The sequence below is a fragment of the Mauremys reevesii genome, linkage group 15 (assembly GCF_016161935.1).
Source record: "Mauremys reevesii isolate NIE-2019 linkage group 15, ASM1616193v1, whole genome shotgun sequence".
Taxonomy (NCBI): Eukaryota; Metazoa; Chordata; order Testudines; family Geoemydidae; genus Mauremys; species Mauremys reevesii.
The window spans coordinates 9,516,835-9,588,289 of NC_052637.1; the positions used below are offsets into that span (position 1 = coordinate 9,516,835).

Below are 71,455 nucleotides of genomic sequence, written 5' to 3' on the forward strand. Positions count from 1 at the left end.
CCTTGAATCTTGGGATGGAGTAAGTATTGATGGAATAGAGAGACCTCTGATAATGTGCACAATGCTGCATCTCCAGAAATAATGAAGAGACTCTTTTTGTCTCTCCAACTTAATTTTTAATGTGGTTACATCACTATCCAGCTTTCAAATCTACAGCTGTGGTGTCACACCAGATTTACGCTGCTTTCACTTATTGATTTCAGTGGCCATAGTCTAAATTACACAAATCTATATGACTCCAGAAGATGGACCAGAAAAGAAGTGTGGTGCAATGGTTATGGTGTTAGTCTGGAACTCAGGAGACATGCATTCAACAACCTGTTCTGCCGCAGATTTCTTGTTTGACCATGGGGAAATAACATAGGCCCAGGTTTTGAAAGGTATTTGGATATTTAAATCAATGGGTGTTAGAACTTTTGAAACTCCCACTAAGAACCTAAATACCTTTAAATATCTTGACCCTTGCGTAAAAATTTTAAAAGGACACCAGTCCCTGATTTTTTAAATTATTTAGGTGTTCCTGTGCTCACAATTGCAATGCCTGCAAGATTTAGGAGCCTAAGTCTCATTTTCAAAAGGGATTTAGGCAGTTTGGAGATAAAATCTCATTTACAGTCAGAGGGATTTAGTCTTCTCAGTACTTTATTCCCTTTTGAAAATGAGACTAAGGCCTGGTCTACACTAGGATCTTAAATCGAATTTAGCAGCGTTAATTCGAACTAATCGCTCAACCGTCCACACCAGGAAGCCATTTAATTCGAACTAGGGGGCTCCTTAGTTCGAATTTGGTACTCCACCCCGACAGGTGGAGTAACGCTAAATTCGCACTTGCTAGCTCGAATTAGGCTAGGTGTGGATGCAAATCAAACTTAGTAGCTCCGGGAGCTATGCCACAGTGCACCACTCTGTTGACGCTCTGGACAGCAGTCCGAGCTTGGATGTTCTGAGCAGCCACACAGGAAATGACCCGGGAAAATTTGAATTCCTTTTCCTGTCTGGACAGTTAGAATCTCATTTCTTGCTTTGACATCGGGGCGAGCTCCGCGGTACCTGCAACGATGCAGAGCTCTCCAGCAGAGGAGTCAGCCCAATGCAAGAATAGAAAGAGATCCCCAGCATGGACAGACCGGGAAGTCAAGGATCTGATCGCTGTGTGGGGCGAGGAGTCTGTGCTGTCGGAGCTGCGCTCCAACAAGCGTAATGCAAAGACCTTCGAGAAGGTCTCCCAAGCCATGACACAGAAAGGATACAGCCAGGATGCGATGCAGTGCCGCGTGAAAGTCAAGGACCTGAGGCAAGGCTATCAAAAAGTCAGAGCGGCAAACGGACGCTCCGGAGCACAGCCCCAGACATGCCGCTTCTACGAGGCACTGCATGCCATTCTCGGTGGGTCTGCCACCACTGTCCCACCAGTGACTGTGGACTCAGTGGATGGCATAGTGAACCAGGACAGTTCCTACTCGATGTTCGCCGATGGGGAAGACGACGAAGGGTCCGTGGAGGAAGGCGCAGGCGACAGCGGACACAATGCCGCTTTCCCTGACAGCCAGGATCTGTTCCTCACCCTCACAGAGATCCCCTACCAACCCTCACCGGCCGTGAACCCGGACTCAGAGTCAGGGGAAGGATCAGGCGGTAAGTCGTATAAACAAGAAAATATTTATTTGTTCGAAAACATGTATACCAAAAATAGAAATTCTATCTCTAAATACTATATCTAAAAGTTTTTAAAGGGAAACTATACGAACAGTAGGTCCACACAGATTGGGATGGAACAATAGTCCTCCATGGACAATTCCACAAATGCTTCGAAAAGTTCCTCAAATACCCTCCGCAGGAGGTTTCGAGGAAGAGGTGCCTTATTTGGTCCTCCGGTGAAGCTCACTCTTCCACGCCACGACATCCTTAGATACAGGGGAACCATCGCCTCTACCAGCATGGCCGCGTAGGGTCCCGGTCGGTGAAGTGCTTCCCTTAACATCCTGTCTTTCTGCACTCGAGAGACACGCCTCAGGGTAATCTCGTTACTGAAGTGCTGCATCTAATTAGGGCAATTAGCGAATAGTTACTGTTCTTAATGGTTTACTTATACTTTGCATAACAAAGCCCCTCGCTTAGCTTGGTCTCATGAAGGAACAAACGGACACGCTTCGTCGCCTTGTTGATGTCCTGCAGGACCGCAGGCTGGAGGACAGGGCCCCCCTGCAGTGTCTCTGCAATCGCCCTCCCCAGCCAAGAAGTCCTGGCCCCCCCTCACCCAAAAGTACAAGACGGAGGGGTGGTAGAGGCCGTGAGAACTGTCACTGAACCAGAGCAGAGCGGCTGTGTACCCCACACTTCTCACGTTAGAAATTTGTAGAAGTGCTTCCCTTATAGGCTCAGCCAGTCCCAAATCCAAGGTTCATCCCCCCACTGTTTATTAGATTAATAAAAGATGTTTGCTGTTAATCACTGTTTCCATCATGTCTTTCCTGTCAGAGGATTTTTCGGTGTATGGGGTGGACAGGGGTTTCATACTTGCACGGTATAGCCTACAGTACCAGGGTACAGACTTGGGGAAAGGATCAACTGCGGCACACACACACTGCAGTCAGTAGGCACCAGGGTCATTCTGTGTTGTGTATGCTGCCCCTGGTCATTTCGTAATGTGTATGCTTGTCCAGGGTCCTAGCGCCTGCCACGCCATTAATGTGAAGGCAGGCTGCCCTTACGATGCACTTGCAACGGATCCACGAGCCTATCCGCTGCCCTGAGCCCCAACAAGAGCCCTCATCCACGGACAGATAGTCACCCTTCTCCCACACCCATCACCCCTTCCCACGCAGAAACCCGCAGCCCACTGCCGTCATCCAAACCCCTATGCAAAGAAGGCACCACTCGCCCCTTCCTGCAAACCCTCCCCTTCATGCAGAACCACTTTCAGCCGTCCCCCACCCCAGAGACCTATGTAGGAGCAGGAGGATGTCAGTCCTCTATGGAGGAAGCGGTCTGTACGTCAGTGCACACCGTGCCCAGCACAGTATGCGTCCATGTCTCAATACCAGAACAGAAATGCAAAGTAAAAGAAAGATTTATTAATAATGAGTGTAACAATAAATTTGCTTAAAAACGTGCTTTGGAAGTGGGGGAAACTTGGAGAACGCGGCATGTAGCCGCAGATCAAAATCGACACAAACTGACACAGGCCCAGGGTCAGTTTCTCTTGAAAGCAAGTGGAGAGTCATAGGTTAGCCTGATCTCCGAGGAAACTTGCTTTCAAAGCCTCCCGGATACAGAGTGCTTCCCGCTGGGATATTCTCTCGGCACGGGTGTCTGACTGAGCGTAAACTGCAGCCAGGCGATTTGCCTCAACCTCCCATCCGGACAAAAAGGCCTCGCCCTTGCTCTCACACAGATTGTGCAGCACACAGCATGCAGCAATAACTACGGGGATATTCTTTTCACTGATGTCCGAGCGAGTCAGTAAGCTCCGCCATCTCCCCTTGAGACGTCCGAAAGCACACTCCACCACCATTCTGCACTTGCTCAGCCGGTAGTTGAAGAGTTCCTTCTCTCTGTCCAGGGCGCCTGTATAGGGCTTCATGAGCCAGGGCATTAGCGGGTAGGCTGGGTCCCCGAGGATCACTGTAGGCATCTGCACATCCCCAACTGTTATTTTGTGGTCCGGGAAGAAAGTACCTGCCTGGAGGAGTCTAAAGAGACCAGAGCTCCTGAACACACGCGCGTCATGAACCTTGCCCGCCCACCCAACGTTGATGTTGGTAAAACGTCCCCTATGGTCCACCAGTCCTTGCAGCACCATGGAAAAGTATCCCTTTCGGTTAATGTACTCGCTGGCCTGGTGGGCTGGTGCCAGGATAGGGATGTGAGTCCCATCTATAGCCCCACCGCAGTTTGGGAATCCCATCGCGGCGAAGCCGTCTATGACAACCTGGGCGTTTCCCAGGGTCACCACCTTTGAGAGCAGTTGCTCAACGATTGCGTGGGCTACTTGAATCACAGCAACCCCCACGGTAGATTTGCCCACGCCAAAGTGGTTCGCTACTGACCAGTAGCTGTCTGGCGTGGCAAGTTTCCAGAGGGCTATGGCCACTCGCTTCTGCACACTCAGGGCTGCTCGCATCCGGGTGTCCTGGCGCTTCAGGGCAGGGGCCAGCAAGTCACACAGTTCAAGGAAAGTGCCCTTACGCATCCTGAAGTTTCGCAGCCACTCTGTGTCATCCCAGACCTGCAGCACTATGCGGTCCCACCAGTCCGTGCTTGTTTCCCGGGCCCAGAATCTCCGTTCCACACCATGAACTTGACCCATTGCCACCATGATCTCCACTGCTACCCTGCTTTCTGAGAGGTCTGCGCCACTCTCCTCACCGCGCTGCCGGAGCCTCCTCGCCCGATTTCTCAACAGCTGACCGTGGAAGAGGTGGACGATAAGGTGCGAGGAGTTGACAACGGCCATAAGTGCAGCGATGATCGCAGCGGGCTCCATGCTCGCATTGCTGTGGCGTCTGCGCTGTAACCAACCAGAAAAGTGCGCGAACAGATTTCCCGCCGGCGCTTTCAGGGAGGGAGGGCGTTTGTGAGTGACGGTTGAATGATGACAGTTACCCAAAACCACCCTCGACACATTTTTCCCCCAGCAGGCATTGCGAGCTCTACCCAGCATTCCAATGGGCAGCGGGGACTGCGGGAACTATGGGATAGCTTCCCACAGTGCACCGCTTCCAAAGTCGACGCTGGCCCCGTGAATGTGGACTCAGAAATTCGAATTAGTGTATTTAGTATGGATATACAAATTCGACTTCATAAGGTCGAATCCACAAATTCGAACTAAGTTGATTCGAAATAGTCTTGTAGTGTAGACAAGGCCTTAGGCTCCTAAATCATGCAGACATTGCAATTGTGAGCACAGCAACGCCTAAATACCATCGCCTAATACCTTTAACAATCTTAGGGACAGATTTTCAAAGGTATTTATTTAGGTACCTAAAAATGCAGATAGACGCTTCCTGGGATTTACAAATGTAGCTAGGTCAATGGGGGTTAGGTGTCTAAACTGCTTAAGCATTTCTGAAAGTCTCATTAGGCACCTATCTGGATACTGAAGCACCTAAACACCTTTTCAAATCTGGCCATTGTGATTCATTGCTCTGTCTTTAAAACTGAAATTATAGCATTTTCCTACTGCACAGAGGCAGTGTGAGGTTAAATCCATTAAAAATTGTGAGGTGCTCAGCTACCATGATAATGGGACCAGATAAGGCCTAACATAGATATATAACCCTTAATGTGTTCCACTGTTGACGTAAAAAGAATTGAGATGGAGACATTTAAAGTCAATCATATTCCTTTATTCAACAGAATCTTCTTCTGCTCACCATTCTCCAGAAGGCACCCTTCACCTCTTTGTTCCTCAGGCTGTAGATGATGGGGTTTAGCATAGGTGTGACGACTGTGTAGGACAGAGAGAGAACCTTGTCTGTGTCTGGTGAGTAGGAGGAATTTGGCTTCATATACATAATGCAAGCAGAGCCAAAGAACAATGTAACCACCATGAGGTGTGAGGAGCAGGTGGAGAAGGACTTCCTCTTGCCCACCCCCGATGGCATCTTCAGGATGGTGGAGATGATGCAGACATAGGACATGAGAATCAGCATGAAGGGGATGGAGACAAAGAACAGAGCCACCATGAAGACAGCCATTTCTTTGCGGGAGGTGTCCCCACAAGCCAGCTTAAGCACTGGAGGGATGTCACAGAAGAAATGATTAATCTCGTGGGATCTGCAGAAGGGTAGGATGAATACCATGCTGGTGAGACCAAAATACACGAGGAGACCACTGAGCCAGGATCCAGCAGCCAGTCCAGTGGACACCTTTCTGTTCATAACCACGGGGTAATGCAGAGGCTTGCATATTGCAACATAGCGATCGTAGGCCATGGATGCCAGGAGAAAACACTCTGACCCACCAAGGAAAAAGGTGAAATAGGTTTGCATAGCACAGCCAATGAAAGAGATGGTTTTATCCCCAGAGAGCAGATTCCTAAGCATCTTGGGGATGTTGACTGATGTGTAGCACATCTCCAGGAAGGACAGGTTTCTGAGGAAGAAGTACATGGGGGTATGAAGGGCTGGGTCAGCCATTGTGAGGACAATGATTAGAAGATTTCCAGCCATGGTGACTATGTAGGTGACCAGAAACACTGAAAAAAATAAATGCTGCAGGCTGGGAATGTCAGAAAAGCCCAGGAGAATGAATCCAGCGATTGTTGTGCTGTTTCTTCCCACTGTTTCTTGGCTAGTTTTCATTCTGAAAAAGAAAAGGAAACAATAGGCTGTCACAGAATACTTTCCCCCACTCCGCCATCCTCCACTGTCATACAGTTTCTCAAGATAATCCGAGTCTTCCTGTGAATTTTAGGAAGCTAAGAATTTTGTCTTTTTACAGTTTGCTGCAACCTGTGTTATACCAATGGAATAAAAGCCAGCAGGATCTTATTAAAGGGGAGAAGGCAAAATGCCATATTTATTGTAAATACAAAAAGAATCTGAATAAGCAATCAGTTATAGCTATAACATTGAATTCTCTCACACATTCATTCATTCATTCATTCACACAAAGTTCTGCAAGGTAGTTATAGTTACCAGCCTGGAGCTTGCTCATGCCACATCATTGGCCAGGTAGCCTGAACATGAGGATGGACTCAATTCTTATCAGGTGCGCACCCAATGCTCTTGGAGGATGTTGGCAGAACCTGACTCAAAATTCTTTGTCTCTAGGTTCTGTTTTTATAGGAATTTATCCCTATACCAGACTGTGGAATCTTCTTCATCATGCTGCTTTTACGTTTGAAGTGATAATCAATCACTGTTATGTCTGAACTCATGTTTAATCAGCAGATGGTCCATCTATGGGCAGGTCTACACTACGGGGGAAAATCGATATAAGATACGCAACTTCAGCTACGTGAATAACGTAGCTGAAGTCGAAGTATCTTATATCGATTTACCTACCATCCTCACGGCGCGGGATCGATGTCCGCGGCTCCCCATGTCGACTCCGCTACCGCCGTTCGGGTTGGTGGAGTTACGGAGTCGACAGGAGTGCGTTCGGGGATCGATATATCGAGTCTAGATGAGTCGCGATATATCAATCCCCGAGAAATCGATTGCTACCCGCCGATACGGCGGGTAGTGAAGACGTACCCTATGACAGCTTGGTGTTATCTTGTTCTTCAGTTCTTTGCCCCCACCCCTTCCATCCTTGGTGTGCTGGAGTGTTTGGGGATGGATTGCAGGTTTTGGTTTGCCCTCGGGGTCACCCAGTCATTTCACTCCATGCATTCTTCAGCCAATTGATGTTGGGGTTGTAATTCTCAGGCTGGCACCTTAACCTTTAATTTTTCATTTCTTATTCAATCATATATACAATCACACTCCAGCGTATATCCAGTCAACATCTGCATTTTAATCCTTTAACACAACCATTCTAAAATCAGTGGGACATGGCAGATTTCAATAAGTCTATCTATCCCACTTGTTACATTTAAAAGGAAACAAATAAGATAATCATGCAGGAGTGGGCGTGTGTGCGGGGAGAGGGTTATACTGAAGTTCAGAAAAACAAAGTTGTACCAGCCATAAAGGACAGCTGTTATCTTCTTACTTTTAGAACAAACTCTTAGTCTCTGGATGTGCTTCTTCAATTAACACAGACTCAACAGGTTAGCTGAGAAACATATTTCTTTTTAATGGTCAGGCCAAATTCTGGGGTCCGCTCAAGTTCTGGGGTCTGCTGTGGAGTCACTCTTTCTTCTATTTCCCATACCAGAAATTTACCAATTATTAATCTAGTCCAGCACCTGTATATCTACATCACTAATGCTCAGAGCTGTCCTGTGCAACACTTCTTAGGACCCGAATGAATATCTCATAAAGTTTGAATTTTTGGGTACTCTGTGCTGGATCTTAGAGCAGTTCAGTGATGGATGTTTTATGTGGCTTTTACCCATGGATCCTTTCCCCCTCCCCCCCCACAGTTTTGTGACTAAAATGTGTTATGAGATCCTGCAAATTTTCAAACAAGGTTAATTTGAGAGTGAGCGGGGATGTATCTCATGAATCCCTTAACCAAATTACTCCAGTTTTAGAACACTATTTCTAACCTACTCTGTCCAATTTTCAAGTGGGTCTGCCTATGCATGTGGACTTTGGGCACTTTGAAAATTCACCTTTTAAATAGACAGCTCTGTGTAATGTTAACTTTAGCGCAGTCCCATAAGGCCAAAACTATAAAAGTTACCAGTGATTTTGCGTAATTCTTCACTCTGTCACAAACTCGATGAAAATATAATTGCTTTGGGTCTGATTCACCACTGAGTTTCTATAGCATTATGCCTGTGTAGGTCCAATGGGCAAGAATAATCTGGGGTAAATCAGTTAATGGAGCTATGTGGATTTACACCAGATAAGGATCTGGCCCTTGAATTTCAAAGGAGCTACAATGGTCCTAAAATTGGTAAAGTGGAGTAAAAGTAATCGACATATAGGATGACTGAAAAATCAAGCTAAGTTGTCCCGAGTTGGTCATTCAAAACAGGATGCACATAATATCTGTGGTAATTTGGGTCAGGACTCATAAAACATGGATTGCACAATGCATAGTACCTGATATATAGTAAAGGGAAATTACCACTGACCTGAATAGAAAAGGATGTGAATAAAACCATGCATTGCAAAAAGCGCAAGATAACTCATACTGTTCCAAACTATGCCTGAGATCCTACCGCCCCCATATTTGAGGTGTCTGAAATTCAAATCCAATTTAAGATCAAAATTTTGCAACTGCCCTTTATCTTCAAATGACTGAAAAAACAGCAATTTTGTTATGAGAAAAAGACCTGCTAATATGGACAGTCTTATTATTTATATATGAATTTGTTAACGACCAACTAGAAATTTCACTTCATTCTTTAGGGATCTTCGTTACTGTTTTTAAAACACAAAATGGAAGTACAATTTGAAATTAAAAGTCATTCCAAATTGAAAAATCAAAATGTTTCATTTAGAAAATGTCAAAACAAAATGTTTTCAATTTTTCAGTATTCCTTTTTTCAGCTACAACAATTTGCTGAATTCAACATGAATTCATGCACTGTTTTGCTTGACCTGAATACACAGTTTTTAGTGGGAAGAAGTTCCATCCGAAAAAAATTCATCCAGCTCTTGCAGTGATTATGCAGCCAATGTGACAGATGAGAAATTGTGATGGAGAGACACTTTCATCTCCAATGCATCAAATATGAGAAAGAGTAAGATTTTCTGCAAAATATCAAGAAACATAAAAGAGATTATATCAAAAGCAAGGTTGAAAAAAGGTGTTCCCAAACTCTGGGAGAAAGGCAGAGACAAAAAGCCACCTACCCAACGTGTCGTGGGTCCAGAGCAGATGATTATGAGAAAGGGACACAGCGGATCATACTCCAAATCAAAGCTAATATGAAGATTTTTCCCCCCTGTGGAAAATTTAGACAAAAACAAAGACACTTTTATTCCAGAGTAAGAGCATCCACACCTGGGAGTTAATCAGGAAAAACTATTCCAGAATAACCCTCTCCAGACATAACTGTTTAAAACTTTATGGGAGTGGGTGAATGAATAATCCCACTGCATGCTTCTTGTGGCAGTAAGCACTGCCCTCTGAAGTAAGGGATTGCAGGACTTGACGCTTAAATGCTCCTAGAAGTAAGTGGCATTAAACAGTTGGAAGAAGAGCATGAACTTAAAATTGGAGAGTTTTGCACTTACTGAAATTTGAGAGCATTACTGTACAGTCCTCACGAACTAGCTGCACAAAGGACCACTTCCTCATGCACATCTGGAACAGAGGGTTTTGATCTCTTCACACACTCCAAAGGATGCGTTGTTTCATCAGGCAGGATGGTAGTTTTTATTATTTATCTGCACTGTCCCCTTTGGGAGCTGATCTCCCAACCATTTTGTAGTCTGAATAACTCCATGACGATGATAATGATTTGTAATGCAGTAGCACCTAAGAGCTCCAATCATGGACCAAGCCCCCATTGTGCTAGGCTCTATATAAACAAATAACAAAAAAAGTCACTTTCCCAACGACCTTACAACCTAAGTCATGTGTTAAAATAAGATTGTTCTGCTTTGATACAGTATGCAGGGAACTCTCACTACAGAGCATGCGTATAATACTATATATTATTAATTTAAATTGTTTTTTTAATCATTAACTACTTAACTGATTGCCACAAAACAAATGAGATCAGAACTCAGTTAGTTTTATGGGAAGTGCTAGCAATGAAATAACAACAGAACCCAAACCCCACTGCTGGTCAGTTTGGAGATTTGACTTTTCCTGAGCCTTATTTAACATGCTGTAGAACAGTAAATTGACTCTTTCCTCGTGATTTACATGAGCATGAATATTGAAGGGCCTCAAGATTAGTGTCCCATTCTTCCAGGCACTTTGCAGACACATTGGAAAAGACACTTGCAGTCCTCAAAAGCTTAAAATCTAAATATGCAAGACAAAGGTTGGGCGGGGGGAGGGGAGATGGAGAAACAGAGGCCCAGAGAGGAGAAATGACTTGTCCCAAGGTCAGCAAGCAGGTGAGTGGTTGAGCCAAGAATAGAACCATATGTTTTACCTATGAGAGACACTGCATCTACCTAGCTAGTGATCAGGAAAACATTGATAGGCAACATGGTCTAGGGGTAGGACACTGGAGTCAAGAAATTTGGGGCTTTGGTTCTGTTCAAAGCTCTACCAATGTATCCCTGCTATGCAACTACATAAGATGGTTTATCTTTACCCCTTCCTATATCTACACCCAGATCTGCCTGTGAGAGGTATGTAATGTTGGCAGCAAGGCCAATAGTCTCCCCTTGCTCGCATTCAGAGTATAAATGCAGCTGCATCGTAGCCATAGGAGCATTGGGGTCAGGACAAGGCCACCACAAGAAGCTGGGCTCTTTTTTTTTAATGTCGGTCTTTTATGGAAGGTGATGTCATCTGATGATGTAACTGTAAATTCCACAACAAAAGATACACTACCCAAGTGTGGGAAATTGCAGGGTTAGGCCCTTCACGTTCAGGAAATGATGAAGTTGCACACTCCACCGCTGTCCTGGGCAATGTAGCATAGTGAGCCTGTTGGGAAAAAAATCTCCTAATACATTTATTAAAGTTTACCATGACTCAGTTTCCACACAAATATTCCTTTATTGATCCAAAGGTCACTCCGTGTTGATTACATCCCAAATACAAATACAAGCATGTGCCCACCTATACTCCACCTCCTAGCAAGAATTCAGTTATGAGCATGGCCAAATACCCAAAAGAGGATCAGGCACGGGAGATACTTTGCCATCATCATGTGACTGCACAGGGGTAAGAAAACTCTCTGACAAAGAAAACTCTACATACCTTGTGTTTTATATACTATAATAAACAAGTGATGTCATGGCTGGATCTTAACACTTAGCTAGTTAGGGCTGAACCCTGACTTCTGACCCACTCAAGACAAGATTAATATTGGGGCCTCTTTCTTCAAGGTTTTCTTCTTATTTGCCATATTTCTGCCCAGCAACTGGACTAAGCATTTTTTTTAAACAACCTATATAGCATTAACCGAATTAACTATATTTTCTTTATTTTGATGACCTCAACCCAACCCTTAAATAAGATACTGCTGTATTTCAAGGATCACTACTAGTTTAACACAAACAACCCTTTTCTTTTCTCATGATCTCAGGTCTTTTTGGTCACATGCTTTTTGGGCCTATCGCTCATGCTAACATCCAAACTCAGTTTAAAACCACAGTTGACTCAGGCCTAATGTAGGCCTGTATTCCTGCACAGCCTTAACTCTGCCTGCTTGTGGGATGCAGCATTTGCATGTAATCTTGGGGTAACTGCTTTGTATCCACTTGTGGTCTCTGTGAATGCATCTGTTAATGTAAAGGCATTGTAACCCACCTCACGGCAGGGTGCAGATGGGGGTGCTGTGCTACAGGAGTCCCTAGAGCAGAGGTGGGCAAACTATGGCCCACGGGCCACATCCAGCCTGCAGTACCGTCCTGCCTGGCCCTTGAGCTCCCAGACGAGGAGCTGTCTTCCCTCCTCCGCAGCTATGCTGCCGCACAGGCAGTGCTCTGGGCGGCGGGGCTGCATGCTCCTGCAAAGCAGCGCAGCAGCATGTCTGGCTCCCGCTGGTGGAGCAGCTGCTAGACATGCTGCTCTGAGCAGCATGGTAAGGGGGCCAGGGCCAGGGCGGGGAGGGGGCAGGGAATAGATTGGATAGGTGTGGAAGTCCCGGGGTGGTTGGATGGGGCAGAGGTTCTGGGGGTGGTCAGGAGACGGGGAAGGGGGTTGGAAGGCGTGCGAGTCCCGGATGGCCTGTCAGGGTGTGGGGGTGTGAATAGGGGTTGGGGCAGTCAGGATCCAGGGAGCAGGGGGGGTTGAATGGGGTGGAGGGTCCCAGGAGGGGGCAATCAGGGGACATGGAGCGGGGGGGGGGGTTGGATGGGTCGGGAGGTCTGCGGGGGGCAGTCAAGAGGTGGAAAGGGGAGGGGGTGGATAGGGGGCGGGGGCCAGGCTGTTTGGGGAGGCACAGACTTCCATACCCAGCCCTCCATACAGTTTTGCAGCCCCAATGTGCCCTCGGGCCAAAAAGTTTACCCACTCCTGGAGCGCTGGTTGTACCAGGGGCATGGAGGCAGTTCTTTTGGCTCTCACCCTTTGTGGGTTGGCTGGAACATGTGCACATTTTGGTAACAAGGAGGATTGCACTGCTAGGGTTGCCAGAAATGCAGATGCAATTACCCTCAACACCATGGCTGTAAATTACGACACAGACTGATAAACTGAATAGGCAATCAGGCCCCTAAGGGCCATTGAGTAGAGAGGTATGATGGTGGGATCCTTCAGCCTTGAATCAGGGATTCTCACTTCAGAAGCATTGTGCATTTCCCTGCAGCTTTCCTGGGAAAAACCCATACCTTTTATCCCCAGAGAAAACTGCATGTGGGCAGCTCCTATTGGCTGAAATCCAAAACAGGAACATTAGCACTGGCCTAGGAAGAGTCCGTCTGCTTGCCTCTGTTTCTTTACAGGGTCTACTGACCCAGTCTCATTGTTTACACACACAGTGCAGAACTGCTGTGTTCAGAGACTCAGAAACACCATTAGTTCCTCAACCTTCCGCTGGCCTTGCGAGCAGAGCCTGGGACATTAAACTCACACATACGGCAGGTCAAAATTTTTCTATTTGTTTTGTGACAGAAAATTGGGTTTCTGCTTTCGTATCAAAATTTCAATTGTCAGAAACAAAGAAAAAATCAGCAGAAAACTGATTTTTTGTTCATATTTTTGCTGAAAAAATTTGATTGCCCCAAATGAAAATATTTGTCAGGTTTTCATTTGTTTTTTAATGTGTAATCCTCTCTTCCCTGGGCACCTGGTGTTCGTGTGGATAATGGAGATCCTGGGGTGATCCCCAAAGTGGTATTGGATAGGTGGGAAGCTTCTCTCCACCCATCTGCAGCATCTCTCTACTCATAGGAAGAACGACCGTTGACGGTGCCTCCTCCTGGATTTGCACTGTATACCTGTTAGGGTGCCTTGGTAGATTCCAGGTACAACTCCAGCCTAAACCAGCAATAGGCCTCGCAGTTAAGGGCAAATGATACTTAGTGCTCTACAGAAAGCATTAAAACCCAAGTTGGCATGAGGAACAGCTTCACTTACAAGTAATATAGCGAGATACAATGACAATGCAGTAGAATAGAATTACTCACTGCAATTACAGTGACTAGTCAATAGGGTGGCATCACAACAGTTCAGCTAATGGTGGCAACATGAAAGTAAACTTAACCACTACTTCCAAAAGAGAGGTTTATGTAAAACCTAAGCTTAAACTTACAGAAAAACATTCACCAGCAAAGAATTGCCCATGGCAGAGGGGTGGGGGAGGGATGAAATCGTCACTGGCATCACCCCACACACTTTTCCTCTGGGGGGATGGAGGCCAGAGCCCACCAGCCCTGCAGCTTAGCTAACCAAAGGAGGGTTAGAGAGATGAAGAAAAGAGGAACTACAGCTGAGCTGTGCAATGGGAAGGCACAGAGTGGGAAGCTCAGTAGAGTATTATCCTGCTGCTGACCCCAGTGTGACACTAGAGGGCACTGTGCCATAGGAGGTGGTGTGGGTGACAAAACAGGTAGTGTGCTGCTCTCCCAGTGGGTGCTGACCACGATACCTAGCCATGCTGCAAGGACTAGGATTGGGGCTCCATAGGGGGCTCTCCCCCCTGACGGTCAGTGCTAAGCCCAGTGCCCCAGTGCAGTGCTAGGGCATGCTGTGCTGCAGGACCGGGGATGGCGCTCCAAGGGGGACGCTCTCCCCTCTGGGCTACTGTTGATACCAATTTCCTAGGATTTGGCAAGTGGATGATGAACTGCAGGATGCACCATCTTTTGGCTGAAAAATAACAACATCGATGTCCTTCAGCTTATAATTTCTATGGCTTGGATTTTGAAGGGAGCCTAAGTTAGTTGGACACCTAAATCCTTCTGAAATAGGATGGTTGCTGGACACCTAGAGCCCTCAGGCTCTCTTGAAAATACCACTGTCAATGTCCCCTGTACTCAAGGTTTCAAGTCTGGCCAAATCCCAGATCTGTCAACTTCTTCCTCCTTTCCCCGTCTCTCCATCTTTTCATTTGGATTCAGCCATAGAGCCATAGTATTTAAAGCCACAAGGGACCACCAGATCATCTAGTCTGACCTCCCATGTAGCACAGGCCACCAGCACCACCCAGCACCCTCACACTAACCCCAACAACCAAAATGAGACCAAAGTATCACAGCCCACAGGAGACTAGACTATGATGTGCAACAGACAGGGGACAGGAGGGACCGAGGTGCACCAATGCCCGAGGCCCCCACAATGGCAGGGAAATGATTAAGTGAGCCACAGGATTCTCCTTTCCTTCCAGTCCCATAACAGATGCTGTTCTCCATCCAGAGGCAGCTGAATTTTGGCAGGTGGGTGAAGCCAGCACTGTGCACATGGCGCTTGGAGGCACCACAAGATGAATTAGAGTTGGACATAGCTTACCCTGGGGAGCTCCCTCTGAACTTTGGGAAAGTGAGAAACATTTTGACAAGTTACAGAGTGGAGAAAGGAAAAGAATAAATGTATGTGTCTGTGCTCAAGGTCACAAAGAGGGGCACAAGAGAATTCCAAATTTCCAAATATTCAGAAGTTTCAAAAACCAAAACACAACAACACCAGCGACACCAGGAAAGGTGGAACTCATTTGCACAGAAAGATATTGAGGCCAAAATGGACTGAGACTAACCTCCAGACTATTTTCAGGGGGTCAACGTTCAAGTTCCTGCTCTTCCAGAGTGAGAGGAAGTACTTCAATGGGGTCTCCCACATCCCAGGTGATAGCTCTAACCACCAGGCTACTGGCTATTCTGGATTAGCTCTGCCTCTTTCTTAGAAGAAATTCCATCCTGCCCCTGAAAAACCTTCCCAAACTTCCCAATGAAATTGTCATAGAAACTGATATGCTTCTGCAGAACATTTTGGTTTGGTGAAAAGCAATTTTTTTAAATGGAAAATGTTTTTCCTTGAATATTTTTCGATTGGCTCGATTGAGAATGGGCCTCAAACACAGGAGACCTAGTTCTTCCTCCTCCTTTCACACTCTCTCCAACCAAGTGATTCTTAAGAGAACAATTTTCTCTGTAAGGTTCTCCTCAGAGCCCCTTTTACCTCCTTTCTCCTCAAGCTGTAGATGATTGGGTTTAGCATGGTCATTATCACTGTGTAGAACAGGGAAAGGAACCTGTCTCAGTCCAGGGAGTAGCTGGATATGAGTTGTAAGTACATAACGCTAGCAGAGCACTAGAATAGCGCCATCATGATGAGTTGAGAGGAACAGGTGGAGAAGGCTTAGACCTGCCCTCCACCAATGGCATCTGCAGGATGGTGCCTATGATACATGTGTAAGACCCCACTGTGAAAAGCAAGGGCAGGACAGTGATGAGTGTGGTGCTAGCTAGGGTTGCGACCGTGTCTGGGGACGTGTTGACGCAGGCCAGCTTTAGCACCAGAGGGAAGTCACAGAAGAAATGATCAATCTCATTAGGCCCACAGAATGGCAAGATGAGTATCCAAGCCATGTTTCCCAGTGGGATGAGGATGCCACGCAGTCAGGAGATCAGTGTCAGCCATACATGTGCCCCCTTGGTCATTCTGCACGTGTAGTGCAGTGGGTGGCATATTGGCAGGTAATGATTGTAGGACATGGAAGCAAACACTTGACTGTATCCAAGAAGAGGAGGAAATACATTTGTGTGGCACAGCCAGTGAAGGAGATAGATCTATCCTCTGAGAGTTGGCACTGCACAGCAATGTGCCATAGACTCTTTGGGTGAGATATTCAAAAGCACCTAAGGGTATGTCTACACCGCAATAAAAAATCTGCAGCACTGAGTCTCAATTGACTTGGGCTCATGGGGCTTGGGCTGCAGGGTTACAAATAGCAGCATAGATGTTCCTGCATGGTGTGAAGCCCAGGCTCCGAGACTCTCCCCGCTTACCAGGTTTCAAAGCCCAGGCTCCAGCTTGAGTGGGAGCATCTGCACTGCAGTTTTATAGCCCCATGAGCCCAAGTCAGCTTACCTAGGACAGCCATGGCCATGCGTGAGTTTTTATTGCAGTGTAGATGAACCCTAAGTCATCTAGGAGCAAGCGTCCCATTCATGCTCTGGTACTTGTGACAATCCCACCCTTACATGGTGAACAGCAAAGGGCTGAACTCCGTGAGCTCAAGTGGCCAGAGATGGCACTTTTGCAGCAAGATGGTCTGGGTTTTTACATGTGAGTCTATGGTGCTCTCCAGCCATAGCAGTCTGCCCCAGGACTTAGGTCTTGTGGTCAGAGCAGGAGAAGGGCCTAGTGGCTGAAGCAGGGGTCAGAGCCAGAGTCAGAAACTAGGAGTCAGTCCTAAATTCAGAGTCAGCATCAAGAGTCTAGTCAGGGATCAAGATCCAAGCCAAGGGCCAGAGCCAGATCAGGAGTCAAGCCAGGAATTAAGCTGCAGAACACAGCCAAAGTCTGAAGCAGGAACAAAAGCAGGTGCTGTTGTAGGAACAGGCCAGGTCCTGCCAGGTTACAGCTTCCTGGAATACCTTCCATGCTTAAAGAGCGCCCGTTTAGGGCTGTAAATATTTGGGTTTTGATTGCTAAACTAGTTTCACCAAAAAGTCCCTGTTTTCTAACCAGCTCTACCTGAGATGTTCCATATGTCCAGCTATCACAATCCCATGTGACCCAGTGGGAAAGGGAGTGAGGAATAGAGCAGGGGACATTTTCAGATAGGCTTAAGTGAGTTAGGCCCCCAACTCCCACCGAACACATAACACCAACATAATGATATTTTCAAAGGGACCTAAAAGAATTAGGTGTCTAACTCCTACTTGATTTCAGTGCACATGGGGTTCCTAACTCACTTAAACCCATTCCAGCATATGCTGCTGCATGATATGGTGGTCCCCAGCATATTCCTCTGATGAAAAACACCCCCACTGTTTGCAAGGGAGCGAAGCTGTCACCACCATAGATATATGCATGGTGTTACCCTTCTTGGACCAAGGAATTTGGGTGGACTCTGCAGTCCAGTTCTGGCAGTCGTACGCTCTGGACAGCGACCAGGCCACTCTGAGCACCTGAAGCATGATGGAGACAACAAGCACATATGGGGGCAGCAAGATGCAGGCCATTTTTTCACTGACCCTGTAAAAGTATCTCCTCCAGATTCAGGGATTGTCCCATTACTCAGACTCGGTGCTCTGGGGTCACTGAGAGGCTCGATATGTCAGGGCAGTCTGGAAGGGTCACAGATAGTTAGTACAAATATACTGTGACGGGTTGGATCACAGAAATCCCCTTTGGGACTGCCACCAGAATTATCTAGCTATTTGGACCCTCTCCTCAGACTGTACACTCCCAGCACTCCCAGCTATCTTTGAGACACCACCGACTTCCTGAGGAAACTACAATGCACTGCTGACCTTCCTGAAAACACCATCCTGGCCACCATGAATATAGAAGCGCTTTACATCAATATTCCACATGAGGATGGACTACAAACTGTCAGGAACTGTATCTCTGATGAGACCACAGCACAACTGGTGGCTGAGCTTTGTGACTTTGTCCTCACCCACAACCATTTCAGATTTGGGGACAACTTATACCTTCAAGTCAGCAGCACTGCTATAGGTACACACATGGCCCTACAGTATGACAACATTTTTATGTCTGACTTAGATCAACGCTTCCTCAGCTCTTGCCCCTAGCACCCCTCCTCTACTTGCGCTACATTGAAGACATCTTCATGTTATGGACCCACAGAAAGGAGGCCATTGAAGAATTCCACCTGGATTTCAACAATTTCCACCCCACCATCAACCTCAGCCTGTACCAGTCCACATAAGAGATCCACTTCCTGGACACTACAGTGCAAATAAGTGATGGTCACATAAACACTACCCTATACCAGAAACCTACTGACCGCTATACTTACATACATGCCTCCAGCTTTCATCCAGGACACATCACACGATCCATTGTCTACAGCCAAGCCCTAAGATACAACCGAATTTGCTGCAATCCCTCAGACAGAGACAAACACCTACAAGATCTTTATCAAGCATTCTTAAAACTACAATACCCAGAAATCACCTACTACAGGACAGGCCCAACAAGGAAAATAACAGAACACCACTGGTCATCATGTACAGCCCCCGTTAAAACCTCTCCAGCTCATTATATCTGTGATTGGCGGCACTTCAGCAGCTGCTCTACCACTGCCGCTTCATTCTTCGGTGGCAATTCAGCGGCAGGTCCTTCCCTCTGAGAGGGACCGAGGGACCTGCCACTGAATTGCCACCAAAGAGCCAGACACGCCACCGCTCTCCGTTGGCCGCCCTAAGTACCTGCTTGCTGTGCTGGTGCCTGAAGCTGGACCTGTCTACAATCTAGCCTGGAAAATGATCCCTCACTCTCACAGACCTTGGGAGACAGGCCATTCCTCGCTTACAGACAACCCCCCAACATGAAGCAAATACTCACCAGCAACTACACACCACACCAAAGAAACACCAACCCAGGAACCAATCCCTGTAGCAAACCTCGTTGCCTACTCTTTCCCAATATCTCCTCAAGCAACACCATCAGAGGACCCAAACCAATATGTGCAAGGTGAGAGGCGGAACCTTGCAATGTTGAGGGGTTGCACCTCAATACATCAGGAGTGTTGTGTAACTTGTTTGTACCTGTGTATAAGAATGCATCCCTGGGGTGGTGTCTTTGTGCCTAGGGGGCAGTGGAGTGTCCTGCCACTAACTGAACTGTGTCTATTATCAGGGAGAACATATGTACTAGCAGAACTGTAGACATCTGATCTCGGGATCTAGAGACTGTGTTTCGTTATCCAATAAACCTGGCCGGGTGCTTTTGTATCTTATCGGAGTCTGTGGTCATTGGGGGTTCTCTCGGGGTCTGCTGTGTCAGCTATCTGCGCAGAGCCAGGACAGCACAGAGAGGGAACACACGCACACAGCCAACTGTTATCAACATTGGATAGAGCAGAGCACCACACTGGTGGCATCTGAAAACACAAATAACTGTGCAGTGCAGTCAGTTTTGGGATAAACTAACTCCGGGGAAAAATTCATCCTAATCTCCAAGTATAGATTCAGAGTAACTTCCAAACAAACTGGGTCATTTAACCATTGAGATTGTTAACAACTATGGTATGATCCTGCGCCATTCAAGTGAACAGGATTTTTCCCATTGATTTGACTAGGAACAGAATCAACATCTCTCTGCCAGCCCTATCTAGCTGGATGTCTGAGGCCCTCATTTTCAAAAGTGACTAGTGGTTTCTGGTGCTTTGGTTTAGGGATTATTTATTTATTGTGTCCAACTTCAGACCCATTGAAGGGGCCGGATGTTCAAAAAGGATGGAGCACCCACCCTCTTCAAATTATGTCTCTTTAAGGTGAAAAAGGTGGGTTATGAAAGATAAGCATTAGAACTAATTTTCTGCAAGGTCCAGTTGCAAAGTTGAGACTGAACCTGGATAACAGTGATCTTCACTTGTTCTGATTGCTTCAGAAGCTGGTGACATAAGGGACTTCAGGAAAAGTTGGTGGACTGTCTTTCCCAAAACTTTCAGCAACTAATTAGTTCCAAGACTTCCCCAATTCACGATGTTTTGTTTGTGTAGATGCCTCAAAGGGACACAGCTTGTCTCTTTGTCATTAAAACCTTTGTTTCTTGCTAATTAAAACTTCTGGGAATAAAGTTAAGGCAAGTTCATTTAGTTTGGCACTGGTTTTGAAGCTGGGAATTAACCTCTGGTAACTTGCTTCTGTGACAGAAGATTAGAAGCTGCTGAAATTTCTTTTCTTTTCTTTTCCAGTGTGCCAACATTGAGATGAGTGGGCTTTTAGGCCAAGATTTTCTAAAATGACTAATAACTTTGGATACTAGAGTGCACAACTTGAGACACCTGATTTTTAAGGACAGACGTCTAGCACTTTCTTAAAAGCAGCCTCCTTTTACGGCATCTCAAGGTGGGCTGCCAGAAATTGGGGCATCCAGAATCTCTAGTCAGTTTGGAAAATCTTTGCCCCTTTTTTTGAATAGCAGCTGTGGATTGGATCCACTGACTTTAATGTCAAGTTACACTAGCTGAGGATCTGTCCTATTTACTTCTGTGATGGGACAACTGATTTTCACTAGTTGGGGATCTGGCCCATTGACTTTGATGGAGTTATGCCAAGTTATCTCATCTGAGGATCTAACTCATTAACCATCTGTTGTCCAATGTATCCAGCACACTTTGTGTGTTTGGTGCATTATGAAATCTGTGCCAGAAGCACCTGGGTAACATGTATCTATTGATTTACCTGCCTTAAGTTGGGACCTTTTACATCACTTCCTGATTTAGGATAGGGGCAACATTTAGATGGGGCACCAACAATGAATACCATAACTGTAGGAAACAGCATGTGTGATGGTGACTCAGCCACTACTTATCCAAATGTCCTGGTGCAGCACTAGGGCGGTTTGTGTTTCCGGAGCAGTGTTCATGACTCAGTACGTGCTTTCCCCACACAGTCAGTGCTGACCCCAATGCCCCAGCATGGTGCTAGGGGGAATTGTGCTCCAGGGAGCAGAATGGGATGCTCTCACCACCAAAGCCAGTGCTGAGCACAATTGACGGAAGGGCTGTGTTTTCAGAGTGTTGTTGTCTCAAAGACATTAGCCTATCTGAATTGAATTTAGATGGTGCATGTATATGGTTCCCTAGGTACCCAGCAGTATGAATTTAAATAACCACCCTCACTCACTGTTTGTGATATTCTGCGAATGGAGATGAACACTTTGGCTGTAACAAAGGTAAGGCACTAGGAATCAAGAGGAAAATATAAATAACAGAGGAGCACTTCCCCCCCCGCCATATGAATACAGAATCTTGGGAGGTAGAAAGATGGGAGATAAACTTGGGATGCACAGACACAGAGATAAATTTCCATGGAAGTCAGAAGCCAAGGCCTCAACCACATTACACCTATGGTGTAAGGTAAAACATTCCAAAATTTGTTTCTATGCGTGATTTTTTGAAGAGCATTGAAGAGTGAAAGGGATTGAAATGCATAATTCTATCTGTCTCTACCTCCCTCTCTCAGTCCCTCTATCTATCTATCCCCATGCAGACCCATTTATGTATGTGTGTTTCTGTCTGATTATTCATGTTTGTATAGATACTTTTGGATATCTATGAACCAATCTATCTGTCAAAACTGATACTGCATAAAACATGTCTGACACTAATAGAAATGTATCTTGGCTTTCAGATCTTTCTTTCACTGTGCTAAACTGGGGAGCAGTTATGTGGCCACAATAGGAGCCCTTGAGAGGTTGATTGCATTGTTGGTTTTCCGATCCCACCCAGAGAGAGCCTTGCAAACAGTTTTAGAATGAAGGTTTATGTTCAATTGAACCTTGTAAATACCAATAATTTTTTCTCCAGTTGTGGTTAATAGAATGGAAAAACTTCAATGGGAATTTAAAAATAGAAAATATTTTTTCCAGAAAATCTATATTTTTGAAAATGTCAAGATTTTGTCAACTTTTTAAAGTGTCATAAATTATTATGAGCTCTGTAACTGGCCAGAAAAACCCTAGAAACAAACAGTTATTTCATTTGTTTTTATTCTCATTATTTTATTTTATTGAAATCAATTTGTCAAAAACTTGACATTTGGGCTTTTTCAACTTCCTCTATTCTGCAGGCGAAAGCGGAAATAAGAATAAACAATCAGAGCAATGTGGTGATGGAGTTTGTGCTTCTTGGCTTCTCGCTGGCACAGCCCATGGAGCTCCTGGTTTTCATGCTGCTACTGCCCATCTTTGCCTTGACTCTAATGGGAAACATGGCCATCATCACCATTGTGTATGTGGATCTGCGCCTCCACACCCCCATGTACTTCTTCCTCTGCAACCTCTCCCTCTTGGAGATACTGTTTGTCCTTTCCATCACTCCAAAGATGCTGGAGAACCTGCTCTCCCAGGCCAAAGCCATCTCCTTCTGGGGCTGCATCACCCAGTGTTACTTCTACTTCTTCTTGGGCACTACGGATTTCATCATCCTCGCCGTCATGTCCTTCGACCGCTACGTGGCCATCTGCCACCCGCTCCACTACCCTGTCATCATGAGTGGGCATGTTTGTGTCTTCCTGGTCATGGGTTGTTGGTTGGTTGGGTTTCTCTCCCCCCTTTGCCCACTTATTTTGCTGTGCCAGATTCCTTTCTGTGGCCCCAATGTGATAAACCATTTCTTCTGTGACTATGCCCCACTAGTGAGGCTATCCTGCGTCGACACACACTTCCTCCTCATGATCGAGTATGTCCTCTCCTCGGTGGTTCTGCTCACATCCTTGTCTTTTACTGCAGTGTCCTACCTTTACATCATCGCCACAGTCTTGCATATCCCCTCAGCCACAGGCAGGCGCAAAGCCTTTTCCACCTGCACCTCTCACATCACGGTAGCCTCTATCTACTACGGCAGTGTCATCTTCATGTATGCTAGGCCCATCCAGGGCCGCTCCCTGGACCACCAGAAAGTGGTGGCTGTGTTCAACGTCATATTGAGCCCTTTATTGAATCCTTTCATTTACACCTTAAGGAACGAGAAGGTCAAAGAGGCCCTCAAGGAATACTTGACTAGAAAGAGCTCTATTCTGCAACCAGAGCCTTGATACACATACATCTTCATCTCAATAATGAATTGCTGCTTTTATCCATTGAGTGTCATTGTTATTTAGTGGGGTGGAAGCTTGACTTAGGCTCAGGATTCCTGGGTTCTATTCCTGGACCTGATGTGTGACCTTAGCAGAGTCTGTTTCCCCTCCCACTCTTTTTTCATTTAGGTTAGGATTTTCCAAACATCTAAGAAATTTAAAAGCTCAAGTCCCAATTCCTCAATCAATTCATTGTCTCCTGTCACCATCTGTTCATACAGTGCCTAGCACAATGGGGTCCCAATTTCTGTTTACAGGCACTCATGTAGCATAAATAAAAAGAGTTCCTGGGAATTTCAAAGGGGTCTAAGGGAGTTAGACACCCACCTTCTATTAAATTGAAATGAGGTTTGATGTTGAGGGGCCATTGATTACAATGGGTGCTAGGAATTTAGATGCTTTTTAAAATCCACTGCTGAAATACCGTTGAAAATATGGCCCTTGGTGCCTAACTCTCAATGATTTCAATGGAAGATAGGCAACTAGGCACTTTTCAAAATCCCACTAAGTGTCAATCTGCATGTTTAAGTGCCTAAATACCATTATAAATCTGGTCCAACTCTTAGGCTCCATTGCAAATCCCAAATACTCAGTGTCTCAGTATTAATAGTCAGAATGAGCTCTTCATCATAGATTCATAGATTCTAAAAGGACCATTGTAAAAATCTTGTCTTACCCCTGTATAACACAGGTCATAGCACTTCCCCACAATAATTCCTAAACCAGATCTTTTAGAAAAACATTCAATCTTGATTAAAAATGGTCAGTGATGGAGAATCCACCACAACCCTTGGTAAATTGTTCCAATGGTTAATTACTCTCCCCGTTAAGAATTTATATCTTATTTCCAGTCTGAGTTTGTCTAGCTTCAACTTCCAGCCACTTGACCATGTTATACCTTCCTCCCGTAGATTGAAGAGCCCATTATTAAATATTTGTTTCCCATGTACCTACTTATAGACTGTGATCAAGTCACCCCTTAATCTTCTTTTGTTAAAATAATAGATTGAACTCCTTGAGTCTATCACTATAAGGCTTTTTTCTAGTAGTTTTTAATCATTCTTGTGACTCTTCTCTGAATCCTCTCCAACTTAGTCTTGAATTCTGGGCATCAGAACTGGACACAGTATTCCAACTGCAGTCCCATCAGCACCAAATACAGAGGTAAAATAGCCTCTCTTCTCCTACTCGAGATTCTCCTGTCTATGCATCACAGGATCACATTAACTCTTTTGGCCACAGCGTCACACTGGGAATTCATGTTCAGCTGATTATCCACCATTTTCCATTATTCACGTAAGAGTATCCTGCATCCGGTTGATATGATTCTAACACTTTCCTCTTAAGCATGTGACACTGGCCACTGTCAGAGAGAGGATACTGAGCTGGATGGACCCTGGATCTAAGCCTTTGTAACAATTTCCTATGTTGGTATGAGGCTGCAGTATGCATTGAAGCAATGGCTGAATCTTTTAAAAATCGCAAAAGTTCCCAAGGTTTTGGAACAAACCCCTCAAACATCTGTGTCTTGTTGAGGGCCATCAGTCATTGTAATTTTGACGTCTCTGAATTTAATTTTTTTTATCCTCTATTTCAGCAAAATACTTTGCTATTTTGATCTTTTCATCCTGATTCAGGGCAAAACCCAACAGCTGAAAGATCAGAATTTCCTATGGGATGGAAACTCCATTCTCCGGCCAGCTCTAGTAAAGATGGATTGGCCTGTACAATGCCCTATGTGAAAATGAGGATACATTTTCAAAGGAACCTAAGGGAATGTGTTACATAGATCCCAATGATATTCAAAGGGAGTTGGTGGTGGATTTTCAAAAAAGCTAGCAGGTTTTAGCCATTGCTTTAACACATTGTACAGCCTCATACCCATATTCGAATTGTGCCCACAATTCAAGAAGAATGTTGCTAAATTGGAGAGGGATCAGAGAAGAGCCATGAGAAGGATTAAAGGATTAGAAAAACATGCCTTATAGCAGAGGTGGGGAAACTACGGCCTGCGGACCACATCCGGCCTGTGGGACCATCCTGCCCGGCCCTTGAGCTCCCGGCCAGGAAGGCTAGCCCCTGCCCTCCCTCCCACACTGTTCCCCCTCCCCTGCAGCCATGCTGCCGCTCGAGAAGCATTCTGGGCAGCGGGATTGCACGCTCCTGCCGAGCAGCACAGCAACGTGTCTGGCTCCGGCCGGGTGGCGTGGCTTCCAGACATGCTGCTCTGAGCGGCATGGTAAGGGGGCTGGGTCCAGGGGGTTGGATAAGTGGTGGGGGTTCCAGGAGGCAGTCAGGGGCCAGGGAGAAGGATGCAGTTGGATGGGGTGGAGGTTCTGGGGGGCGGTCAGGGAATGGGGTGGTTGGATAAGTGTGGAAGTCACGGGGGGCCTATCAGGGGATGGGGGCGTCGATAGGGGTCAGAGCAGTCAGGAGACTGGAAGCAGGGGGGTTTGGATAGGCTGTGGGGTTCTGGGGGGGGTTAGAGGCAAGGGGTCCTAGGAGGGGGCAGTTAAGGGACAAGGAGTGGGGTTGGATGGATGGGAGTTCTGAGGGGGGCAGTACGGGGCTGGGAAGTGGGAGGGGTTGTATAGGGGGCAGGGGGAAGGCTGTTTGGGGAGGCACAGCCTTCCCTACCTGGCCCTCCATACAGTTTTGCAACCCTAATGTGGCCCTTAGGCCAAAAAAGTTTTGCACCCCTGCCTTATAGTGATAGACTCAAAGAGCTCTATCTATTTAACTTAACCAAGAGACGGTTAAGGGGTGACTTGATTACAATGTATAAGTACCTACATGGTACATGTAACAGAGAAAGGTCTTTAATGATTCAATGGCTAGAAGTTGAAGCTAGACAAATTCAGACTGAAAATAAGGCTTAAATTTTTAACAGCAAAAGTAATTAACCATTAGAACAATTTAACAAGGGTCATAGTGGATTCTCCATGACAGACAATTTTTAAATCAAAACTGGGTGTATTTCCAAAAGATCAGCTCTAGGACTTATGTTGGGGAAGTTCTCTCATCTGTGTTATACAGGAGGTCAGACTAGATGATCACAATAGTTCCTTCTGGCCTTAGAATCTGTGAAAAAGAACCCAAGACATTCTGGAAACTATGAATGAATCTCATAAGTTACATTTTTGAAATGTTTAGACACCTAGTGCAATTTTTGAGAAGCAACTAAGTACCTAAAGCCCATTGAAATCAATGGGAGTTGGACACTTAGTTGCTTCTGAAAATCCCACTAGGACCCTAAATAGCTTTAAAAATCCGGCCCTTCAACTTAGTTTGAAAATTGTACCCCGATTATTGAAATCATCCCTGGAGAACGACTTCAGCAGAGCTACATCAAGGATTAATTTGGACCTTTTAAACAATCCTTTATTGAAATTAAAATTAAAAGAAAAAAGTTTCAGGTGAGAGAAAGTTCAAAGAAAGGTCAAATATAAAAGGCCGACAAGGATCATCAAAAGCATAATTTGTAGGAAAGTTTAGTTTAGTCAATGCCCCTTAATGGTGACCTGCAGCCCCATACCCCAGCTCTGCCAGTGTCCCTGCATACCAACCCAGAGTCCACTACAGTCCCAGGTCTGGGCCTTCCCCACATGTTTGCCAATGCCCTTCAGTCCCAACCCAGAATAGAATTAATTACATTCACTAATCATTTTTAATCAGTTTGTGATCCTGAAATAGAAGATATAGAAATGTAAAAAGAAGTTTCTGAATAAAGACAATCCAGTAATAATAACAATAACATTCCATTTTATTCTGCTCTTTGATGATTTTTCTACATTTAGTCCTCTGAGAATCTGTGACATATTCATCTTTAGGGACTGTGAGTGTTTTTACCTGCAGACACTGACTTGATCACACAAGCTCAATATCCATTAATTCCTGGCAATAGAAGCAGAGTTTTTCTGTAAGAGAAACACTAATGCTGAGTAGATCTCTCCCTCTGTTTCTATCCTGGCTCTATCTCTCTCTTTCCTAGCCTATCTATCTATCTATTACAAGAAAACCACCAAAAATATCCAACACTACCCTGCTAATATTGCAAAGTATGTGGTGTGCTATTCTCATGTCTGTAGGAAAATAGGACTTGCCAGCCTGGAAGAGGCCATAGTTCCGCATAGCCCAGTTTCCTGTCTCTAGCAGTAGACAGCATCAGCTGCTTCAGAAGAAAGTGCAAGAAACCCTGAACTTGGAGATTATGGACTAACCTTCCATAGTGTATATATCTCCTTTACTTCCTTCAGATAGGGGTTATTTCATACCCTGAAACACAAGTGTTTGTGGCTGAGATTCTGATAGATAGATAGATTAGATAGATACCATTCCTTTTATTTAGAGGGCTGTGTATAGTTACACTTGGTTATCACAAAGACCACAATATATTAATGGTTCTTTCACCTGCTCTCCTCCCCGAACTCTCCATTCCTTCTTGTTCTTAAGGATTCCTGTCTTGTGTTCAGTTGCCGCAGCCCTTTGGTGACAGACCACACTGGCACAGGACGTCTCTGTCCATGCCTTTGACTGACACCTGGAGAGGGGGTTGAATGTGTGAAACTCCCTACACTTCAGCACCTCTTCTAGGAGGTTGATGATTTCTCATCTCATTGGTGCTGCCTGCATGAATATACCTGTATAATAGTCACCTTCTTAAAAGTGAATCTTGGGCAACTGTTAAAACCAATACCTTCTCTGACTAGATCCTGTCCATCCTAACAACCTACCATCTTTTTTTCAAGTCTTTGGTTTCAGGTCAGCCTCCGAGTGTTCTAGTTTATTCATTCTGATCTCAAGGTGAGTCTACATCAACATTTCCACAAAGGGATGTTATCTGGAGGAAATGTAACAGTCTTGGCTGTCTAGGCATTGTGGTAACTGAATTCTGATTTGCATGTTCACTCTTCTTCAGTTTAGGTTTTAAGATTATGCTTTCAGTCTAACTTGATGCAGTGTAAGCAGTAGCCTTCCAGATAGATGTCGGATTTCCCCCTCAGCATTATTCCCTCTTTCTCATCCTCTCGCTCTTATCTACAGTTGATAAGCTTCATTCATTTTCTTTCTTTGTAGTACTCTGAAACACGTGGATGACAGTCTGCATAGGTGAAATATTAGCCTATTTAATTTTTGACAGTACTGAATTTGAATTCATTTTCTTCCCAGCCTAGCTGAAACAGCAGATCTGACATGCTCATGGGCAACCATAGCACCAAGGTCAATGAGTTCATCCTGTTGGGTTTTTCTGTGATCTGGGAGCTGGAGATCATCTTCTTCATGGTGCTGCTGTAGATTACTAAATCTAAATAGTGACAATCACTGGGAATGTGGTCATACTCATACACACCTGGGCTGACCACCACCTCCATAGTCCCATGTACTATTTCCTCTCCAACCTCTCCTTCCTTGACATCATGGTTGCAATATCCATTGCCCCAAAGATGATGAGGGACTTCCTTTCACAGCAAAAGACCATCTCAGTCTCTGGCTGCATTGCCCAGTGCTACTTCTTCTACTTTTTCGGCACCTCTGAATTTATCTTCTTGGCCGTCATGTCAGTGGACTGCTACGTGGCCATCTGCACCCCACTGCACTACTCCACCATCATGAGCCCACGGAAGTCTGTTCAGCTGGTGGTGGTTTCTTGGGTTGGAGGCTTCTTTTCTGTCCTCTCCCCCATCATCATCATCTCCCAGCTGCCCTTCTGTGGCCCTCACATCATTGATCACTTCTTCTGTGACACTTATCAAGCTCTCCTGTGCCGACACCCGCCTGCTAGAGCTTATAGAGTTTTCTCTCTCCTCCATGGTACTGCTGAGCTTGCTGATGCTCACTGTGGTGTCCTACCTATACCTCATTGCCACCATCCTCCGCATCCCCTCCACCACAGATAGGAAAAAGACCTCCACCTGTGCCTCTCATATCACAGTGGCCTCCATCTTCTACGGCAGTGCCATCTTCATGTATGTGGTGCCCAACAAAGTGTTCTCCTTCGGCCTCAAGAAGGTGGTGATTCTACAGACTGCCATTGTCACCCACTTGTTGAACCCTTTCATCTACACCCTGAGGAACCAGATGGTCAAGGAGGTGCTGAGGAACACTGTGTCCTATTTTCTGAGTGGTGAGAAGAGCTTCAGGATGAATTGTATTTAGAATTGTGGCAGGACATTTGCGGGAGCTGGGAGAACGCTACAGAGTTAACCCTGACCCATAGCACTAATGATAGCCAGTCTCCAACACACTGTGAGGAAACTCGGGATTAACTGTGAATACAATTTCAGACATAAAATTTGTGGGAGTTCAGGCTAGACTAAGGAACTGACTCTAACTCTAAAACCAAATCCTAACACATAACTCTAACTCGTACCCTAACCCTTAATTTTTCTATAATACCTAATCAATAACCCTTATCTTGACCCCTACTCTTTACCTTTACGTTTTTCCTACCTCTAACCTTAACTGCTCATTTTAGCCCTAACCTCAGTCCTTTATCCTAATTAATAACTCTTACCTTGATAACTCTTCCTTAACTTTTACCCGTAATTTAACCCTTTCACCCTAACTCTTAACTCCTAATTCTAACTCTAATCTCAACCCTATACTCTCATCTAAATCCTACCCCATCCCAAATGTTTAAATCAAACTATAACCTTAACACTAAGTCTGACATTAACCATAACCCTCATCCTAACTGTAACCCTAAACCCATGTCTTGAATAGCATGAAGAATCTCAGGGTGAATTGTAAATATTATTTCAGACAGAGCATTCATTGGACTCTGACCAAAATTATGGAACTAACCTGTCCTTTAAATCTAACTCTAACCCTTAGTGCTAGCCCTAACTCTGATCCTAACATTAATCAATAACCCATGTGAAGTCAACTGGCAACAGTGAAGAAAATAGCACTTTGTCTACCTCTTGCCAGCAGATAAGGAAGAGAAAGAGAATATTGTCAAACACTTTGCGGCAGCTGAGACTTGTCATTTTCTCCATTTAACTTTCTTTCTTTCTTTCTTTTTCTTGACCCACTGCATTTCTCAGTGTGTATTAATTACAAGCATAGGGCCAGGTCCCAAACTAGTGTAAATTGAACTCACTCCATTAATTTAATGGCGCTCCAGTGAATTATACTTGCTAAGAATCTGGCCTCTATGCTGATTTTAAATTAAAAAAAGACACAACATAATATATAAAACATATGGTATTGCAGAACTATATTAACAGGTCAGTATCACACCAGATGTTAGCCTATTTCACCCCCACTTTATCATCAGATTAACTGTAGTTTTCCTAATGAAACTTGCTGTGTTCACATTTCTGTAAATGATTCTGATTAAACCACAAATACTTTGTGATGAATGGAACAGATCAGGAGGGCAGTCTCTCAGCTCCTGTACATTGGAGCAGCTCTGTTGACTTCACTGGTGGTCTGCCAATGTATCCCAACTGGCCTCACATTTCCAATTACTTAGTACTGCACATTACTCTACCAACACAATATCCATTTCTTTGTGATTGCTGGAAGGTTTTGTTCATCTCTCAGTTACAGCACAGAGATGTTTGAATGGGGGGAGTGTGTATTTGATATTGTAATAATAATACTTAGGAGCAGTACTGGTTCTATATGAGCATATAAACACTTCCATCAACCTAGATCCAGGTTCCCTTGCTCTAGACACTTTACTAACACGTAGTGAGAGATACTTCCTGCCCTATAGAACTTAAATTTACGTAAGCAAGAGACACACCTGTGGGGAGAAGGGAGTATAATCTTCCCTATTTTGCAAATGGGCTGCTAAAACTCAGCAAGATTAAAGCTGGAAGTTTCAAAGGGACTTCAGTGCTCATATCCTATTGAAAATCAATGGGATTTTGGCACAGAATATATCCTATGTGACCATAGCCAACAGAGACAGAATAGCTGCTTGGAAGTTGGGATTTCTGGGATCTGTTCCTGGGTGTCATAGGAGAGTGGGGTGTATTGGGTTAGAGCATGGGAATAGGTAGATAGATATGGAAAGAGAGGGATGTGCTGAATATGTTGTTTTTCACAAGAGTCCTGTAGCCAATTACTGATCACCTGTGCTTGTTAGGATAACAACCTCACTATATAAAGATAGCAAGACTGTGACGGGGCGGGACAGCCCCGCACTGGTACAGCAGGGGTTAACCCTTCTTTGCTAGCAGAGGAAGCCACGCCCAGGAAGCTCTGCTGGGCATGCTCCAACTGGCAGACCGGTATAAAAGCCTGCAGGTCTGCTCAGTCTGGCCCGGCCACCGGGGGAGAAGGACGCAGACCGTCAGCTCCTGCAGAAGGAGAGCCCATGAGCCTGGACCGGGGCGTCAGCCGAGCAGAGGCCGCCCCGGAGACCCCGGGGAGGGACGCCGGCCATGAGGGACCTACGGGGGAACCGCTCCCACGACGCAGACGTCAGGCTAGACAGGGTAGGAAGTGACCCAGGGGGATTGTCGAGACTGACAGCCTTAAAGCTGCAGTACCGCTCAGCGTGTTGCGGGCGGATCCCCGCCGAGCGGGCAGCAAGGAGAGCTTGCCACAATCAGGGCCCTGGGTCGGGGCTCGGTGGAGAGGGCGGGCCCGAGTCCCCCTACCCCACCCCTTAATACCCCGCTCTGAGGGGGGGGGTCTATGGACTCTGGCCGCTAGGCTGTGCTACCCCGCCCCGAAGGGGGTGGTTATGGACTCTGGCCGCTAGGCCGTGCTACCCCGCCCCGAAGGGGGTGTTTATGGACTCCGGCCGCTAGGCCGTGCTACCCCGCCCCGAAGGGGGTGTTTACGGACTCTGGCCGCTAGGCCGTGCTACCCCGCTCCGAGGAGGAGATTGTTGGACTCTGGCCGCTAGGCCGTGCTACCCCGCCCCGAAGGGGGTGGTTATGGACTCTGGCCGCTAGGCCGTGCTACCCCGCTCCGAAGGGGGTGTTTATGGACTCCGGCCGCTAGGCCGTGCTACCCCGCCCCGAAGGGGGTGTTTATGGACTCTGGCCGTTAGGCCGTGCTACCCCACTCCAAGGAGGAGGTTGTTGGACTCTGGCCGCTAGGCCGTGCTACACCGCCCCGAAGGGGGTGTTTATGGACTCTGGCCGTTAGGCCGTGCTACCCCACTCCGAGGAGGAGGTTGTTGGACTCTGGCCGCTAGGCCGTGCTACACCGCCCCGAAGGGGGTGTTTATGGACTCTGGCCGCTAGGCCGTGCTACCCCGCCCCGAAGGGGATGGTTTATGGACTCTGGCCGCTAGGCCGTGCTACCCCGCCCCGAAGGGGGAGTTTATGGACTCTGGCCGGTAGGCTGTAATACGCCGGCTACCAGGGGCAGACCGAAGGACAAGTGAGTGGCGTGGCGCTAGGCCCCCAGCCCGCCCCTGCCACAAGGGAGTGCTGGGGTGCCAGACCCGTCACAAAGACCATCACAAATAAAACTTTTTGATGAAAATATCCATTTTTTTAATTAAAAATTGCCTTTTGATGACATTTTTCATGGAGAATTTCATGCACTTTGCAGATTTTTGTTACTGAAAATCTTTTCAAACTGGTTATTTACATTCTTGTTTACCAAAAAATGACAATCTTTTTTATATTTTTTTAAATCTACAACTATTTGCACATATGGAAAATGGGCTAATTTAAAACACAGAAATAAAAACAACATTAGCATTTCTTATTTTTTTCAAAAACGAGTGTTCATTTTTCATCATCTCTAATAAATATTTCAACAATGTCAACATTTTTTGGGGGAAAAACCCATTTTTGAATAAAGGCAGTGTATTTTATTAAATGTAATAAAGCTTACAGAATGAAATTTTAGAATCTACAAAATGGATTTAATAAACTGTTTCAATAAGAAATTAATTAATTGATCTTTAGAAGGATTTGAAAATATCAGCTTAATTGTTTACCATTATAGCTGGACAAAAAATGTATTTTTCCTTTTTTCCAAAAAAAAAATGATTTTTTATAGAAACTCAAATGTTGCAAAAATCCTGAAAAAAAAGTCCAAAAGATTTTTTTTCCCAAAACACTTTGAAAATGATCAATTAAATGATGTTTTAACCAGCCCTATTTACTGTAGTTTCACTCCACAATTCCAGAGTTTGGACCTTCATGTATTTATTTGTATCTACTATATATGCAGAATTATTTACATACAAATGTGATGCCCAACTCCTACATCACATACTCCATCACATTTTATATCATAACAAGAGGAAAAATCCCTGAATGATCTGAGTTTTTAGGTGGCCTCTTCTTCCACTGTATATTGTGTAAATACATTTTCCTAATACATATAATTGTTTAATAATTTTTTTGACTATCCCAAATGAGATCACAGCCTCCACTGTGCTGAGCAATAACAAGACAAACAAATGTTTTGAGAAAACTTTATTATTATCATCCATGTTTTACAGATGGGAAACTGAGGTGCAGAGAAGTTAACCAACTGAACCCAATGTCATACAGGGCATGTGCGGCAAAGTGTAAAATTGAACCTAGGTCTCCTCAGTTCTAGTGCAGTGCCTTAGCCTCAAGACCAAGTTTGATTCATACGATCTAAGGCCAGAATGTACTCACTTGGATCATCTCATCTGACACGCATAACACAGGCCGTTGCTTTCTATCCTCCTTCTGTTCGGCCATCTCATAATTATCAGTGTAAGAAAATGTTGTTTTCAAATCAGTTCAACTACTTCAAATTTCATTTCCCCACTTGGTTCAAAAGGAAAATCACATATTTCAACATTCAGATGCGACACATGGAAAGCATAAAGCCTTCTGCCTTTGTGACAGACTCTTTTCTTGATGTCATCGGTCTTTGATCAGTTCCTTGTCAGCTGAGGGAGGTGAAAAGGTTTCTACAGCATAGATATTTTTAAGATGGTTTGGATTTCAATGGGAGACTAAGGGAGATACATACCCAAATCCCATTGGCTCTTCTGTGACTTGAGCTTTTGAAAATTTCCCTCAAGGGGCTAGATTTTTATGTGTACTTAGGTGCCTACAGAATGATAGAGGCACCTAATAAGATTTTTTTAAAGTGCCTAGTCACCTAACTCTCAAAAATTTCAATGGGAGTTAGGCACCTGTGTGTTTTAGCAAATCCCACAAGACATCTCACTGCCCAATTAGGAGCTTAAACACCTCTAAATTTCTGTCCCTTAGCAACTCATTTGACTTTCAGCACCCCTGCACTTTAGAATTACTTTGACACATCTGAAAATTCCACCTACAGATACGTTTGAAAAATTACTCTACGTCTGTAGTGCTGGAATCACAAGTGGTAAACTCTGTAATCAGGACATGTGCAAAGCTTTTAAAGGATAATGATGATTCATTCTTCTACAGCATTTTCCATCTATAGATTTCAGAGGAAAGTATTGGTATTGCATAATTTTAAATATTTATATGCTAATTAATAATTATGGTTGGGATTTCCAACGGCACATAGGGGAGTTAGGCACCCAGGGCTAGATGCACAAAGAAACTTCTTATTTTCTTCACCATATTTAACTTTTAGGTTCAGAGAAAAATCACTGTGAATCACAAAGCCTGAGTTAGGCATCTAGGTTCCCATGCAATGAATGGGGAGAGATGGGAACTTCAGAAGGGGATCCACAAATGCCAACAGCCTAGGCAGCTCATGGACTAAACAGATGACAACTTGAGGGAGTGTCCCCCTCCCAGAGATTGGTGTCTAAGTCCTGGAAGTGCATCCCTGTGTTTGAGAGTCTCAGCTGCAAACCTTCTCTTAACACTAGTCACCTACACTGTTTTTGCACGAAACCAGAGACATGGGGGAAAGAGGCCTTCCCTCACAACTTTTAGACCCATGGTTGAAGTGCTCACGTGAGATGTGGAAGGCCCCTGGTTCAAATCCCCACTCTGCCCAAGCAGGAGCAGGGATTTGCTACTTCTCAGATGAGTGCCCTAACTCCTGGACTATAGAATCATAGAAATATAGGGCTGTGTAAGGGTCCGGTGCTGGGGCTCGTCCCCCTCAGGTGCGGCGGGGAGCCAGGGCGCCTCCCTACAGGCAGCAATCTGTCCAGGGCTCAGACTCTTCAGCAGGGGCTGAGCAAACAAATAGTCTCTAAGCAAGTCAGAGTCCTGGCCCTTCAACAGGGGCTGGGCGGAAACAGCATCTGTAAGCCCGGCCATGGAGCAGGGCAGGCCACAAGCAGTTAAAGCTCAGGCCTTTCAGCAGAGCTGAGCAAATACAAAGTCTCCAAGCCCGGCCCTGGAGCAGGGCGGGGCGACAAGCAGTTCAAGCTCAGACCTTTCAGTAGGGCGGAGCCAATACAGAGTCTACAAGGCCGGCCCTGGAGCAGGGCGGCAACAGGCAGTTCCAGCTCAGGCCCTTCCGCAGGGGCTGAGCAAATACAGAGTCTACAAGTCCGGCCCTGGAGCAGGGCAGGGCGACAAGCAGTTCAGGCTCAGGCCTTTCAGCAGGGCTGAGCAAACACAGGTAAGGGTCAGACCCTCAGGCAGGGGCTGAACAGCGAGTTAACCAGTATAAAGGGCCTCCTCAGGCCAGGGGGAGGGGGAGTCTGCCACCCTTGGAAGGGTGGCAGGGGGACGCAGGCCCTCCCACTCCACTGCGTTCCAGCCCAGGGCCCTAGCAGCGGCACAGATTCGCTGCAGTCAGTGAGGATCCTGGCCGCAACACACTGACATTGGTTCGGGGTCCCCTGGAGCCAGACTGGGGTCAGCTACCCCCAGGCCACTTCCAGTCTCCCCCTCTCTAGGTATCTGTCTCTCGCTGGCGTCGTCCGGTGGGTCCCAGACCATGGGCTCCTCAGGATACTGGGCGTAGGGAAGCTCAGGCGACTCCTCTGGATACTGGGCCCGGGGGAGCTCAGGCGACTCCTCTGGATACCGGCCAGGGGGAAGCACAGGCAGCTCCTCTGGGTACCAAGCACGGGGCAGGCTCGGCCAGTGCTCTTCAGGGTAGCGAGCACGGGGCAGGCTGGGACCGGCAGGAGCTTGAGCACCAGAGTCTGTCCTCTCCGGAAGCCTGCGCCTAACTGAGCGCTGGGGCCAGGCCTTTATACTTCCTGTCCCGCCCCTTGACTTCCGGGGGGCAGGGATAGGCGGTGGTGGCTCCGCCCACTTCGGCATCTGTTCTGGCTCATCCCCCTCAGGCACGGCGGGGAGCCAGGGCACCTCCCTACAGGCTGGAAGGGACATCAAGATTTCATCAAGTCCAGCCCCTTGCACTGAGGCAGGACCATGTAAATTTAGATCATCACTGACAGGTATTGGTCCAACCTGTTCCTAAAAACCTCCAGTGCCGGGGATTCCACAACCTGCCGTGGAAGCCTATTCCAGAAATTAACTACCCTTTGAGTTAGAAATATTTTTCCAAATATCTAATCTAACTGAATCCTTGCTGCAGATTAAGCCCACTGCTTCTTGTCCGACCTTCAGTGGAGTGTGGGATATTCCGACATGGCTCCCTTGGTCTCTCCCATTGAAGCTGTTCCACTCTGACTTAAATTATGAAATAATCATCGGGACAAAGAAAGAGAAAGAGAAAGTGTGAGAATCACTCTGTAGAGGAAGGATTGTGAGGCAAACACTGCGGGCACACAAGACTGTTCTCCAGATGTCTGTCATCAATTCCTCACCCTGCTGCTGACCTGCTGTATATTATAATTAATAATAATTAATTATTAAAAAGCTATGGTCCAAGGTGTCCTGAGATCTGATCCCAACTATTCCTCTGACTCTGTTCAGTCCCTTCACCACTCCATTCCTCAGTTGTCATCCCTACAATGGGGATAAGAGTTACAACTTGGAGTAGCTGTAATAGTTGGAATAGTTACAACATCTACCAATGTGATATATGACATCATGTACCATCTTGATCTTTGATATTCACCAGAGATCCTAGAATCACAGAAATGCTGGGCTGGGAGGGACTGAAATCCAAGGGGAATCGGGTGCCTGGCTCTTTGAAAATCCCTTCTTAAATTGCTGGAAAAAAATAATCCTCCCCTTTGAAGAACATGCCCATATCTCTGCTGATTCCACGGCTGGTGCCAGCCCACCTGATAGAGAAGAGTGAACTCTGTCTTTTGTAGGTAGATTATAGAATTACAGAACCATAGAAATGTGGGGCTGAAAAGGACCCTGAGAAGCTTGGGCAGGACCTAGTAAACGTAGGCCAGTCCTGACAGGTGCTTGTCCAACCTCTTCTTCAAAAACATCCAGTGATGGGGATTCCAAACCCTCCCTTGGCAGCCTATTCCAGAGTTTAACTGTCCTTAGAGTTAGAAAACGTTTCCTAATCTCTAACCTAAATCTCCCTTGCTGCAGATTCAGCCCATTACTTCTCGTCCTATCTTCAGTGGACATGGAGGACAGTTGATCACCATCCTCTTTATTACAGCCCATAACACATTTGAAGACTGTTGTCAGGTCCCCACTCAGACTTCTTTTCTCTTCCCAGTACAGCAACTGCCATTGAGGATATGATCAAAGAGCAGCAACGTCCCTTGCACCATATGCTAAACCATATGATGGGACACAAATACAATAAGGCTCAGAATTTCAAATCTATTTTATTCCGCAAGTAGCTTTGAAAATTCCCTTCAATGGGACTGAACATCCAATTCACCTTGGCAGCTTTTACCAAGGCCCATGCTGGATTCTCCATCGCTTGATGTCTTCAGATCAAGACTGAAGGCTCTTCTGGAACATGCATTCATGAAAAATTAGTTATTGGGCTCAAGACAGGGGTAACTCGCTTGTGATCTATAGGAGGTCAGAAGACTCAGACTGGGTGAGCTAATGGTCCCTTCTGGCCTTAAATGCTGTGAATATTCTCCAAAAATTTCCATTGATGGGACCTAGGGTCCAGATCCTCTAGGGACCTTTAAAATTCTAGACTAAAGCCAGTTTTCCATCTCTTGTTAGTTTGGTCCTTAACTGAGAACCCGTGAGAAATAAATCCTTCTTTTCACCTATAAAGCAAGTGCACTTCTCCAAGGCAGTGTGTCTGACACATAACCTGGAGGTGTCACATCTCGGGAGAGGACAGGAGGTTGGTCTAAGACCAGAGATGCGATTTTCTAAGAGTCCTGAGGAGTTAAACACCAGTTCCCAAGGACTCCTTTAACTCCATTAGGCCCTACTCCAGAAGGGAGCCAGAGTGTTCACTGTTGGACAATATACCCACCACCAGTGCTTCTGGGACAGAATGCAGGAGATCTGGTTTGTTGGAACATATTCCTGGTAGAGGAGGTATCTAACAAGCCTCCCAGAAGCTGTTCGGGAGGGGTGAGCATGGTGGATTGAGGGAGCTGGCAATTCATTTGGTTATGAGCTGGATAATCCCCTTTTCGTGTGGCTTGTCCCCTGTCTGCTACTGGGAGAAAACCAGATGTGGTTTTGTCCAGTTTCATAAATGAGGGACACATGCAAGATCACACTGGCAGGAGGGGCCACGTAGGCAGGGTCAGGGCCACAGCTTTCCCAGAAGTACCAGCATGTCTGTTGTGATCTTGCACCCCATAATGCTTTGTAGAAATATGCTTATGAGTGTAAATATGACATGACTGGAATATGTCTTACGCTAGATGTGCCAAGTAACATATCTGTGCAAAGGTTATGATCTACTGGATATATTCATCCTAATTACATGCATGTATCATTTTTTTATTTGAAGTTATGAGTGTGGCTATGTACGTCTTTGATTTTAAGTAGCCTCAGTGAAGCAGTTGGTCACCTTCTTGAGAAAAGACTATTCTCAGTAAGAGCCCTATCAAGAAACACTTCAGTTAACAATGAACTCTGAGAGATGCCAATCCACATCTGAGCTTTCCTGGGAATGTGGCATCAGCTGGTAATGTTCTGAGTCATGCATGGACATGTGACTTGCCCATGTGACTTCAAAACTCCATCTTGCAGCATGGATTTAAGCCAGATAAAGACCATGCATCTTCGGTCTCCAGGGTGCAGAGGGACTAGGAATGGGCATCTCTGAGATGATCCAGGAATAAACCTGGCCCTCCTCTCACTAAGGAGTCCCTCCCTTCTTAGGCCTCACTCCCACTGCTGTTCTGCTGTAGCTTGGTAGGCAACATCAGCCTCTGATTAGTGCAGCAATAAGGTCCCCTGAAGTTCTCAGGCCACTTTCCTGTCTGTGAGGGTCACCATTTAATCAAGGCTGGCACCCGGGAGACTCAACCAGAGACATCTAGGGCCCAAAGTATGAGCTTCTACAGCTTGAGCTGAACAGCCAGGCTGTCTGACAGCCACTGGAACAGCCTCCTATCGTCTAGGTGTGGCACAGAGGGGCCTCATAACACGCACTTCCCATGGTTGCAACACTGCACAGCTGCAGGGGTCAAGGGCTCCATCTGAGCTGCAGTCACCTCCCTTAGCCAGGAGGACAAGGTGTCACAGGCAGTTGTACTAAGGCAATGCCATGGACTCTGGAATTCATTCTCTGTGTGGTCCCTTCTCCTCTCCCCCGTCCCTGCACATCCATAAAGTCACAGAGTTCAAGGCCAGAAGGAACGAGCAGATCATCCAGTCTGACCCTCTCCATTCCAACACTACCCAGCACCCGCAGACCAAACCCAACAACTGAAATTAGACCAAAGTGTTAGAGCCCTCAGGAGACTAAATGATTCTGTGCTACTGGCAGATAAGAGAAGAGACCGAGGGGCACCAGTGCCCGAAGCGACCGCAATGGCAGGGAAATGATTGAGATACACCCAGAAAATCCTGTCAAGTGACAACCACCACATGCTGCAGAGGAAAGCGACCCCCACCCCTCAAGGTCCCTGCTAATCTGAATACGAGGGAAATTCCTTCCTGACCCCCACATGGTGATCAGTTAGACCCTGAGCATGTGGGCAAGAACCAGGCAGCCAAGCAACCGGGAGAGAGAGATAATGTCTCAGTGCCACCTCAGAGCCCTGGCACAGCCCAACCAATGTCCCATTTCCAGCTAGGGCCGCCCCGAATGCTTCAGAGATTAAAAAAAAAAAACCCTTCCAGAATACACTGGAGGAGGAGGAATCCCTTCCTGACCCCTACCAGTGGCCAGACGAAACTCTGAAGCACGAGCTTTTAGGGACATAAGACATACGTCACAAGTGACCCTCAGGGTTGCTGAGCCCTGCCCCCCAGCATCAGAAGCAGCCCAGTCATACATTCCCACTCAGACATGTGTCCAGGTCACTCTTAAAACTAATTCAGTCATTTGCTCTCCACAACTGCTATTGGGAGGCTGCTCCAGAAGCTCACCCCACTGGTGGTTAGAAACCTCCCCATAATTTCTAGCCAGTCTTTCCATCTCTCAAACACCCGAATGTGCATGTGAGCCAGGCTAATGCAGTCTGGCTCCTAGTCCCCCTCTAGTGGGTAGGCCACATATAGTAGTTTATAAGATAATGGGCCTAGTCCCCAGCTGGTGGCAATGAATATACAGCTCTATTGGAGGCAGTAGCTCAGATCCACAGATGCTGCAAATTGATTTAGCGCCACCAAAGTCAATGGAACTACACTGATGTGCTGAGGATCAACCCCAAAGGTTTTCTCAACTACCCCAGTCTTACACCAGTCTGACTCCTCAGGTTCCGATAAAACCACTCCTGATTTATACACACAAGCAAGACAACTCCCATCATTGTTTTCACTGGCCATGGGATGGGTGCAAGTGACCAAGCAGTATAACAGATATTGTTTTGGCAAAGAATGAAAGTCTCTTTCCACTTGTGCACATACTTTACACCCATATAACTCCACAACTGGGCCAGATTTTCTGCTGGTGTAAATCACCCCAGCAGCAGTGACATCAGTGGAGTTAATCTGGATTTGCATTGGTGCAACTGAGATCAGAATCAGATCCGGTTGTGTGCAAGCTGTTTGGTCATGGAAATAACCTACATAAATGAACAAATACTACATAAGCAAACTTTTATTAGATAAAGACAGAAAATTAATTCTTGGTGAATTACCTACACCCAGTCAGTCTCCTCAGGGCAGATTTAATCTCCTTGTTCCTCATGCTGTAGATAATTGGATTCATGATTGGTGGCAATACGGAATAGAGAATTGCCACCACAAGATCCAGAGCAGATGGGGAGCTGGAGGTGGGTTTCAGGTAGGCAAAGATGGCAGTGCAAACAAACAAGGAGACCACAGTGACATGAGGAAGGCAGGTGGATAGGGCTTTATGTCGACCCTCTTCAGAGGGGATTCTCAACACTGATTTGAAGATCTGAACATACGACACAGTGATAAAAATAAAGCAGCCTAAGACTAAACATATACTAAAGGCAATAACCCCGACTTCACTCATATATGAGTCAGAGCAGGTGAGCTTGAGTAGCTGGGGGATCTCACAGAAGAACTGATCCACCATGTTGCCTCCACAGAAAGTCAATGCAAATGTGTTCCCGGTGTGTAGCACAGAGTAGAGAATCCCACTGATCCAGGCACCAGCTGCCATTTGGACACAAGCTCTGCTTTTCATCATTGTATTATAATGCAGTGTCCGTGACTCTTTACTCACCTACGGGATTGGTCACGGATTGCTGCACGGCCCAACGGAGGCCGTGGGCGTGTCTGCCGGCGAGGATCCCCCCCAGCCCTCTTCATGGTGCTTGTCATCTTTGCCACTTTAAATGCCCAGGGCTGTAGGATGGGTCTCCGTAGGAGCCAGGTGCTGTCCTTCCTTCGGGATGGGAGGTACTTTCCTGCAGGAGACCCATACGGATCCAGCCGCTGAAGCTAGCTGGCGGCTGGAGTGGGGGGACGGGGTCTACTTTAGCCACCTTTCGGTTCGCTCGGCCGGAGTGGCGACCCTGTTCTCCCCCGACCTATGGCCTGAGGTGCTGGGGGTCGCCGAGGCTGTGCCGGGCCACCTGCTGCACGTCCGGGTCTGCATGGAGTGGCTGGTGGTTAATCTCGTCAATGTCGAAGCCCCGACATCAGGCCCGGAGATGTTGCGTTTTTATCAGCAGGCATCCGTCTTCCTCGGCTCCCTGGATCCTCGTGAGTGCCTGGTCCTGGGCGGGGACTTTAACACCACCCTCGAGGAACGGAACCGCTTTCCCTCGATGCGGCGGTGGTGGGACCTGGGGAAGTTGCACGCCTGGCTTTTCTGCCGCGACTACACCCGGGGCGCCAGCCGACGGAGGGATGCGGAGATAGAGCAGTTGGAACGGGAGGTCTTGGAGCTGGAGAGGCGTCTGGCCGCCAGCCCCGAGGATCCATCCCTCTGCGGAGCGTGCCGGGAGAAGCGGAAGGATCTCCGGGCCCTTGAAGACCATCGGGCCCGGGGTGCCTTTGTTCGATCCTGCATCCACCTCCTTCGGGAGATTGATCGCGGCTCCCGCTTCTTCTACGCTCTGGAGAAAAGGAGAGGAGTCAAGAAGCATGTCACCTGCCTCCTGGAGGAGGACGGCACCCCCCTCACGGATCTGGCAGAGATGTGTGGGAGTGCCAGGGCCTTCTATGCGACTCTTTTGTCCCTGGATCCAACTGATCCTAACGCTTGCAAAGTGCTCTGGGACGGACTCCCGATGGTCAGCGCGGGCGACCGGGACCGGCTAGAGCTGACTCTCACTCTGGCCGAGTTCTCGGAAGCCCTCCATCGCATGACCACCAATAAATCTCCAGGCATGGACAGGCTGACTGTGGAGTTCTACCGCATGTTCTGGGATGTCCTCGGCCCAGACAAAGTCACCATCTGGGCCGAGTCTTTGCGGGGCGGGGTCCTCCCTCTCTCGTGCAGGCGAGCCGTTCTCGCCTTATTGCCAAAGAGGGGGACCTCCGCGACTTAAGGAATTGGCGTCCCGTCTCGCTCTTCAGCACGGACTACAAAATCATTGCCAAGGCCATCTCGATGCGGCTAGGGTCCATGCTGGCGGACGTGGTCCATCCGGACCAGATCTACACCGTCGCGGGACTCACAATCTTTGATAACCTGTATCTGCTCCGGGACCTTCTGGAATTAGGGTGTAGGGATGGTCTGTCATTCGCCCTCTTGTCCCTGGATCAGGAGAAGGTGTTCGACAGGGTGGACCACGGGTATCTCCTGAGCACTCTGTGAGTGTTTGGCTTCGGACCCCAGTTTGTGGGTTTTCTCCAGGTGCTGTACGCTTCTGCGGAGTGTCTGGTCAGGCTCAACTGGACCCTGACCGAGCTGGTCAGCTTCGGGCGAGGAGTATGGCAGGGGTGTCCCCTCTCGGGGCAGCTGTACGCTCTGGCGATCGAGCCCTTCCTCTGTCTCCTCCGTTGGAGGCTGACGGGGTTGGTGCTTTGAGAGCCGGAGCTGCGGCTGGTCCTGTTGGCGTATGCCAACGATTTGCTCCTCATGGTCCAGAATCCATGCGACTTGGTGCGGGTGGAGGCTTGCCGGGCCATTTACTCGGTGGCCTCCTCCGCCCGGGTCAACTGGGTCAAGAGCTCTGGCCTGGTGGTCGGGACGGGTGGCAGGCAAGCTCCCTCCAACCCTCGCTTCAGGCCATCCGGTGGAGCGCAGGTCCGCTACTCTATCTCGGCGTTTACCTTTCTGCCATGCATCTGTCTCTGCCGGATAACTGGCACAGTTTATAGGGCAAGGTGACGGAGCGGCTCCGGAAATGGACAGGACTACTCCGGTGCCTCTCTCTCCGAGGGAGGGCGCTGGTGCTAAATCAACTAATCCTGTCCATGCTCTGGTACCGGCTCAACACCCTGATCCCAGCCCCGGATTTCCTGGCCAACCTCCGGATGGCGGTTCTGGAGTTCTTTTGTCCAGGAACGCACTGGGTCTCTGCAGGGGTGCTCCGCCTGCCCCTGGAAGAGGGGAGGCAGGGCCTGAAGTGCCTGCACACTCAGGTCCATGTCTTCCACCTCCAGGCCCTGCAGAGGCTCCTGTATGTTGCTGGTAGTCCGGCGTGGAGCGTATTGGCGCACGCCTTCCTCCGCCGCTTCCGAGGGCTCCGATACGACCGGCAGCTCTTTTATCTCCATCTAAGAGGTTTTCCGTGAGACCTCTCTGGGCTGCCGGTCTTCTACCGAGACCTCCTCCGAACCTGGAAGCTCTTTTCAACGGCCAGTTCCGTGGCGGCCACCATGGGGGTTGATCTCCTCGCGGAGCCCCTGCTACACAACCCCCAGCTTCGTGTGCAGGTGGCGGAGTCCCACATGGTGTGCCAGAGGCTGGTCTTGGCGGGAGTCACCAGGGTCGTAGACCTCCTGGACTACGACCGGGGAGACTGGCTGGATCCACTGACACTCGCTCAGTGCATAGGGCTCTCCAGACCTCATACTCCCCGGCGAGTATTCAGGAGGTGAAGGCCGCTTTACTGCCCGCTGCTCAGGCCTACCTCGACCGGGTCCTGCGAGAGGGCACGCCTCGCCCACCTTCCACCCCAGGCCCCGTGGACCTTTTTATCGGGCCCCTGCCCCGTGGACCCAATTGGCCCCCTCGCCCTTTCACTGCGAGCTGGCTGCCCGATCTGCATCCGGTTCTGTTCCAGACCGCACCAAGGAAACATCTGTACACGCTCATGCTCCACACTCTTCACTACCTCACCCTCGCGTCCTGCCCTGATACAAAATGGCGGGACCTCCTGCCACCTCTCGAGGGTGAGACGCCCTGGTGGGCCAGCTTATATTCTGCCCTGGTCCCGAGGCCCACCGGGGATGTCAGTTGGCGGCTCCTTCATGGGGCCGTGAGCACGGGAGTGTACTTGGCGCGGTTTACCCCTGTCCCCAACACTTGCCCCTTTTGTGGCGTGAAGGAGATCCTGGCGCACGTTTATTTGGAGTGCGCCAGGTTGCAGCCCCTGTTCCGGCTCCTCTTGGATCTCTTATTGCGTTTTTGGTTGCACTTTTCCCCTCACCTGTTCATTTACGCACTCCCCATCCATGGCCCCACAAAGTCGCGGGATCTCCTTGTCAACCTCCTCTTGGCCCTGGCCTGACTAGCCATCTACAAAACGAGGGAGAGGAGGTTGGCCGACGGGATTTCCTGTGACTGTGGGGCCTATTTCCACTCCTCTGTCCGTTCACGCATCCGGGCAGAGTTCCTCTGTGCGGCGTCCACTGGCTCCCTTGACGCCTTCGAGGAGCAGTGGGTGTTGTCCGGGGTTCTCTGCTCAGTATCCCCATCAGGTTCCCTTCGTTTAGCCCTGTCATAAATAAACAGATCAGGGTTAAGGTCTCTTTTACCTGGAAAGGATTAAAAAGCTCAGTAACCTGAGAAACACCTGACCAGAGGACCAATCAAGGGACAGAATAATTTCAAATCTCTGTGGAGGGAAGCCTTTGTCTGTGTTCCTTGTTTGCTTTGTGTTCTCTCTTTGGATTTAAGAGAGGCCAGACATGTCTCCAAGTTCTCCTGGAGTAGTTCCTACTATCCAATAGTGAGTATTAATTAGAAAGGCGGATTAGTCTTATAATTTTGTTGGTGCCATTAGGCATATCCCTAGATAACTCAGGAGGGTAGAAAAACACAGTATTAATGAAGCTTTTCTGTACCAGGCCTGAATGGACCAAAGTTATTTTATGCTTGTCCAAAGTGCCTCCATGTCTAAACTCTGATTGAATTCCCAAGTTAGAGGTGAGAATGGAATGTGTAACTGCTTCTTATCAGTACAACACGGACAGCAGGAGATAGTAAAAAGAGGCCCTACTTGTGTTTAGTTTAGAAAGAGGGGAGGGGAGACAAGGTAATAAATCCAGAAGTAAACCAAGGTAACAGCCTTGAAAAGTTACGAGATAAATTGTTTGCTGTCAAGGATGATTTAACCTGTTTGATGTAATTGTTAATTATACACTATATGTACTATATAGGAGTGGGGAGGAGACTAGTGGGGGGTAATGAGGATGCCTTGTTGGAGTCATGTATAAGAAGACACACACAGCTTGTATCTGTGTGCAGGATTTGAGATTGTAAATATCTCCCTGGCACCTTACTTGGGCTCAAATAAACTTTTTCTGCATTCTCCACCCTGGTGTGATAATTAGTGCGACGCACACCGGGCAACGAACCACTGTTTGCTGCCTCAGGCCTTTTTGGGCCGGCAACAGTCTTGGCGTCCCTGGGTGGGCTCGAGGCAAAATTGTGCCTTGCCCGGACTCCTCCAATGGCCGGTGGACGACAGTCACAGCCGATGCCAGCGCGCACCGGTGCTTTTACCGGGGGCCTCGGCAGGGACGTGTCAGACCGACCTTGGAAGGTACAACGGTGCAACGCACTCAGATAGTGGAGAAGCAGCTGTGGGCGACGGTGAGGAACCGGTCCTGTGGAAAAGGTAGGAACAGTTCAGTGCTGTTAACCTTTTGTTTGCCTGTTAAGACCTGGGGACGCCCAGTGTCTTCCCATAGGTATGGGGCAGGGATGGAGTACAGGCAGGGCACGGTGTATGCCCCCAGAATGCATTCTAGCAAATTGGAAAGTGTTTGGTTTGGATCCAATGATTAAGGGTAAACTAAAAAGGTTCTGTACAGTTGACTGGCCTCAATATCAACTAGAGAGCCAGGAAAGGTGGCCACCAGAAGGATCACTTAATTACAACATGATCCTTCAATTACTTTTGTTTTGTTAGCGAATGGGTAGCTTTTGAAACTGTTTGTATAAAGAGCTCTTGTAAAAATCCCCCATCATATGCCCCAGAGCTGCATTGGGAGGAGGATTGTCCGTGGGAATAATGGTCTTGGTGTGTGTGTGTGTGTGTGTGTGTATACCAGTGTGAGTGTCTGTTACTGGAAGACGCCCAGATTAACCTGTGAAGCAAATGCTAATGATCAGGAGTAGTCTAACGCAAGCCCAGTAACTAGTGGATCTTTAGGAGATCCGACCCACGGTGGGCTGACTCAGCCTGGCATTGTCCGGCGAGGAAGCTGCCTGGGTCTAGGAATGTGTGAACCTATCTTCCCTCCCCCCCCTTTCTTTCCGTGTGGGCTACTGACAGTCTGATCATCTCACTGAATGCAATTAGAGTAGCGGCTCCTCTCCCAGAGACTAGCCGAAGCTCTTTGCTGAAAGGAGGTGTAGAAGAGTCAGTCATCCTTGTTAATCTCTCCTGTGTGAGTGTCCTGTAGGGAGAGATTCTTAGTTTATGAGCCGCTAGCGCGGACAGGGCCCCCCTCTCTGTGTGTGTAAGTGGAAAATGGGGGAAGGGACAGTCTAAACATTCTACTTCACCCCCTAAGGGTACCCCAGCATAGTACATGTACGTACATTATGGTCCTGAAACCTGCAGGTATTTAGAGAATTGGAATCTTTACACGCGTGAAAATCCATCTAAACAATGTCCATTAGAAGGTATCTTCAATCTAGATAAGATCATATATCTCAGAGGAGCTTTTAATTACCAAAGGAAAAGCCTCTGACACATTGTGAGCAATACGTCTAGGAATGGGTTAATTTGAAACTCAGCTAAGCCCAGAGATAAGGAGAGCTGCTCTGTGTATTAGGTCAGACTATGTTAAGTACAAAGAAAAACTGCTTTTAGCCCCAGCTGGCTGTGGGAAAATATAGACAGAGGTAAATTAAAGGTAATATAAGTTACAGAACTGAGATTGCATTTGCAAAGCTTAACTGTTCAGTGAGATTTAACAGTCTTTGCAATCCCAGAGCTGGTATGGCTTGGTGACCTGAACTGGAATCTCTGAAAGAGACACTGCAGGAGATTCCAGGGTGTAAAAGAACAGCTCTCCCAAGAGTGGAAGCATGTTGGAAATACTGGATAAGCTGTATACAGAATAATCTCCTGTCCACCTATTCCCCTTCTCTGAATGTTATATACAGACATGGTCAGTCTGGATATGTGTGAGTATTAAAGTGGCTTAAGGCTTGGGGAAGCTTTGGGGTTTGGTTATATGGTGTGTTTTATCCTTCCCCCAACGTCCTGCAGTAGATAAATTGGTAACAGATTTGTCACAGTTTGGTGAGTAATTGAGAATGGGGGAGCCCTATAGAATTTACACCATCTATTTGTTTTACCTTTGTTATGTTGTGTTTCTTTTGTTTGGAACTGTTGGTGTTATATGTTGAGGATTGCATGATTAAAGGTGAGCCTACTCTCAGCTGCAGTAAGTCTGAGAACTGGAAAGGGGTTCTACCCCCAGTTGCAGCAGGACTGGGCAATAGAGTAGTTGGAGAAAAAGAACAAATATGTACTTGATAACTAGAATTGAGCAATTAAGAGCATAGATCATGACCCAGACAGCAACTCAAACCTGCGCTCACGGCAAGTTGCAGGCTTTGAGACAGGATTTCCAGTTAGAAAAGGAAGCCCTGGTTAAGCAAGTACCAGTCCTTCAGGGACTTGCCAAAATTTAACTATTTGTGCTCAGCATACACCGTAATAGCAGTGTGTTTGCTACAAGGGGAAATTAAATAATTAAACACCAGTGGGCCATGTGTTTTGCCCAGGTGGCAAGCCTCATAAGGGAGGACTCAGGTAGTCTTGTGAGTTAAAATGTTTTAGGGAAGAAGACCAGAAGGGTGGGGGCTAGTTGAGAAGCCAACCCCCCCCCCCCCTTAGTTAAAACTGGCAGTGGAGCAAATTGGTGTCTAGGGAAAGAACGGTTCAGCTAGAAAAGAAGGATCGGGCCCAGGCAGGCAAGCAACAGACGGAGAGATTGGAAAACGGGTTGGAAACTTTTGAGGGTCTAGTGGAAGAAAGGAGTACATAGGTATAAACATGGGGATTTCAAATACCCAGGAGGATACTTGTAATAGTGATTTAAGTTGAGAAAAGTGGTTGTTGGAGAAAACAAGTGCGTGATTTTAAGGCAGTGTGAAAAGTTAACTCCGTAGTTGCTGGAGGGAACAGCAGTTGAACTTTGTAAAAATGCTAAAGAGAAAAATTCTTGGTGTCTTTGAAATGTTTGTAAATAAATTCAGGCAAAGAAATTATTAGATTGCAATCATTTGGTTATGACCCATTTAGTTGAATTATTTAAAAAAATGTATATAGTGCTATGTAATTGAAATCTTATTAGGTTCTAAAGGCACTATAAGTGATGATGTTTTCTTTCAGTGTTTAAAAGCAGGAGTTAAAAGTAAAGAGCAAGTCAGTAAGCATCTGTATTGATGCAAGTTATCTAACTGATAAAGTAGAAGTCACTGAGACCTAAGCTGCCTATGAAACATATATATGAAAATATGGGGTAATTCCCCTGTTTTGCCTGAAATCAACTAAGGTACTTGTATATTTTCGTGATGATTGATTGCCCAGAAAGGGTAGACTTCTGTTTTTGTCTTTCAGATAATCAGAGAAAACTGATGCTAGCTGAACAGCATTCAACATACCATGCCTTTGATAGCACAGTAAAAATTATGTTTTGTGTTTTATGTTCTGTCTTGTGGTGTCTGTCTGGTGGCCAAAATTGTTTTGTTTATGGGATGGTCTGGATTGGAATACAGATACTTGTTTTGTTCAACTTGGAATACAAAGTGCTTGGATAAATTGGGAAACATGTGATATACTAAAGTCTAATACATCTCCTTAAGTAAGAGAAAGAGAAACTTTATTGGCCAAATCTTTTAATTGAAAATTGTTAGTAAAACTTGCATACTAATAGTTTTTGGAAGCAAGGACATGGAAAGTTAACCCACTCCCCATATTGTATTTGGATCCTTCTGGCTATCTCAGATTTCTAGCCAGAGGGCTGGGGATGGTGGGAAACTATTGGACTAGAGGCTCTATGAAATAAACTCGTCAAAGTGGGTGTGCTTGTCCTAGCTTGTTGTCCCAAAGCTCTGGAAAAAGTTATTTTAGTAAAAGGATAGATGTGACAAACTTTAAATAATAAGACTAATGTACTGTATAAAGGCAATGTATATGTGTTCATTGTTAGAAAAAGATGTATAAGTGAAGGCTAAGTTTCCTTTGTAGGTTAAAAGAAGCCAAACAGGACAAAGGAAGAAGAACGAGTTAACTGAGGAAAAATAGCTAACATGCTGAGTTTAAAGATAGGGCATTAGCCCCATTTCAGGACACTGCTCTCAGCTAAGACTTAGCTAACAACCAAGACAAGAGGGGCTTAAATGTGCCCACACAGCTGTAGAGTCTGCAAATCGCTGACAGGCACTAATGAAATGTGTTAGGTTTCTTTTTTTCACAGGTAAAGACAAACTACATAAAGACCCTAGGAGGCCTGCCACTTCTTGGAACCAGGAAACTGGATTGATGTAAAGCTCCACCAGCGAAAGACTGCTTTGGCTCTATGCTGGAAATACCCTTATTAAATCCTGATGACCACCAACAGCGTTGTGCAGTGTCAGAATCCAGGATTTCCTGACCAAAAAGGACATTAAGGACTGACCCTGGTGTAGAAACCAAGAATTATACACTGGCAGGAAGAAATCTGTGGGACCCCTGTTTGAGACTGTGGTATTGATTAGATTTTGGGGTTTATTCTACAGGCTGCACCCTGTGTTTTGGATAAATCCTCCAGCATGTATTGCTCACAAGGGGCTGCCATTAGATTAGTACAACAGAGAGCCTAGGTTGTTTCCTCTGCAAGAAGAGGGAATTGACCAGATCTCTGTGGACTCAGGCCAATAATATAGCAACCATTTGAAATATTTTTAAAAGCTGGGAACATGATAAGAAATTGGGCCACCTAGAAAAAGGCCACTAGCCTTATTTTTAAAGCTCAGCTATCCCAAGTACAGACTGGAGTTGGAGGGTTACATGTCATTTCCACCCTTAGTTCTATGACCCAGAAGTTGCTGACAGAGATGGTATTGAGAATCACTGAGACTGGGAAGGTATTGCAGTGGGATCTGGTATATTTAGATGGATCTTGAGCACCAGACTTGGCCCACTGCCCTTACAGACTATCAGGAACCATCTGATCTGTGGTCAGGGGGATGACATACTTGGAAACTTTCTGGATGGAAGTATGGACATTCACAGTGCTCCTTCCGGGCATGTGGACCGGTTAGGGTGGGTGTGGGCTTCCACATACCGAATCCTACCGGGTCCATAGGGAGGATGAATGTGGAACTGAATACCCCAGCTCCCTAGAGTTTAATTGTTTTTTGTCTTCAAAGTATGAGAAAACTCAGCCAAATGTTTGTTGAGTATTCTCAAAGGGGGGGATTGTTGGTGCCATTAGGCATATCCCTAGATAACTCAGGAGGGTAGAAAAACACAGTATTAATGAAGCTTTTCTGTACCAGGCCTGAATGGACCAAAGTTATTTTATGCTTGTCCAAAGTGCCTCCATGTCTAAACTCTGATTGAATTCCCAAGTTAGAAGTGAGAATGGAATGTGTAACTGCTTCTTATCAGTACAACACGGACAGCAGGAGATAGTAAAAAGAGGCCCTACTTGTGTTTAGTTTAGAAAGAGGGGAGGGGAGACAAGGTAATAAATCCAGAAGTAAACCAAGGTAACAGCCTTGAAAAGTTACGAGATAAATTGTTTGCTGTCAAGGATGATTTAACCTGTTTGATGTAATTGTTAATTATACACTATATGTACTATATAGGAGTGGGGAGGAGACTAGTGGGGGGTAATGAGGATGCCTTGTTGGAGTCATGTATAAGAAGACACACACAGCTTGTATCTGTGTGCAGGATTTGAGATTGTAAATATCTCCCTGGCACCTTACTTGGGCTCAAATAAACTTTTTCTGCATTCTCCACCCTGGTGTGATAATTAGTGCGACGCACACCGGGCAACGAACCACTGTTTGCTGCCTCAGGCCTTTTTGGGCCGGCAACAGTCTGATTTCTACATTTGCAATTGTGTGTTTGCTGGAAAAATTCTTTATTCCTGTTTGCTGTTACTTTGATTATGCTGAGGAGGAGGGAGGGGAAGTCTCTCCAGTTTTTATAAGTTAGACCCTGTATTTTTGCATCCTGGTAATACAGAAATAGTGTACTTTTTTTTCTTTCTTTAATAAAATCTTTTCTTTTTAGAACTTGATTCATTCTTCTCTTGTTTGCATTTTCAAGGGAAGGGGAGGGGGAGGGGAGTCCGTCTTTGTGTTGAGTCAAGGATTTGACTCGGTGTGTAACTCTCCAGAGCAGGCTGGAGGGAGGGAAGGGGGGAGGCGAACTGGCTGTTTCTCTCTCTCTGGTGAGATTCAAGGGGTTTGAATCTGTGTTCCCCAGGGAAAGTTGGGGGAACAGGCAGTGTGTCAGACACTTAGAAAACTGACTGGTGGCAGCGAGAACCAGATCTAAACTAGAATTTTAGTTTAGGGGAGTCCATGCAGGTCCCCATCTTGTAAACCCAAAAGCTCCAAGTGGGGAATAAACCTATGATATGGTAGTAGCGGTGGGATGGTATTAAGAACCAGGAGCCATTGAGAGCTATTCTTTCCCTCTAGAGCAGGGAGGCAGCGTGAGAAGAGGGAGGGGGCAGAAGTATTCAGCTTCTAACAAGGTATTGTTAGAAGGAGTTTTCCAGCTGGGCTAAGCTGGAGGGAATAAAGTTTTCCAAGAGGCTTTGTTGGAAGCAGTTTTTCTTTCTGGTTGCTTGGACAAGCAGCTTGAGGAAAAGGAGGTGTAAGGTTTTCTAACTGGCTTTGTTAGAAGGAGACTTTTTTTTCTTTTCTTTTTCTTTCTGGCTGCTTGAAAAAACAGCTAGGGAAGAGGTGTAAGTTTTTCTAGGAGGCTTGTTAGAAAGGACCCCCACTGTGAGGTACTTAGCAAGTGCTAGAAACAGGACAAACCAGTTTTGGGGTTTTTTTTGGTCTTCTCAGTATATCAGCAAACAGCAGCTACACATTTGCAAATGAAAAGTTTTGTTTCTTTTTATTCAGTCGTGAATAGAAAGGGTAGGAATTTGTGAACCAAGAAATACAGTTCACTAACTGCAGAGGGGTGTGGCCAGCACCAGAAAGCACAAAGACATGAGTACCAGTCAAACAGCTGACCACAGAAGAGAAATGGAGAAGCAAAAGGCTGACCACAGGAGGGCGTTAAAGCTCCAGAGGGAGGCCCACCAGCAGGCCCTGGGATTAGCAAGAGCTAGCCCACATGTTCCAGCCAACCCTAACAATCCTTCTCCAGGCACTGTTCCCCATCCCAAGAAATTTCCCACCTACATGGCAGGTAAGAACACTGAGGCCTTCTTAAAAATTTTTAAAAGGACCTGCCATGGGTACAGCATCCCTGAAGACCAGTACAAGGACTGGTCAGGAAAGTGGACTTTTGCTCTCTATGACAATTATTCCATCCCCATGCTACTGGGGGAAGACTTGGCCAACCATGTGGAGCTGGCCAAGAGGGGGGGAGTGGTCACCTGCAGCCAGGCCAAACAAGCTTCCAGTCCCATCCCTGTTCCTGAGCCGTCCACCAGGATCCCGTCTGTGTTACCAGAGACCCAGACCAAGGTGGTGGAACCGGATCTCATGCCAACAACTACAGCAGCCATAGTACATCCAGTCCCAGAACCGGAACTGGAAGAGCAACCAGCGGCAGAACCATTGCCAGCACTGATGCCAGCGCTTGCAAACCCGTCTCCAACCCCATCGCCAGAGGGCACCAGCGGGCCTAAACTGGCAGAAGCAGCTGACAACCCTACCCAAGAGGCTCAGCCAGAGCCTGAAATACCACCTAGTGCACCAGCAGAGAGCGGTTCACAGTCAACGAAAACAACCTCATCACCTACATCGCTTCCAGAGGGACCCAGCCCAAGTCCACAGTCTACGGAGGAACTGGTGTCTCCAGCCCCAAGGGAACAGTTCCAGACTGAGCAGGAAGCCGATGACAGCCTTAAAAAAGCTTGGGCGGCGGCACGAAGCAACCCACCGCCTCTCAGCTCTTCTAATCGATCCCAGTTTGTTGTAGAACAAGGACTTTTATATAAAAAAATTCTTTCTGGTGGACACCAAAAAGGCCAGCATCCTCAAAAACAGTTGGTAGTTCCAACTAAGTACCGGGACAAGCTCTTAAGCTTGGCCCATAATCATCCCAGTGGTCATTCTGGGGTGAACAGAACCAAGGACAGGTTGGGAAAGTCCTTCCACCTCTGACCTCACTCCCAATCCTGTTTTTTTTTCATTTGTTGTCCCACGTACTTAGTTGGTATCACAGACCTGTGGATCCTCCCCTTAGGCTGGGGGGGAAGTCCTTTAGCAGTGGGCAGGCTTTGCCCACTTCCTGGATACCAAATTGGACTCCTTTGCTGTTGCAGCCCCTATTCTGGCTCCTCTTGGATATATTATTATGGTTTTGGTTGCACTTTTCCCCTTACTTGTTCATCTATGCACTCCCCATCCGTGGCCCCACAAAGTCGCGGGACATTCTTGTCAACCTCCTCCTAGCTCTGGTCAAAATGGCCATTTACAACACCAGGGAGAGGCGGTTGGGCAACTGAATTTCCTGCAACTGTGGCGCCTATTTCCGCTCCTCTGTCCGTTCACGTATCCGGGCAGAGTTCCTCTGGACAGTGTCCCGCTGGCTCCCTTGATGCCTTCGAGGAGCAGTTGTCCAGAATTCTCTGCTCGGTGCCTCCATCAGGTTCCCTTCGTTTAGCCCTGTGACCTCACGCCGGTTTCCTGTTATTTCATTGGTTGTCCCCCACAATTATTTGGTATCACGGACCTGTGGATCCTCCCCTTAGGCTGTGGACAGGTCCTTTAACAGTAGGCGGGCCCGCCCACTCCCTGGATACCAACAGGACTACTCTGCTGTTCCCAACTGGCCTGGGTCTATCACAGTATATATATGAAGGATCAGTGAAATATATATGAGGGTACCTGAGACATTCTGTGAAAATTTGATTAACTGAGAACACAATTTTCCTTTGAAAACAATATAAGCAGAAAATTTCTGGAAACACATTTGCAATAATCTTCTGTGTTTACAATTAAATGGGTCAGTTCTTCTGTGAAATCCCCTAGCTCCTGAAACCTACTTGCTATGACTCATATCTCAGTGAAACTGGGGAGATTGTCTTTAGTGTGTACTTTGCCTTAAGCTGCTTTCTTTTTATAATTGTGTCCAAATCCCCTAGGGACCTTTAAAATTCTAAAGCCTGTGTTCAGTATCTTGTTAGTTTGGTCCTTAATTGAGAGCTCTGGAGAACTAAACTATTTTTTTCACCTATAAAGCAAATGCACTTGTCCAAGACAGTGTGTCTGACAGCTAACCCGGAGGCGTCATGTCTAGGGAGAAGACAGGAGGTTGGTCTAATACCAGAGCTGTGATTTTCTAAGAGTCCTGAGATGTTAAACACAAGTTCCCAAGGAATCTTTTAACTCCATTAGGCCCTACTCCAGAAGGAAGCCACACAGAGCCGGTGCAACCATTAGGCAAACTAGGCAGCTGCCTAGGGCAACAAGATTTGAGGGCGGCAAAAAGTGGTGTCCAAAATGTCTAGGATGCTCACCGGGTGCTGCGGCTTTGATCAGCTCCGGCCGGCCGGGAAGTGATGTCATTCCTCCTCTGGCAGCCGGGGGCGCTGCGCTGCTCCCTGCTGCTCTGGATCTGCCTCAGGCTCCGCCCCTGCTCAGCCCTGCCCCCACTCCCCTGAGCTCTGCAGCAGGTCCAGGCCTGCACTCACCAGTGGGGGGAGGTGCAGAGATCTGGCACCAGCCGCGCTGCTGGGGAGTGCGTCCCCCTTCCCCCCAAGCCAACCCCACACCCCCTGCCTTGCCCACAGCCAGCCCCACACCCCCTGCTCTGCCCGCAGCCACCCCACATCTCCTGTCTCCAGGCCACCCCACACCCGCTGCCCTGCCCACAGCCAGGCCCACACCCCCTCACTCCAGCTAACCCCACACCCCTGCCCTGCCTCCTGCCAGCCCCACACCTCCTGTCTTCAGTCAACCCCAAACCCCCTGCCCCGCCCACACCCACACCCACTCTCTCCAGCTAACCCCAAACCCATGCCCGGCCTCCAGCCAGCCCCAAACACCCTGCCCTACCCACAGCCACCCCCACACCTCCTGCCCGGCCTCCAGCCAACCCCACACCTCCTGTCTCCAGCCAACTCCACACCCCTTGCCCTGCTCACAGCCAGCCCCACACTCCCTGCTCTGCCCGCAGCCACCCCACACCCCCTCTCTCCAGCTAACCCCACACCCACTGCCCTGCCCACAGCCAGGCCCACACCCCCTCACTCCAGCTAACCCCACACCCCTGCCCTGCCTCCAGCCAGCCCCACACCTCCTGTCTTCAGTCAACCCCAAACCCCCTGCCCCGCCCACAGCCACCCCCACACCCACTCTCTCCAGCTAACCCCAAACCCATGCCCAGCCTCCAGCCAGCTCCAAACACCCTGCCCTACCCACAGCCACCCCCACACCTCCTGCCCAGCCTCCAGCCAACCCCACACCTCCTGTCTCCAGCCAACTCCACACCCCTTGCCCTGCTCACAGCCAGCCCCACACTCCCTGCCCTGCCCACAGCCACCCCACACCCCCTCTCTCCAGCTAACCCCACAGCCCCTGCCCTGCCCGCAGCCAGTCCCACACACCCCTGCCTCCATCCAACCCTACACCCCTTGTCTCCAGACAACCCCTGCTGCATCTGCCCTGCCTCCCTCGAGCCCCACACCACCTGCCTCCAGACAGCCCCACACACCCTCTGCCTCCAGCCAATCCCTGTTACACCCACTGCCCTGTCCGCAGCCAACCCCACATCCCCTGCTCTGCCTCCAGCCAACCCCTGCCGCACCCCCCTGCCTCAAACCAGCCAGCCTCACACCCTGACAGGTTATTCATTTATTTTCATTAAATATGTAGACCAAACAATAAAATTAATGAATTTTCAAGTCGAACGTGTATTAATTCTAATGAACAATGCCATATTACGCAGTATTCATTTTTGAAAGTTTATAATCAATGTTCTGGGGGGAATGGTGGGGGTGGGGGGGCGCAAGGTAGAAGTTTCACCTAGGGCGCAAAGTATCCTTACACCAGCCATGGAGACACAATGTTCAGTGTTGGACAATATACCCACCACCAGTGCCTCTGGGACAAAATGCAGGAGATTCAGTTTGTTGGAACATATTTCGGGTAGAGGCGGTATCTAGGAAGCTGTGCAGAAGCTGTTCCGCAGGGGTGAGCATGGCGGGTTGAGGTAGATGGCCATTCATTTGGTTTTAAACTGGATAATCCCCTTTTGTGTGGCTTGTCCCCTGTCTGGTACTGAGAGAAAACCAGACGTGGTTTTGTCCCGTATCACGGACTAGGGAGGCATGCATGGCCACACTGGTGGATGAGGCCACAGCTTTCCCAGAAGTACCAGAATGTCCAGTACTCTGGGAATGTGTCAGTGGCCAACCTAGTTGAGGGCAGAGTTCGGCAACATTTTTCCAAGTCTTTGGCAGATTGTTTAACTCAGCTAAAAACATAGCAGCATCTGCACAAACAAGTTGAGAAAACCATTTCCCAATGACAAGTTACTTTGACAAGCTCTACAAACCTGAGCAGACAGCAACACACCCCTGCCCATGCCATGCATCTTCTGTCTCCAGGGTGCAGAGGGACTAGGAATGGGCATGTCTTCGATGATCCAGGAATAAACCTGCCCCTTCTTTCACTAGGGAGTCCCTCTCCTCTCAGGTCTCACTCCCACTGCTGTTCTGCAGTAGCTTGGTAGGAAACATCAGCCTCTGATTAGTGCAGGAATATGGTCCCCTTAAATTCTCAGGCCACTGGCATGTATGTGAGGGTCACCATCTAATCTAGGCTGGCACTCGGGGGATTCAACCAGAGACATCAAGGGCTCAAAGTACGAGCTTCTACAGCTTGAGCTGAACAGCCAGGCTGCCTGACAGCCACTGGAACAGCCTCCTATCGTCTAGGTGGGGCACAGAGAGGCCTCATAACACATACTGCCCATGGGTGAGGTTTATACAGAAACACTGCACAGCTACACGGGTCAAGGACTCCATCTGAGCTGGAGTCACCTCCCTCAGCCAGGAGGACAGTGCCTCACAGACAGTTGTACTAATGTAAAGCTATGGACTCTACTCGTGTATATACTCTGTGTGGCCCCTTCTTCTCCCCTGTCCCTTCACATCCATAAAGTCACAGAGTCATAGAGTTCAAGGCCAGAAGAGACGATCATATCATCCGGTCTGATCTGCTGTACTCCAATACAACCCACACACCAAAACCAACAAATGAAATTATACCGAAGTGTTGCGGCCCTCAGGAATCTAGACAGTTCTGTACCACCAGCAGAGAATAGGAGAGACTGAGGTGCACCAGTGCCCGAGGCCCCCACAATGGCAGGGAAATGATTGAGATACACACAGAAAATCATGGCAAGTTATCTGCACCACATGTTGGAAAGGAAAGGTAATCCCCCCAAGGTCCCTGCCAATCTGACTGGCGGGAAAATTCCTTCCTGACCACCACATGATGTTCTGACCCTTAGACCCTGAGCATGTGAGCAAGATCCAGCCAGCCAAACACCCAAGAGAGAGAGATAATGACTCAGTGTCACCTCAGAGCCCTGGCACATCCCACCCAATGTTACATCTCCAGCTAGTGCCGCCCTGATGCTTAAGAGATTTAAAAAAAAAAAACTCCCAGAATACACTTCGGGGGCAGAATCCCTTCCTGTCCCCTGCAAGTGTCCAGTCAAAATCTTGAAGCATTAACTTTTAGAAACATAAGACATATGCTGCAAGTGAGACCCACGGTAGTTGAGCCCTGCCCTCCACCATTACAAGCAGCTCCATCATACAATCTCACTCAGACATGTGTCCAGCTCTCTCTGAAAATGAATTTGTTCATTTTCCCCCCACAACTTCTATTTGGAGGCTGCTCCAGGACCTTGTCCCACTGGTGGTTAGAAACCTCCCTGTAACTTCTAGACAGTCTCTCTATCACTCACATGCCCAATGTACATGTAAGCCAGGCTCCCTCTGTAATGGTTAGGCCATGAATGGTGGTTTATAAGACAATGGGTCCAGTCACCAGCTGGTGGCAATGGATATACAGTAGCTCAGATCCAAAGATGCTACAAATCGTTTTAGGGCCACCAAAGTCAATGGAACTACACTGATGTGTTGAAGATCTACCCCAAATGTCTTCTCACCTACCCCAGTCTTACACCAGTCTGACTACTCTGGTTCCAACGAAACCACTCCTGATTTACACACACAAGCAAAACAACTCCCATCATTGTTTTCAATGGCCATAGAACGGGTGCAAGTGACCAACCCGTGAAACAGTTATTGTTTTGACACGGAATGAAAGTCTGATTCCTTTTATGCACACAATTTACACCCATTTAACTCCACAACTGGCCCAGATTTTCTACTGGTGTCAATCACCTCAGCAGCAGTGACATCTGCGAAGTTAATCTGGATTTGCATTGGTGCAACTGAGATCAGAATCAGACCTGGTTGTGTGCAAGCTGTGTGGTCATGGAAATCACTGACATTAAATGAACAGATACTAAGTAAGCAAACTTTTATTTTATGTTAACTACCTACACTCAGTCAGTCTCCTCAGGGCAGCTTTGATCTCCTTGTTCCTCATGCTGTAGATAATTGGATTCATGACTGATGACAATACAGAATAGAGAACAGCCACCACAAGATCCAGAGCAGATGGGGAGCTGGAGGTGGGTTTCAGATAGGCAAAGCTAGAACTGCAAACAAACAAGGAGACCACAATGACCTGAGGGAGGCAGGTGGAGAAGGCTTTATGCCGGCCTTGCTCAGTGGGGATTCTCAACACTGATTTGAAGATCTGAACATACGACACAGCGATAAAAATAAAGCAGCCAAAGAACAAACACATACTAAAAGCAATAACCCTAACTTCAGTCAGATATGAGTCAGAACAGGTGAGCTTGAGTAGCTGGGGGATTTCACAGAAGAACTGATCCACCATGTTGCCTCCACAGAAGGTCAATGCAAACGTGTTCCCAGTGTGTAGCACAGAGTGGAGAATCCCACTGATCCAGGCAACAGCTGCCATTTGAACACAAGCTCTGCTGTTCATTATTCTCTCATAGTGCAGTGGTTGGCAGATGGCGACATATCGGTCATATGCCATGATGGTGAGAAGGGAAATATCTGCTCCCAACAAGAAAGAGAGGAAAAAGACTTGGGCAACACATCCAGCATAGGAAATGGACTTGGTGTTCATGAGGGAGTTGGCCATGGATTTGGGGACAATGACAGAGATGGAGCCAAGGTCTAGGACGGACAGATTAATCAGAAAGAAGTACATGGGGGTGTGAAGGTGGTAGTCGAAGACTATAACCATGAAGATAAGAAGATTCCCCACCAGGGCTGCCAGGTAAATCACTAGAAACACCACAAAGTGCAAAATCTGCAGCTCCCGAACTTCAGAGAATCCCAGGAGAAGGAACTCTGTCAAGGTGGTTCGGTTGGACATTTTCTTTCTCAGGACATTGTTTGATGTCTGCGGAGGGAGAGAAGAGAACAAGGGACAACAGTAGATCAGTAAAAATAACTCTCCTTTTGTGAAAACCACATTAATTTCCTTGAGTCAGACCCTTAGCTTGTGAAGATTGGTGTAATATGGGAATGAGGATGGGAAAACCAGCCCCACTGACTCCAGTGGAGTTACTCCTGATTTACACTGGGGTGAGAGAAAGTAGAATCAGCTCAATGGACTCCAGTGGAGTTACTCTAACCCCAGTGTAAATCAGGAGTAACTCCTACTTTATACTGCTCTAAACTGGAGCAGCATCTCACATGGAGGTGAGCCAATCCAGTCATAATTACATGGTAAACTCGAGCTAGGAATACAACCCAGGAGCTCTGATGCCCCGTCCCCCGTTCTAGCCAGATTTCCACGCTTGTTGTGAGAGACAGACATACTGGCTCCCCTCCTGCTTCTCTAACCACTCAACTAGACTCTCTCCCAGAGCTTGGAAGAGAACCCAGGAGTCCTGACTCCCAGTTCGCCACCTGCACTAACTCAGTACATACAACATCCCTCCCAGAGCTGGAAATACAGGCCAGGAGTTCTGGCTCTACCCACTGGACTCAACTCCCTCCCAGAGCTGGGAACAAAAGTGACATGTCATGACTCCCAGTTCCCTCCTCTAAAGACTGCATCAAACTGTATCTCAGCCTCTGTCCCAGTGACTCTCCATTGCCATCAGGAATGACTGCTGCGAGTGACAATGGAGAGTCATTGGGCTACCGAACGCAAGTGAGAATGATTCTCCAGCGTGGTACTTGGGGTACTCACCTGGTGTCTGGAAGACTTCAAGTCCCTGCTCCAGTGACTATTTAATTATTCATACAAAGTGGAGCAGCTTCAACAGGAGAGACTGAGAGTCTCATTTTCAGAACAGCCCATAGCCTAGCAGCTTAGGCACCCTGCTGTAAAGTGGGAATTCAAACTCCTTCTCATCATCAATCAGAGGGAGGGATTGAGTCTGAGTTTGTGACAAGCCAGCAGAGTGCCCTAACAACTCAGCTTCATGTTATAAGGGGTACCTGCCCCAGAGTTCTTATGAGAGACAGAAATAGAGCCCCCAGTTCTGGTTCCTCTCCTCTCCAACCTGGACTGAATTTCCAACCAGAGCCACACATGAAACTCAGGAGGCCTGGCTCTCTGTCCCCGTTCCTCTTACCTACTAGACTCCAATTCTTTTCCAGAGCTGGGGATAGAACTAGACCTAAATTGATAGATAAATAGATAGATAAACTAATAGAGAGACACAATTAAGAAAAGAACAGTTACAGAGAGTGCGAGAGAAACACAGAACTAAAAAAACCTAACAGATAGCGAAGTAAAAACAAACTAATTGAGAGAGAAAAGTACAAAGAGACAGACAGACAGCAATAACAACAAACTAATGTATACAGAGAGAAAGATATCAACAAGCTGATAGTGTTTATCACAATTTTTGGACTACTTTAATGTAAACTCCTTAAGCCATTCTAAAAAATATGTGTCAATTTCATCAATTTCCCTTCTCCCAATAGAAGGAAACTGAGGCACAGATATTCTGCCTTCTCTTTCCAAAGGTAAATTCTTTGGAAAGACTCACTTTCCCATGCCAAATTTGAGCTAAGAGTGAAACTATGAAAAAAACCAAACTATTGTCACTTACAATTTCATCCTTAAAGTGCCACTGTGTAACTCCCAAATATATTTAATTGCAAAAGAAAACTTATGGTGCCAGTCAATGTGGAATCCTCCCAGACTGAGATGTCTTTTCTCCTCCAGCTACAGACTGCAATTGGTTTTCCCCTCTCTCTGTAGCCCCATACACACTGCTCTATCCACCAATCTCTCTGTCTAATGCCCTTATCACTGTATTATGAGAGGGCGTTCCCCCACCTCACTGAAGCTGAGCTGCTGGAAATACACTGAGATCTGTCCTGTCTGCAGATGAGCTGTGTGTCAAAAAGGCTGGTGCTGTAGGAAGGTGATTTATCCATGTCTGTTTTCTAAAGGCTTGTGAGACTCACTCCCTGGAGCCCTCAACAGCCCAGATGCAACAATTAATTTCTCTTGCCTTCTACTTCCCCGAAGAGTTTCCAGAAACTAAAATATTCACAATTCCAACGAGGCAGCAGGGTCTCGAGGAAAGATTGTGAAGCAAACACTGCGGGCACACAGGACTGTACTCCAGATGTCTGTCATCAATTCCTCGCCCAGCTGCTGACCTGCTGTGTTACCTTGGGAAAGTCCTTCCCTGGGGCTGTCTTTTCCTTCCCACCCTTTGCCTGTCCCTGGGGCGAAGACTGTGTCTTTCCTAATATAATGGGCCTCTCATATCAGATTCAGCTATCAGATAATTAATTAATTAATAAAAAGCTAAGGTCCGAGGTGTCCTGAGATCTGATTCCAACTATTCCTCTGACTTTGTTCAGTTCCTTTACCGCTCCATTCCTCAGTTGTCATCCCTACAATGGGGATAAGAGTTACAACTTGGAGTAGTTGGAATAATTACGACATCTACCAATGTGATATCTGCCATCATGTGCCAGCAATGTCCCTCTGCCATGTACATTGGCCAAACTGGACAGTCTTTATGGAAAAGAATAAATGGACCCCAATCAGACATCAAGAATTATAAAACAAAAAACCCAGTCAGAGAACACTTCAGTCTCCCTGATCACTTGATTACAGATTTAAAAGTCGCAATATTACAACAACAAAAAACCTTTAAAAACAGACTCCAATGAGAGACTGCTGAATTGGAATTAATTTGCAAAAAGGACACCATTAAATTAGGCTTGAATAAAGACTGCGAGTGGATGAGTCATTACACAAAGTAAAACTATTTCCCCATGTTTTTTCCTCCCCTCACCCCGCTCCCTGTCCTCTTAACTTCTTGTCAACTGCAGCAAATGGACCATTACATATCCAGTAAAATAGACAGAGGACAGATAAATACTTGGATATTTGGTGACCTCTTATCCAGTGCTCAAACTATATTCACCTGTAAAAAAAGAAAAAAAAAATCCCAGCACACTTGTCCAATTGCTTTCCATATGAACATTTGATAGACATACCTGGTCTGTTAATATGTGAATACAGAAATGTCACCCACTTTAATAAAATCACCACAAATGACATAGGAGTTGTAATGATCCTCACTCTGCACTATGGCAAAAGCCTGTTAAATAGAAAGATCTGCTGACTATATTCCTGTCTGATGTCTTTTTAAACCAAAGTTCGCTCTTGTAATGATTGTTTTGTTTCTGATATTTACACGGCAAGGATTTGTAAACTTGTTAAAACTTCCTAAATAAACAGTTTAAAAAATCGGCATGTTTATCAAGCCACCAGAGAAAAGTTCAGCTCCTAGTTTAGACTGAGATAAATTTCGAGTAAATCCACTGACACTAAAGTAGATCAATAGAAATAATCAAGATTTATATCAGTGTGAGAGAAGAATTATGTCCATTCTTAACAGGAACCACAGAAGTTTGTGCTGGTCAGCAGTTAAAAAGTGCCATTGTCAGTTGAAGTGTAAACAATTGCCCTTTTTGGAATGAAACATTCTGATTTTCCAGTACAAAACAACTTTTCATTTATTTTTTCCCCTTAATTTTACTTTGAAACATGGTCAACATTGAAAGAAAATGTTTAAATTTTGTCAAAATGAAACCTGAAACAAAATTGTTTTTGACTTTTTGCTTCACCTGAAATTTGGAAAAAATACCATTTTCAGTTTGACCGACAATTATTTTTTTTCCAATTTTTCAAAATTGCCAGTGAAATGAAAAATTTATTATTCACCCAGCTCCATTTGGTATTTGCCTCCCGCATATCATGAGGAAGTTGATGTGCCAGATTACAAGCAATAAGGAAGGAGGAAGGTAACTTTTATTGTGTTCAATAGTTACCATTTAAACACACAGACAAACACTCACACAAGCATACATGCAGTATCTTCCATAGACTGATGCATACACACGCACACACCATGATGCTCACTCACACTTCACACAAGCAGGTGCACATGCACTATGCAACATGCAAACACTCACTCTATCACAGCAGCCTAAATGCACCAAACACACTCTTTCCCTCAGCACAAAAACAATCATAGACACACACTCACTGGCTCACACACACAAATATAACACTTTTATGTCCCAGTTTAGATGGTGTACTTTGTATAGATCTGATTTTTTTTGTTTTTGTTTTTACATTTTTTAAAAAAGAATTAATGTCAGGTCTAGTTCAGCCCTCTTCTGCTGGGGACAAACCTTCTTCCCATCTCCAGACTTAATTTACTCATGGCCAACTTATTTGCGTTACTTCCTGTACCAGCATTGTTCTTTATCATTAATAGCTCTTCTCCCTCCCTGGTGTTCATCCTCTTGATCTAATTATAGAAAGTGACCACATCTCCTCTCAGCCTGCGGTTTGCTTGGCTAAACACGCCAAATTCTTTTAGGGCAAATTAGAGAAAGAAAGTCAGGATCATTTCCTCTGTCACTCTAATCCTGAGCAGTGCCCTTCTCCTTCCCTCCACAGACAGGACATGATGTGCTGAGGAAGAAAATGTCTAACTGAACCACGGTGAATGAGTGCCTTCTCCTGGGATTCTCTGAGTTTCGGGAGCTGCAGAGATTACACTTTGTGGTGTTTCTAGGACTTTATCTGGTAGCCCGGAAAATAAATCTCCTTGTTATAATCCTTGTAGTGCTTGACCACCACCTTCAAACCTCCATGTACTTCTTCCTGATGAATCTGTCCATCTTGGACCTTGGATCCATCTCCCTCACTGTCCCCAAGTGTGGGGCCAAATCCTTGTTAAACACCAGGTCAATTTCTTATGCTGGATGTTTTACCCAAGTTTCTCTTCATCTTCTTCACAGTGGTTGACTTTGCTTTTCTCACCATCTTGGCTTATGATTGATATGTCGCCACCTGCCAACCATTGCACTATGAGATTAAAATGAAAAAGAAAGCTTGTTTTCCAAAGGGCAGACAGTGCCTGGATCACTGGAATTCTCCTTTCTACACTGCACACTGGGAGCATGTTTGTAATAACCTTCTGTGGAGGCAACATGGTGGCTCAGTTCTATTGTGAAATCCCCCCGATACTCAAGCTGGCCTACTCTGACCTGTACTTTGGTGAAACTGTGGTTATTTACGTTAACGTATTCTTAGCCTTAAGATGCTTTGGTTTGATAATTGTGTTGCATGTTCACATCTTCAAAATAGTTCTGAGAATCCCTTCTGAGCAGGGTTGGCATAAAGCTTTCTCCACTTGCCTTGCTCACCTCATTGTGGTCTCCTTGTTACTTTGCAAGTCTGTTTTTCCTTACGTGAAGCACACCTCTTACTCTCCATCAGGTCTGGATCCTGTGGCGTGTGTGCTTTATTCCAAGGTGCCTCCTTCGATGAATCATAGAATATCAGGGTTGGAAAAGACATCAGGAGGTTACCTAGTCCAACCACCTGCTCAAAGCAGGACTAATACCCAACTAAATCATTCAAGTCACGGCTTTGTCAAGCCTGACCTTAAAAACCTCTAAGGAAGGAGATTCCACCACCTCCCTAGGTAACTCATTCCAGTGCTTCACCAACCTCCTAGTGAAATAATGTTTCCTAATATCCAACCTAAACCTCCCCCACAGCAACTTGAGACCATTACTCCTTGTTCTGTCATCAGGTACCACTGAGAACAGTCTAGATTCATCCTCTTTGGAACCCACCTCTAGGTAGTTGAAAGCAGCTATCAAATCCCGCCTCATTCTTCTCTTCTGCAGAATTGTGTAGGTCATGTCAGTAGCAGGGCCCTGAGGTCATCTTCTCAGTGGTGAGGGGGGATATGAGAGCAGACTGTAGATTTAATGAGGGACAGGGGGAAGTAGAGTTTAGGTGGTCTCCTGTGTGCAAGTGTGAAGGGGCTGTAAAAGGGGATGTAGTTAAATTGTACCAATGTGGCATTCTGTGGGGGCAGCAGGCCCAGTGTTCAAGCATTGGGCAAGCACAGGTAGCGTCTGTCCATTGCAGGTACAAGGCAGAGCGGGAGTGTGGGTGTAAGGGGAGTTGTGGGGCCTCGCCCAAAGTGGGTAGAGTTAAGGTTATGTGGGCATTTACCTTACATTACCTTAATTCTGTATGTCCAGGTTTTCAGAAGCTTGAGTTTTGCTGAACTGGACCTTCTAGCTGGGCACGAGCTGTCACTGGGAGACCTTAACTCTGTTTCAATGAAGTTTTTGGCTATTTAATTTCCTAGCTGTTTGAAGAAAAAGAAAAATGTTGGTAGGAGTAAGTAGTCCTTGTGGCGGCTGTAGATTGCAGTGGATATGGATGACGAAAGAAGCAAAAGGCTGTTTTCAGAACCACCATGTTTTCCTGGACAAGAGCTGTATTATGTGCCTGTCTGGGCGCACCTCGCATCCACCCCCAGAACCTCTCCGTAAGTGCAGCAGAAAGCCAGACACATCTATCTGCCAGTGAAGTGGCCTATTTATCTTAATGAGCTATTCTGAGCTGAGTGAGAACCCCTCCAGGAGATGGTGCAGCCTGAAACAATCGCTTTGAGAGGTGTGAACTGCTTTACTTGTACAGGCACCCCAGTGCCAGTAGGGCCTTCACAGTGTTGTTGGTGCACGTTCCACATGTGCCTCTTCTCAGCTTCACACCCCAAGGGGCAGCACTTCCCTAGACCCGGCACACATATTCCCAAGATTATGTCAGGGGAGCAGTGAGTGTTGGACCCCCATATCTGGGAACCCCCAGATATTGGCACAGACATGGGAGGGGAATGTGGGGATGTCAGGTGCTCCTTTCCCCATTTTCCCCAAAGCTGCTGTCATTCACCCTCATGTTACCCTCCCCATCTCCTGACCCCCAAACTGTCTCCTGACCCCCAACTCATCTCCTATCCACCCTCCTCATTTATCCTTCTCCCAATAATCACCCCTCCTTTCACTGCCCCTAAAACTCCTCTCTTCCTTTCTCACCAACTCTTCTGCCCCCAGTCATCACCTTCCCAGTGAGCATGTGCATGGGTTATGTATTTTCATTTAAAAAATAGTGTCAGCACCTTCTCAAGATTCGGCTGTGCTAAAGTGACAGTTCCCCAAGATTAGAAACCCTTCAACAGAGGCAGATGCCTCCTGTTTTTAGTCACAGATTTCTGCCCAGGGTTAGATTTTAAGTTAAAGGGCCTAGGTTTGTTGGCCAGAACATTCTTCTTTCAGCAGCTGTGGGGCTGTGAGTCAGAAACAGCTTTCATCCAGCTCCTCCTCTCGCCATGCACATGCACAGTGCAATCCATTCAGCGCGACCCCATGCACTGCAAAGGCTGATGCACCTCACTGAGAACTAAACACTGTGGCTAATAACACTGACTTTATTTTCCCCTGAGGCCCAGTGGGTGGACTGCACTCTGCTGGGGTGGCCATTGAGCTTTGGAGACCCTGGTGTGAGGATCTGAGCCCTGGTTTGATCTCTATCTGTGCACAATAAATCAGCACCAAAATGCACCAACTATAAGAAAAGTTAGAAATACTCCACTGCAGTCAACTGATTTCCCTCTCACTCACCCTGGTGTAAATCAGGAGTAACCCCACTTGAGTCAATGGGGCTGATTCCCCTGTCACTCATCTCAGAGTAATTCCATGGTATTATACTGGAGTATGTCTGGTTTCAGGGAGAGAAGATTCACGCCCTTTGGCTCCAAACTCTGCCACATCCTCCACCCCCTGAATGTTCTTACTCTAGTCCCAGAGTGTCTCCTTCCCTCTGCCTGACACAGACCCCCAAACAACCCCCCCATCCCTTAATCCCCTTCCTCCCCTCTTACAACCCTCCAACTCACGGACACTCTCATTCCCTGTTCTTTGAGATTCCTGGGGCCAGAACCAATTCTCCACTCAGAGTTCCTGACTCAGCTTCCTCAGAGATCCCGGCTGAACCCCTCTGCCCACCAGTCCCCTCCTCCGCTCAGCCCCACTCCCCTGACATAACCCCAGCCCCAGGGAACAGCCCCCCATCCCTGCTTCCTTCTGTCCCACCTCCAAATACCAGACATTCTCTCCTGTTTCTCTCCATTGCCAGCTTTGGCCACCACTTCCTTCCCACACCACTGTCCTCCTTCCTCTGCCTGGCCTCTCTAGAGCTGGGGTGGGGTGGGGCGTTCAGTGCCTCATCCCATTTATTCCATCACCTCTCAGCCAAGACTGCCTAAGGAGGGGAGCAGGGAGCGCTCATCTGCAGAGTAGATCCCTGTCTGCTAGGAACTGCAGAGACCCAGCAACTCAGGACATCGAACGAAGGGACACGACAGTGGTTGCTGGATAATACAGTGATGGGGGCATGAGAGAGAGGGATAACCAAACAATCCTGGCAGTGGGTGCATGGATAGATAGATAGATAGATAGATAGATAGATAGATAGATAGATAGATAGATAGATAGATATGACCGATGATTCCTAACACTGGAGGCTCAAACGCATCACAAGCTGGGAAAAATTCCACACGGACGTTTACCATTTCAATTAAATATGTTAGAGCATTAATATACAGGGCTAATTTAAGAACATAAATTTGAATTATGTTGGAACTCCTTAAGACTTTTGCTATCAAGTCAATCAACCATTTAGAGCCTATCAGTGCTTTTTTTTTAATAAAAAAAAATTGGGTTTTCATAGACTCCCCAAAATCTCCAATTTTTCATGTTTTGCCAAATGAGAAACAAACATTTTTTGCAGCAAAACTAATTTTTTTCTGCCTAGATTCACCCAAAAAAATGAGTTTTCAGTTTTCCTATGTGTATATATAGAAAGTCTCAGGTATCCTCAAATATATTCAGGGCCTGTGTAAGGACGTTTCGCGCCCTAGGCGAAACTTCCACCTTCCACCCCCCATCCAGCTAACCCCACCCCCTCATGGCAGTTAACTCAGCCCCCGACCCGGGTGCCCCCCGCCACACAGCAGCTCCCCCCCTCAGTGTGACAGCTAATCCCTCTCCCCCCACGGTAACTAACCCCGCCCAGGGAGACTTCCCCTCCTCCCCCCGCCATGGCAGCTAACCCTACCTGGGTAGCCCGCGTCAGCTCACCTCAGCTCTGCCTCCTGCACTGAGCAGTCCGGCGCTGCTCTAATTCTCCTCCCCGCCCAGGCTTGTGGCGCTGATTGGAGGAGACTTACAGCTGGGATGTGTGCTCAGCGGAGGAGGCAGAGTGGAGGTGATCTGGCACGGGGAGCTGTTCCCCTGTGCGCCCCCGCCCCGTTCCTGCGGGCAGCCCTCCCCGCATGCCCCCCTGCACCCCGCCACCCAGCTCACCTTCACTCCACCTCCTCGCCTGAGGGGACTTTGAGGCACCCCCAACCACTAGGCATCCTGGGCGGCCGCCTAGTTTGCCTAAATGGTTGCACCGGCCCTGAATATATTTCACGGATACTTCATATATGAAGTATCCGTGAAATATATTTGAGGATACCTGAGACTTTCTATGAAAATTTGATTAACTGAAAACACAATTTTCCTTTGAAAACAATTTAAGTAGAAAATTTCTGACCACGCATAATTGGAAACTGAGCTTTAAGAAAGCCTGGCGAATGCAAATATTGTCCAATAATATGATAATTTCAAAACCATACATTCTATTTCATCTCATTTTATTTGCAACCATTGGTTCATACTGTTAGTTATGCCTAGGGCTCCAGCAAGGCCTATACTGACTGCAGCTGAACCCTAGCCATTGCCCTTGTCCTTCCCTTCACAGACATCACATGATGTATTGAGGAAGAATATGTCCAACCAAATCAATGTGACCGAGTTCCTTCTCCTGGGATTCTCTGACATTTGCGACCTGCAGATTTTGCATTTCATGGTGTTTCTAGGGATTTACCTGGTAGCCCTGATTGGGAATCTTCTCATCACCAAAGCCATAGCCCTCGACCACCATCTTCACACCCCAATGTATTTCTTCCTGATGAATCTGTCCATCTTAGACCTTGGCTGCATCTCCATTGTCGACCCCAAGTCCATGGCCAATTCCCTCATAAGCATCAAGGTCATTTCATATTACGGATGCATCATCCAAGTCTTTTTCTTCCTTTCCTTATTCTCATTAACGATCTGGAGGATGGTGTGGACTGCACCCTTAGCAAGTTTGCAGATGACACTAAACTGGGAGGAGTGGTTGATACACTGGAGGGTAGGGATAGGATACAGAGGGACCTAGACAAATTAGAGGATTGGGCCAAAAGAAATATGATGAGGTTCAACAAGGACAAGTGCAGAGTCCTGCACTTAGGACGGAAGAATCCTATGCACTGCTACAGACTAGGGACCGAATGGCTAGGCAGCAGTTCTGCAGAAAAGGACCTAGGGGTTACGGTGGATGAAAAGCTGAATATGAGTCAACAGTGTGCCCTTGGTGCCAAGAAGGCTAATGGCATTTTGGGTTGTATAAGTAGGGGCATTTCCAGCAGATCAAGGGATGTGATCATTCCCCTCTACTCAGCACTGGTGAGGCCTCATTTGGAGTACTGTGTCCAGTTTTGGGCCCCACACTACAAGAAGGATGTGGATAAATTGGAGAGAGTCCAGCGGAGGGCAACAAAAATGATTAGGGGGCTGGAGCACATGACTTATGAGGAGAGGCTGAGGGAACTGGGATTGTTTAGTCTGCAGAAGAGAAGAATGAGGGGGGAT

At 46.9% G+C, this 71,455-nt stretch overlaps 4 protein-coding genes and 1 pseudogene across 4 annotated transcripts; 2 read left to right on the forward strand and 3 right to left on the reverse strand.

The window, feature by feature from the left end:
• Positions 1–5,351: 5,351 nt before the first annotated feature.
• On the reverse strand, positions 5,352–6,305 carry LOC120383584 (olfactory receptor 10A2-like). Its single transcript, XM_039501743.1, has one exon. The coding sequence runs from the start codon at positions 6,303–6,305 to the stop codon at positions 5,352–5,354; it is 954 nt and encodes a 317-aa protein (XP_039357677.1).
• Positions 6,306–21,483: 15,178 nt separating this feature from the next.
• LOC120383585 (olfactory receptor 6M1-like) lies at positions 21,484–23,375 on the forward strand. The gene is made up of 2 exons (XM_039501744.1): positions 21,484–21,513; positions 22,410–23,375. Exons 1-2 carry the CDS (start codon positions 21,484–21,486, stop codon positions 23,373–23,375), a joined length of 996 nt encoding a protein of 331 aa, XP_039357678.1.
• Positions 23,376–28,370: 4,995 nt separating this feature from the next.
• Positions 28,371–29,573, forward strand: LOC120383586 (annotated as a pseudogene).
• An 11,826-nt stretch (positions 29,574–41,399) lies between these two features.
• On the reverse strand, positions 41,400–44,511 carry LOC120383587 (olfactory receptor 14A16-like). The gene is made up of 2 exons (XM_039501745.1): positions 44,470–44,511; positions 41,400–41,960 (listed from the first exon to the last, which is right to left on the reverse strand). The coding sequence occupies exons 1-2, from the start codon at positions 44,509–44,511 to the stop codon at positions 41,400–41,402; spliced, it is 603 nt and encodes a 200-aa protein (XP_039357679.1).
• Positions 44,512–58,105: 13,594 nt separating this feature from the next.
• LOC120383588 (olfactory receptor 14A16-like) lies at positions 58,106–60,380 on the reverse strand. Its single transcript, XM_039501746.1, has 2 exons — positions 59,813–60,380; positions 58,106–58,164 (listed from the first exon to the last, which is right to left on the reverse strand). The coding sequence occupies exons 1-2, from the start codon at positions 60,378–60,380 to the stop codon at positions 58,106–58,108; spliced, it is 627 nt and encodes a 208-aa protein (XP_039357680.1).
• Between the last annotated feature and the right edge of the window lie 11,075 nt (positions 60,381–71,455).

Bases quoted from the DNA above. Each gene is read 5' to 3' on its own strand.
- LOC120383584 (XM_039501743.1), bottom strand. From the start codon at position 6,305: ATGAAAACTAGCCAAGAAACAGTGGGAAGAAACAGCACAACAATCGCT.
- LOC120383585 (XM_039501744.1), top strand. From the start codon at position 21,484: ATGGAGATGAACACTTTGGCTGTAACAAAG. The intron at 21,514-22,409 runs GTAAGGCACTAG...TCTATTCTGCAG, and splicing joins ACACTTTGGCTGTAACAAAG to GCGAAAGCGGAAATAAGAAT.
- LOC120383587 (XM_039501745.1), bottom strand. From the start codon at position 44,511: ATGGTGGCCGCCACGGAACTGGCCGTTGAAAAGAGCTTCCAG. The intron at 41,961-44,469 runs GTTCGGAGGAGG...CCAATCCCGTAG, and splicing joins CCGTTGAAAAGAGCTTCCAG to GTGAGTAAAGAGTCACGGAC.
- LOC120383588 (XM_039501746.1), bottom strand. From the start codon at position 60,380: ATGGCATATGACCGATATGTCGCCATCTGCCAACCACTGCACTATGAG. The intron at 58,165-59,812 runs GTAGGTAGTTAA...TGCCCCACCTAG, and splicing joins CCTGAGGAGACTGACTGAGT to ACGATAGGAGGCTGTTCCAG.